This window comes from Passer domesticus, chromosome 4 (assembly GCF_036417665.1).
Source record: "Passer domesticus isolate bPasDom1 chromosome 4, bPasDom1.hap1, whole genome shotgun sequence".
Taxonomy (NCBI): Eukaryota; Metazoa; Chordata; class Aves; order Passeriformes; family Passeridae; genus Passer; species Passer domesticus.
The window spans coordinates 43,187,909-43,259,997 of record NC_087477.1 but is presented as its reverse complement, the minus strand read 5'-3'; the positions used below and the strand labels follow the sequence as shown (position 1 = coordinate 43,259,997).

The following is a 72,089-nucleotide window of genomic DNA, read 5'->3' as shown; positions in this document are numbered from 1 at the left end:
CCAGGTTGCTCAGAGCCCCATCAAGCCTGGACTGGAGCACTTCCAGGGATGGCATATCCACAGTTTCTCTGGGCAACCTGTTCCAGTGCCTCACCACCCTCACAGTAAATAATTTTTTCCTAGTATCTGATCTAAACCTGCCCTCCTTCAGCTTATAGCCATTCTGTCTTGTCCTATCACTGCTTGCCCTTGCAAAACCTCTCTCACCAGCCTTACTGTAGGCTCCCTTTATGTATTAGAAGAATGCTATAATTTGTCCTCAAACCCTTTCCTTCTTCAGGCACCCTGTCTTCACAGGAGGTGTTCCTGTGAAGCCCTCTTACCATCTTTATGGAATTGCTCCAAGAGGCCCATGACCTTCTTGTATGGAGTCTCACAAAGAGCAGAGGGACAGAATCCCCTCCCTTGACCTGCTTTGGATGCAGCCCAGGACAGGGTTGTGAACACACCTTGCCAGGACATTGAGCTGCACATCCACAGACACACACAAATTTTTCTCTTTAGGGCTGTTCTCAGTTCATGATCTTCCCAGCCTGCACTTGTGCTCTGAACTGCCTCAGCCCTTGCACTTGGCCTTGTTAAACTTCATGAGCTCTGCACAGTTTTACCTCTCAAGCTTGTCCAGGTCTCTCTGGATGTGTTCAAATTCTTTATGTCTCTTATGATTGGTCTTGTGCTCTTCTAAGAAGGTCCAACTATTGCCGAAATATCTGTAGGTATTGATGGCTGAAGTGTCAGAGGCCATGAAGGGCTCCATTTCTCACAACATTTCTTGAAGGTAGCTGCTCTTTACAGGTTTTTAGCATTCTTCTTTGTGACCCGTAATTCTCATGTAGACTTAATAATGGCTTATGTATTCCTCTTAAAGTAGAGGGGGAAACTGGTGTCTAAAATACTATTCTATTTCAAAATTCTATTTTATCTCTCTAAAATCTCAGCAATCCATGTCCCAATTTTAAATTAGTTTTGGGCTTCTCTATGCAAAATTAGCTGTATGCAGAATTTCTTCTAAAAATTGTTTTAAATGCCAACTGCTGCTATGGTACTTGTACATCAGAAAGAATTATACACACTATTATAATCTGTACTGTAAAGTTACCAAAACCCTTTATTGAGCATGTGAATTTAATCTCTATGCTGTTTACTTTATTACCATTTTAATTTTACTGCTTTCAAGATCATTAAGTAATAACAATTATAAATTAAATAAGGTGAGGCTGTTATGACTCATTGACTCAACTTGCATAGAAGCTGGCTCTTTAACTGGCTCTAAATTTCAAGAAATGTGAAGAATGAGCTCAAAAACATTAATATCAAGAGAGATCTTGAGAGGAACTTGAAAAAGATCTTAAAAATATAAACATAAAAGTCAAGAAAAAATTTTATGTTTGTAGAGAACATGAGCTCATAGATACTTCATAAGGTCTCCCTCCTCACCAGAAAGAGATCTTTTGATGTCCCACACCCAGCATCATGGAGGCACATGTGATGTGACCATAATGGACTCCTCCTAAAAATTACAGTCAGAGGAAGAGTAAGAAAATTGTGATACAAAGTTTTTTCTGGCTTAGCCTTGGAATTCTGCATGGTAGTCAAAGCTATAACATGGTGACAAAAAGATTCATCTGATGGCAGCATAGAATGGGGGAAAATATGTGCAAGTTCCTAAGGCTCCTGTTGACAGTGCTAGCCTGAAGGAAAGGCCTTAGATTCCAAATGGCAGCTAAAATGTAAGCCAAAAGAACACCAAAGGTGGCCCAGGAAGGCCAAAATGAGTGGAAATTTGACTACAAGAAAGCAAAGAAGTTGCTTCAGGTACCAAAGAATCATCAGAAACCAATATTTTCCTACTGCTCTTTACCAGTGACACAAGGACCTGACAGGATTTGCATACATGGAGCCATAAATACCTTCAGAAGCATTTCCAGAACATCCTCTGCTGCACATGCACATGGCCCTACACATTCACATGTAAAACTCTGCCCTTGAATTTTGTTTGACCCCTTCCCATCCTGTCAAACAAGCAGCAATCAGGGTAACACAGGGAGTACTATTTGACTGAAAGAGAAAAATCTCAGCAAGCTGCAGCTCAAAAAATTAATTGAAGGGTTCCCCCTCATGAAATTGTTCCCGTTCAACCATTTTATTTATTTTATTTTATTTTGTCCCCACTGAATTGCAAAAATAAACAATTTTATCATTTCTCCTAATATAATCCCATTGCAAATACCACTGCCATTGATGCAGTAGAAAAACTGTTCCTGTGAGAATAATTACATAAATATTACCACAAAATATTGCTTCCTCATTTTGCAATGATGTTAAATAGTAATACAATGAAGAGAGCAGAGGAGATAACAGATAACTAACTTTAGATATCTAAAGGACAATTGAAAGGAAAAAAAGAGTTATTGAGCTATTCATTATCTCCAGAGAGGGCAGGATAAGAAATAATGGTTTTAAACTGTGGTAAGGGACACTTGGATTAGACATGCAGGAAAAATTCCACAGGCAAATGTAGAATAACATGAGAACAGAGTGCCTGGGGGTGTTGTAGAGTTGCTGTCACTTGAGGTTTTTAAGAGTAAGAGACAAAAATCTGTCAGGAATGACACAAGGTATAGCTTGCTCCTGCTTTGGGGCATGGGGGAAGGACCAGAGGGCTTCCTGGAAGTCCAGTCAAGATGCAGTATTTGGCAATGCCTAAACAGAGGGAGAAAACATGATGTACTTAAAATCTATTTCAAAGTGTTTGAACTAAGGTTGGTTGAAATCTGGATTTGTTGTTTTCATTTGGACTGTAAATGACCTACAAATTATAAAACAAAATAAATAAGCAAATACAATGTCTCCTGTCATCTACAATCAGGTTTCATCACATCAAATGCAGAATATCTTTTGCAGGAATATGATTTTAAAACAGGTTTCCTACATCTGAAGGAATAAAAGATATCTTTATAATGTTAAACACATGCTATACTAAATGAATTCCTATATTTAGAATAATTTTGAAGTCATGGGGGGAAAAATGTGACATTTACTTTGCTTTATGCTCATAGATGGTACTAGGAAGGATAGATAGTTCAGAAGCTTTTATAAGTATTTCACCTGGTAGTTAATGTAGGTGGTTCACTGACTCATTTGGAATTGCTTCACAATCTTACTTGGATATATGGATGAAACGGTTTTGTTAACACCTGAATTTTAAATGATGCATTGATCCAAGCACTACTATGAAGTGGTTGCAGCTACCCTTTCAGCAAGCTGGGTATTTCCAAAAACGGGTTGCATGAATGCAGGTTTGAATCTGGATTTTTTTTCATTCTTTAACAACAATATTTTTAAAAGAAAAACACGGACTCTTTTTATTACATTAGATCTGGAAAACAACCAAAGCAGTGAATTTAGGTCATCCTTTAGTTAGTTGGCTAACCATATAATTGGTCATAGCATGAGATTTATCTATATGGGATATCCATGATATATACATACATGTATATATATTCATCTCCATATTTTTGCTTGGTATAAGCACAACAACATTTATCTTTGGCTTTACCATACTGTGGCACGAAAACTGAACCAGAAAATCCATCCAGAAACTGTTTTACACTTTGTTAGCTATAGTTTTACTCTAGTTACCTTCTGCCCAGTCACCTTCTATTAAAGCTTGGGGGTTTTTGATCCCTTTGCACAAATGTCTAGATAGCAACACTAGGAAGATAGACATGGCATGAGCTACTGTGAGAACCTTCATATGGTATGACTGAAACTGTCTTTGGAATATGGATGGGCTGCAAAACCACTAAAAAAGAGGCATGAGCTGCTACAGACCCTAGTTCTCTGCCTCTTAGGTACAAGCATGAAGGAGAAGAGAACTTTCTTTTCAATCCACAGACTCCATTTTTTTTCTTAACAAATATCTGAAAAGGTACCATGCCAGACATGATCTCTTAGTTACATCAGTATTAAAGCAACTGAGGATCTCTGACCACAATGATGCAGTCTTTCTTTTGCCAAGAAAAAAAAATACAGAGACTAATGAGGATTACTCAGCTGCATTATCTGAGAAATAGGTCCTGATTTGCTCTATGAAAAATAGTGAAGAAAATTGCATTGTCAGGAAGAGAAAGACAGAAAAAAAAGAATACAGAAGAGAAAAAAAAAATAAGGGCAAAGAGAAACAAAAAGGGCAAGAAAAGAAAAGTAGAGAGAAATTAAAGGATAAAAGGAAACTGAAATGTAGAAAGGTAAGAAAGAAATATGAGAGGGAAGGGAGGGAAAGAGAAGAGAAGAGAAGAGAAGAGAAGAGAAGAGAAGAGAAGAGAAGAGAAGAGAAGAGAAGAGAAGAGAAGAGAAGAGAAGAGAAGAGAAGAGAAGAGAAGAGAAGAGAAGAGAAGAGAAGAGAAGAGAAGAGAAGAGAAGAGAAGAGAAGAGAAGAGAAGAGAAGAGAAGAGAAGAGAAGAGAAGAGAAGAGAAGAGAAGAGAAGAGAAGAGAAGGGAGGGAAAGAGAAGAGAAGAGAAGAGAAGAGAAGAGAAGAGAAGAGAAGAGAAGAGAAGAGAAGAGAAGAGAAGAGAAGAGAAGAGAAGAGAAGAGAAGAGAAGAGAAGAGAAGAGAAGAGAAGAGAAGAGAAGAGAAATGAATAGCAGGGAAGGTGGGAAGGGGTGAAAGAGTGGGATGAAAAGGTCCCTAGACAAGACAGACAAAGAAGGTAGGAAAGAGAAATGAAGGTACATTATTAAGAAATTTTCCCCTCTCAGAAAAGATTTTCTGCGTAAGTCAGGATGCCCTGAGCTAAAACATGAGCTTATAGCTGTATGCATTTAGAATACCTGCAGAGTTTTTTACACAGGAACACAGTCAAGCATCACAGTGTCTTGGGACACTACCAGTCTCTCAGGTGAGAAATGAAGTTATTGGTAATTGCTTCAGGAGAGCTTAGTTCAGTGGTAATAACTGAGGACATGCTTTTAACATGAAGCAGTCATTATATTTTGGGAAGGCCAGTGAATGGAAAATTTTCTACCAAAAAAATATACCCCTTGATTCAACTCTCCAACCAACATGAGATCACTCTTATAATGGACAGATGAACTCTGGCTCAAGATCATTTGCAATTATCCTGCATCTTAACAGGAGAGAATTAGCAGAAGCAAGGGGCTTCTGCAGAACAAATTAAAAAAAAAAAATCAGATTTAGGTTTTTTTTATATTTCTTTAGGGGCAGGAATTAATCTGTGCTATTTGGCACTTCCTTTGCATCAACTTTGCCAAAGTCATTATTTCTACCCACCATCTCCTCTACACCATTTGTCTCTCAAACATGTTGTTAATCCAGACTGATTTACTATGAAAACATCTCAATTTTCTTATTTTGCTCAAAGCCTATCTCAGTAAAAACTTGTTGTGCACAGAGTATACAGTACTTTGTCAGGTTCTAATATTCAGGTCAATTGTAGTATGCTCACAAATCTCAGAAATCTTTAGGATACTACTAAATCACTAATATGTTAGGAAATGCTGTAGCTACGTAAACAGAGAAAGTACAGATACTTGTAAAATTACTAAAGAAGAGCATCTATCATGAAAGTAATTTCTAATAATGAGATTATTCTTTTGTCCACTTTATATAAAGCAAAATATCATCATTATATGAAATACTGTGTGTTGAGGTACACACACTTCGTGCCATGATGTCTACATTTCAATGAGAATATGCTTTCAGGTAATTAGGAAAGGGATATTTCTTTGCATATTTTACATGTTTTGGAATCATTATTGTTGTGGTGGATATAGAACAGAACTCTTTATATTTTCACAATAATTTATTAGCTCTACAATGTAGCCTAGGTTGGGAAACCATATATAATACTTTCTGCTTACTTAAGCATTGCCAATGCTACTTGAAGAATTTTTTTCCAAGAAGATTGGTTGTTTTCAAAGTAGCTACTCTGACTATACAATTCATTGACTTTTCAGAACAATTTGAAACATGTTATCATAAAATCAGGATCAATGCTAACATTAGCATTTAACGCCATATATAGATGTAGCAATAATTAATAATAATTTGGGGAGCCATATTTTTTAAAATAAACTTGTAAAATTAGTAAATGGCATGTTGTGATGACAAAGTGATCTATTTGACAGATATAACCCACTTATTGCATAATTTTTTGTTCTTCATTCTCGTTTCCATACACTTAAATTCTCGCCACTATTGGATAAATAGTAATTTTTCCTCTTCTTTTCCTGAATTAACAGAAAAGAAGATTAGAAGAAAAGTCTGGAAGAAAGAATTGTAGAAAATGAAGAAAAGCACTATTTTCTTATGGAGAAGAGTAACATTTATCAAAACATGTAAGCCTTATTCTGCTTCCGATAGCTGTGAGGGATACCTATCAGTAAATTAGCAGCACTATTAAGCTGCTTTTTTTTCCAGCTCCAAGGTCTCTTAATTCAATATGAACACAGTACACAAAGTGTTTGCTGGTTGTTCAATATAATCCCTTCCATTTGTACACCTCCTCTCCAAACTTTCCTCAATGGGTGTTAGGCTGCAGGTGGACCTGATGGTATAACCTCCTGCAAGATGGGCAGTGATTTTCTTCTAACCTTGATAAACAATGAAATTAGAGGGAAAAAGGCTTAGCAGATTGATGAAGCCTTGCTGAGTAAAAGGAGACAAGAACTATGAATACATATTAAATTGAGCTATAATATCAACATAGTCAGAAAACAAGGTGAGAGACCTATTAAAATCTCTCCAAATCATAAAAATGATCCAGCTGAGCACATAGTGTGATATGAATATGAAATAGGGATCTCCTTGTCTATACAGAGAGCCTCTTTTTGATCCATTGCTGCCAGAACAATTTGAAGGTTTTTCCCTGTGCACGTGCTCTCCACGCAAACCTCTCTGGGTGCCAGGCCAACAACAGGAATACTATTTGGATACAAAGTCCAGTGGAGCTGATGTGCCTTGAGCAGAGCAGGCTAAAATAAGAGAAAAATTATCTTAGTAGCAGCAGTGCATTTCACAAAGCAATCCTTGTTCTGTTCAGTAAAAACAGTTATCTTTTTGATTTATATAAAAATCAAACAAGATTTATGGAAAGCAGATAACTGATGTTGATATCGTTATTGTTATAAAGATATTTACTGGTGCTTGATTTTTACTTCAATACAAATAAGAGATAATGTCAATGAAAATCTGTGAATTGCAGTAAATTTTCATGTATAGATATAAAAAGTACCTGTTTTCTTAAATTATTTTACTCATGGAATAAAATATAGCTTTTGAATATTCTGATCCCTAAGCAGTGAAAGGAAAACACTCTCATGCCTGTGAAGCATCACACTGTGCATCTTGCCATTTTTGTATTTGTCCTTAGGCATCACCATGGCCAGTGTTAGAGACAAGATGTTGTGTTAGATGTGCATTTGTTCTGATTCACTACTGATGTATGTCCTTTTGTCATTTTGACATTCCTAACTTTGAACATCTAAAATATAAAAAGGCAGAGGAAAATTTTCAAAAGAATGTAAAGAACTTTTCCTTTGCTTTTTGACCTGCCTTACCAACACATTTTTGTTTTTATTTTTAAAATGTGAACTGTAAAAAAGATGATCTATTTTTGTGATTCTTACAGCATATTTTTTCTGTCAACAATATTTCCTACATCCTAATGGTATGCAGAAAAAATAATTTAGTTATTTTTCACTAAAGCAATTTATTTGTTCCTAAACTGTGACTTGTTTTTACTTCTTAATACAATAGTAATTATTCTTTCAGACTGTTTATATATTATGGTAGTTCTACAGACTTCATTAGACATAATAAAAATGACCTAGGCCCTAAGGTTTGGGTTTATCTCCAGCATAACATGTAGTTTTAGATAATTTTATATAGTGTGGGGGTGGTTTTAGTTTTCTGTAAAAAATAGCCGTGCATATCCTTTTTCCTTAAGAATAGTATTTTGTACATTCTCCCAGCTCTAAGAAAGACAATTCTGAATTTCTCCTGAGGTCCTTATATAGGTCCCAGTGCTGAAATCTCAGTTACTGTCAAGTAGCGTTAACATAAAACCAGAAATTTCCAATGCAAGCTACTTTTTGGCAGATGATTAGTGGACAAAGCAAAGGCAATGCCATTTTTTTTTTTCAGTTAGATATATAGTCACCAAAGATATTTCATCTCCCATGCATTTTGATTGATAACATTTTACAATTACACCGAGTCAGTGCAACACAACCAACAAGTACTTCTTAATAGCCTGGAAATTCTATTGCAAACACAGAAGTTCTCATTTAAAAAATGCTGCCACCCCAAACTAGCCAACCAACATTCTTTGTCCAGTGAAACTCCATTTTTAAACTTTCAAGAAGCAAACCAGTGTCTGCTTGCTTTTCTCCCACATCCTTGTTCTGTTTATCCCACCTTGAGCACCTTTGCTGTTGCACAGCTCCATCTATTCTAAGACTTTGTTTGTCTTGATATGCTTTCTATAGTAACCACCAATATTACTCCTTGAAGGATTTGTTGTTATTTCTTATTTTGCAGACAAGGAAAACTATAAGAGTTGAGAAAATGGTGGACAGATTGAGAGATCTGAGCTTGCTGCTCATGGGGAATTTGGTTGGGCTTGCACAATGTATCACTCTCATTGCTGAGGCCTGGCAAGGCATAGGCAACTGGTTTGACGATCTATCTTTTTCTTCTTTACTTCATGTGTACTTAATTTCCAGGAATATTTAGTCATCTGGTGCTGTGTGAATTCTTCTCCTTGTCCTGATGTTTCTAAAACACCCATGGACTCTGTCTCAAATATCTCCTTACTATGCTGGATATGGGACTGAAATGACCATACTCTTATGCCAATAACAGACAGTTCTGCAAAATCTCAAAGAATTGATTATAAAATCTGTTGCTGAATCATCCTTCTCTTTTGAAACTGTGTGTGCTAAAAAATCACATTGCAGCAAGCATGAAATATTAATCTAGTCCTTCTTTACTGTATTCAGTTTCATCTGTGTAGCTGTGAGGATTCTGGGCAGGATGATATTCTCTTTGGCAGGGGTTTCATCGATAGATGCTGGTATCCAAGTGCTTGAGAGCATGAGGGAAATTGAAGGGAGGAGATGGGAGCAAACCTGGCTGCCCATAGGGCTCACGTGTTTGACACAAGTGATTCTGCAGGCATTAGCACACCCAGTGTAGTGCATGTCCCCTCATTCTTCTGGGCACAAGCTAAGAGGAACACAAAGACAGGTCTGACATCACGTCTTGGGTGCTCCCCTCGCCAAGAGTCCATAATCCCCCATCTGTCAGATCCTCATAGGGGATCTTTTGGGAACAGCTGGGCCAGATATACCTGTTCTGACTGTTTCCTGGTCACTCCTGTAGGCAGTTCCAGGTCATAAGCAAAATTTCACGTGTAGCACAAGACATGTGGTGAAGCTGCCTGAGGATGCTCCAGAGGACCTTTTGGAAACTGATAGCACCAGGGTAAGGCTGAATTTGAAAGCAAAGTCCCTGCTCTCCTTCAGCAAATTTGTGAGGGATCAATATATAGATCAATACACTAAAAAAAAAAGTATAATAAATCTATATCTAGATAATCTAGATATAGATTATCTACATCTATGTTATATATGATCTATCTCTATATTATCTATATCTATATCTATATATATCTACATCTATATCTAAAAATATCTATAAGATATATATATTTTAGTCTTATATATTAAATAAAGCCTCTTCAACAGCAATGAAATGAGAAGTTGTAGAAATGGAAAATGTGATTACCTTAGACTATCCTAATCTAAACAGAGACGATTGTTTTTATGTTAACACCTTACTTTCTTTACCTTAGTGCCAAAATCCAAAAGACAGGATAAAGAGATTAATTGAAGTCACGGTAGGAAACTTTATTTACCTTTTCTTGTTGATAATGTCTAAAAGACTGAAATCTTATTTATTTCACATACATATATTTGGAAGCTCGTCTTTAATTTCTGCCAGAATTGTTCACTGAAACTTGGCTTGGAAAATGGAGTAACTGCTTTGCCAGCAAGCAGTCATAAATAATGCTTATACAGTGATGCTAGAAGCCAGTAGATATTGTTATCGATTACATGATTGCCTTGTAAGAATTCCAAATGCAGACAAGCACAATTCCTTTATTAAGCTGAGGTTACTCGAAGTCACCACTGCAATTAATTTCTAATAAGATTTGTTATACAAGGAGAAGTAATAACTTCTCTGGTGCATTTAAATCATCACTGAGCTTTTTATTGTTGTGCACCAATATTTTAATAATAACAACAATAAAATGAATAGTTATTCCTTTAACAGAAACAATATTTTACAATATAAAATGATTAGAGAAAATTGATAGAGAAATTGTATATTCTTTCATAACACAAAGTAAATAGACAAGACAGCACTGTTAACAGTGGCTCTGTCCTCTTTAGTTAGTCTTTCCAAAAATTGTCCAAGATTAAAATATTTTTTTAAAGCAGGTGTAGACATGCTCTGGCTCTTCAAGAGTGATGGAGGTATTTATGTTCTTCTGTGTAGGCTTTAACTACTTTTACCTAATGTTGATTTTATCTCCATGCTGTTTGTATATTTGTTTCTAAGATACTGCAAAAAGTGGCAAAGAGTGCTAGAGATGAGACAGAAAAATATTGCAGTGGGAATGCACACTGTGTGACTAATTGGTCTTACATGTGAACTCTCTAAGGCATCCCTGTAATTATGCTAGAGATGAATCTCTGGATCTCCCTGAAGGGCTTCTCAGGCTTCCCAGGAGGAAGGCAACAGCCCACTGGCTTTTTTGTCATGTGGCCTGCCTCTGCGAAAAGTAATTTTGCATTGCTATCCAGATAAGCATGTACTATACATTGAATCCTGACTATTTAGAAATAATGAGAAGCTCAGGGCCAATCTAGCAGTGCTGATATGAGCAATAGGTTAGTTTAAGAGCACTGATACAACTGGTAGACTTCTGAATAACTAGGTGGTGTAAATTAGATTATATGCAATATATATTGCCATATAAATTTGGAGATAAACTAGGTCTAAATCTGGAAAAAGGAAGTGTTTTGATAGAGCTTATTCAGCTGTTCTTGGGAGCCTGTACGAAAGGACAGCACAACTGTTTTGCTTCAAGAGAGAGCTAGATGTAATTTTAAAAGAAAAGGGAATAAATATGTCACTTTGATTTTCTCTTGGTTCCATATTGCTCTCTTAGGTAATGCATTTCACTTTTGCTGTTCCTCGAGGAATAGCAAACAATGGAGGTCAGGACTTAAATTTGCCTAAATAGTTTCAAAATGCTTTTCTATATCAAAAAGTGTTAAGTGTCCCAGGATACTCTTACTTATAAATGAATGTATATTAGACAGGTCTCCTGTTTCTTCTGTCTTGTACCTTACACAGACAACCTACAATTCTAATAAAAAAGCAAATTTTCATTTGCTCTTTAAATGGGTTTTGTCACTGTTAATGAAAAACATAAAGGTAGTGAGAGGTAATTAGATATAGAATAAAAAGCAGCAGCAACATATTTAGGAAGCATGCCAAAATATATTAGTGCAGTCTTTCCGGTATAAATATGTGTGGAATAGCTACTGATTTGTAAATGAAACTGTAAAAATATGGTGTAATGGTGCTCACTGGCAATAGTTATATTCCATCTAGCAGGGTGTGGTCATTAACAATTAAATATAACTCGCTGAACATAAAAGTGAAACTCTGTTTGAAGGTATTGGCCAAGTAAAGTGAATGTCAAAATCGCAAGTGATCTCTGTTATCACCCAATATGCTTGAGAACTGAGATGTGTCTGAAAAAATTCATCCTTTCACCCCCACCCCCAGCTGCTTAGGGAGATGCATCACCTGAGCAGCACAAGCACAGCACTTCACAGGCGATGTCAAAGACAAGGTAATATCCCCCAAAGTCTGCAACAAAATATGGAAATGTATAGAAAAAAACCATAGCTTATGTTTTTCTGTCATGTCAGAAAAGAAATAGAGTGAGAACACCCCTTACATTTGAGCATGTGCATGTTGGATATAGACATGTGGCATCTGCCAATAACCTACATATCATGAAAGGGAATTTTTACCATTGTCAAAAAATAATAATGATCTTTCTGTCATCTTTGAAACATCCCATTTTCATTCTCTTCCCTTCTGTACTCCTCCTTCTCTGTCTTTCATTTCTCTGGAGCTAAAGACAGAGCTAGGAAATAAATAATGTATGAGTAAAGAAAAAAAGAAATTAGGGTTTATTTATAAGGAACAATAGCTTAATTCATGAAGCAATCTTCAAAATGCCTGAGTCTTGCAGCTGGTGGTGAGGGTAAAACCTTATCAGGGTTAGGCATAGAGCCAATATAATAAAGACTCCAGAAGTGAGCCATCAATAAAAGAGGATTTTAAGACTCAGACACTTGCTGGGCTTGCTTTTCTCCTTCAGGCAAACTTCCCCTTTCCTTCGTTAGACTGACTCTTCAGTATCTCTAACCCACATAAATCCCTGCTCCAGCTCCCCCCCTCCTGTGTGCTTTGAAGCTTCCACATGGAGGATATCCTATTGACACTACACCAGATATGCCAGCCTGCCAAATGTTAGACACATAGGGACGGCTGGTTTCCTTTCCTTTCTTGGTCACTTACATAAAAGCAAAGAGCAAATGGATGCAAAAACTGCATGTTCAGCAGACGTGCATTGAAGGGTGGCACACTGCAATATTTCCTGTGGCTCATGTACATTTCTTTGCTCCATAAATTCACTATTGCTCTATGAAATACGAATCCTAAGGGGTTGCCATCCCTTAGAGCCACTGAACCCCTTCCTTGATGGGAAATGACTCAGCATGTGCATCTCACCTGCCAGGATATGCCAGGGCCAGGTGCTCACCACAGCCCAGCTTTTCCTCTCCACCCCCAGCAACAGCTCTATATTTGTACAAACCGAGGGGGAATGGTGTCAAGAATCAATTAGTGGGGAATTTCTGAATGCAGACTTACTTGTTGCCTAGCAGCAGCCCAGCAAGCTGGGCTTGACTTTGATTCATTTAACCCCTAACTAACCTGGGCTGACAATTTATTTTTCATCATCAATTTCCAATACTTTCTCAGTCAGTCTGGAGGGATGAAACACTTGGAATATTCTCTCCTGTTTACTGGTGGGTCCTTGCCTCCATTTGGTTGACCAAAATGTAGAGCGGATAGAACTTCTGGTGCTTCATTTCAAAGAAATCCTGCAGAAGACTTTCCATGATATCAAGCCTCCTTTTTGGAAGTAAGAAGTGGGACTGAAACTCTGTCTTCCAGAGCTGGGCACTGGCCATCCAGAGCATCTCACAGCCACAGGCTGGGATGGTCATGGCTTCAGGAGGACAGGCAGAGGCTCACCAAGGCTCAGAAAACATTGAGTTATATTTCTGCTGAAAATTCATGTCTCAGTGTCTGTTCTTCTTCCTTAATAATTAATTCAGCTGAGAGAAAAAGATTGTTCATTTGCATAACTAAATTTTTCAGTCACAGCAATCAGCCTATTAATAGAAACCCATCTATTTGTCTGTCTATCAGCTTACATAAAACACTGTGTTGTCTTTTAAGACATGATATTTTGAAGGTCAGTAGCCCATAAACAACAGATTTAGAGGCAGAGAAACAGCTTGATCCTCAAATTCAGAATCCACTAAATTAGACTTTATGAATAATAGATATCAGCCATGGAGATTAAGTCTATGCTTCACTTTTCAGCACTACATGAGGAAGAAGTCATAATAGATATTCACAATAACATCAATACCAAATGGGGAAAAATTGCAAAGAAATTTTTAAAAGCCACTGTATTATGACTTTATAGTGAAATCAGTCCTGTTTAGTCAAGGTACTAGGCTTCCATGCTAAAACATTTTAGTAATCAATGCAATGGATTTGTGCCAAAAAAGACCAGATACACCACTCCTATTCACAAGATGTCTGGAGCTAAACATCTCTTTACTGCTCTGTTACCTTCACCCATATTAGGACTTCAAACAGAAATGTTTCCTATGTGACTCCATTTTCAATTACTTTTAAATTACTTAAATTGCTTAAAAAGTAATTAGTTTTAAATAGTCAACTGTTCTATCAGAATGTCCATACTTCTTATTTTCCTAAAGATGATTTATTGGCATAGAAAAAAGTCTGAGCATTTCCTGTTTAGAGGTTTGAAGAAATTTCTATACTATACACATTACACTTTTTCTCATTGTAAGCTTGATTACTATCTTTCACAAGATGACATCTCCTCTTTCTTCATTTTCACCTCCAGCAATCCTATTTAGCTGCAGCTCTGTATACAAGGGATATGGTCCTATTTGGTTCAAATACATAGTAAGTTATGCTGAAAAGATGATATTTCACTTAGGGAAGCACTTCCAAAAGATACTCTGGGCTCCACAAATGAGTAAGCCAGTTGAAACCAGCCTCTTTCCTTATTCCTGTACATCACCACCTGTTTCTCCTCCCTTCAAAGCCCAGAGACAAGGATTTATCTGGGTCTTTGCTACGTTCAGTCTGGCTTATGCACAAGGTGACAGACAACAGCAAAACTAACAGGATATATGTAGGAAGACAGGCCAAAGCCGGAGAGTTGAAATCTGAAATGTGTCAGGAACACAGCCCTGCCTGGGGAAATTTTTCAGGGGAAATAAACACAATACAAAAGCTATTGAAAAAAAGAACTACTGAACATGCCCTGAAGGCCTCTAATATGAATTTAAATTAATAAAGTCTGAAAAGCCTTTATGTAAAAAGCTTGATGACTGCCACTATTTAAGCCTATTTCTCTGGAAGAGTAAAATCAATTCACTCTTCATGCCCGCATACTGAAGTCACATAGAAGACCAGAGTGAAAGAAGTTCAAAGGAAATGGGTACAGTATATTTGATACAGGCATGAGAAGACTTATTTAAACACTTGGGCGCACGCTCTTCAAATGATTTTTTAAAATCTCTGTTATGACATTGATCAGTCCAATTTCCCACCAATGAACACAACATTCAGCAGTGAAACAGAGACCATGGTGGCAGTAATCATTTGCTTTTAGTAATAAGGGATGAAACTCTGAAGCCAGAAAGCATTTCTTGAACAAAAATGACATCACAATTTGAACACAGTAAAGTCCTGTGCTTAGTGAAGCAAGTGACTTATTCAAGTGACCTAATGTGTCATATGCATAACTCATAGCTATACCAAACAGAATGGCAAAATGCAGTGATTTAACAATCCAGGAACATATTGAGCTCTTTTCAAAGGACTCCTGTCTTGATGAATCATGATAGCACCTTGCCCAGTCAAATACTCTGAACAATCATATACTGTTGTGACTTGAGCAGCACCGTGAGAGCACCCAGGGGCTCAGTGAGGTGCCAGCAGAAATCCCAGTTTGGGATCTCTGGGGAGATCTCTCACTGGGGAGTTTCTGAAAACCAGCAGTAATTAAATAAACAAAACCCTCCCTGGTTTACTTCCCCAGGTACAGAATGAGGACAGCCACTAATACCAGTTTGACAGAGTTATTTGCATTAGCTCACCAATAGCAGTGAAGTGAAATCATAGCAATAGCTAAGAGAAATCTATTGCTATTCAATCTTTTTAAACAACATCTTTTAGAGAGGAATTTAAATAGTAAAGTCTATTTCTAGCTGTTAAAATGTGGAAACATGTCACTCCTGTCCTTTGCCCACATGGCTGAGGCAAGACATTTATATTGTTTCCCACTTACATTGCTAAAATAATTTAATTTTCCACTTTTTTCTTCCCTCCCCCATACAAAAGGGATAACACTACTTACAAGAACATGGTTGTGGGGATTTATTCATTAATAACTGCGTGTAGTTTGAAAACTTGGAAGTATTATATAAAATGCAAAGTGCTACTTAATCCCACTTCATTCTTCAGTCTGCTGCCACAGTTTTCAGCAGCAGTTTTGAAAAAATGCTTTCCATGCCTTAGTGCACCTCTGTGCTTAGTGAAATAACACACCTAGATTTTTACCCACCCCAACAGAGATTCTTTTATCCTCCATCCATAAATTTCCCCAGCTTGTTTTGCACTTTCCTCACAGATGCCTTTCCTGATTTTGAGTTGCTTTCCACATTTCAGAACTTTTTGAAACTGCAAACCCAAAGAGGCATTTCTAATTAGAATTTTTATTTTTTAACTTAAAAGACAAAAACTAGTTCCATATTTTGATAGATCCTTATCTGTTTTGTATATTTGACTTTAAATTACATGAGTTTCTGATGAGTTTCTTCTTGTTGATAAAACACATGCGGTTTTAAGTCTAACATGAGAATGAATTAATTTCTTTTTTTAGATGTAATTTTTTTGAGTAGCAGCTATTATAGAAGTAAAATCTGTACTGCCAATCTACAAACACTGCATAAGTTAGATGCTTTATTTTTTTTTCTTGTGATATTGTGATGGCTATGTTGCTCCACTAATATGAGTGATTGCAATAGATTTTTTTTTTGGTTAGCCATAATAAGACAATTAAAAAAAAATAAGATTGCCAGAAAAGATAATAAGCTGGAAAAGAAAGTTTGATGTTGATGATATTAATTTTCATGTATTTGCAAAATCTTTCTATGGATTTGTATCTACAGCACACAATTATGCTCCATCAAATGTTTTTGATCTGAACGTGTGGAATTACACCCACTCTTTCTGAGTCATCTTTAAACCTAAGCAGTATTAATTTCAGCTAACTTGAGGAGGACATCTGCTTATTAATGAAGCCCAAGTGCTTGCACTAAGTAACAAGTTAGCAAGAAACTTCATTCTTTTCAAGAGCTCTGGGTTCCTGGTAGGCATTTCCTGCATATTCAGTTAGCAATAAAATCTTCAATTAGCAGTAGAGGGCATTGGAAAAGAAAATATTTAGTGTGCACTGAGATGCGAATGTTTTTAGCAGTGAAAAGGAACAATTTCATGCCAGCTTGCACCAACAACAAGCTCTTCTTTTTTTTTTTTTCTGAGATTTACATTTTTCAGTGAAGGCCTGAGATGTTAGCCACAGGGTTACATTATTTATTTTCTCTGATGTTCACTAACCTGGAACCTTATCATCTCACCGGTATGAGGAACAGTTGTATTTCACATTTACACATCATTTTTCTTCCCCAAAATACTTCTCACTTGTATGCATTTTAGATCAGGCGTCAGATATTAAGGACATTCTGATGAAATCAGCCATCAGTTTATTTGCTTTTCCTATAGTAAAATATGTGTTGACTTCTCAACAGAACTTTCAAAGGGTATGTTTCTGGCTTTTATGCATAATTTAACCCAGGAAGGAAGGAAAGAATAGAAGAAAATAGAAGAAAATAGAAGAAAATAGAAGAAAATAGAAGGAAAAAATAGAAGAAAAAATAAGGCAGATCTCCTTACCAAGATCTGCCGAGTATGCTTGGTAAGGAGGGTCCCATATTATGTTAGCTTGGATGTATATTTGTCCTAATTAATGAGGTCAGGATGAACATCATGAGGTTTCAGCTCATCTGGTTAAAGTTTGGAGGAGTCTCCTGAACAACGTAATAACTTTTGCACCTGGCAGCCATACAGAACTGTGACTCAATGATGTGCAGAGGCTAAGGGCAAGTTTTTTCAAGGGCTGGTCCATATGAATATTTATCCATTTTATAATCAGATAATTATGGCGTTGGTACTGCAAGGCTTGGTCCTGCAGGACAAACACAGGCCCTGCTTCTACTGACTACACTGACCATTCAGTGTCTTCAGCACTACACAGAGTCACCTGCGAATTGGACAGAGCAGAAAAATGTGATAAATGCCTCAAAGTATAAAAATTAAATGGGAAAATAACTTGACATAGATTTTGATCAATACAGGTTTTAGTGTATATATGAAGTTGATACTCAGCTGAGTTGCTTTTTCACACTATACTATTCATATTACAGTTCTATGCTACTGCGTACTTGTCAATAAGTACATCAAGAAATTATAGTACAAATGTGAAAAACATTTGAACTCTCAAGTTCTTAGTTTTTAAAATGTATCTTTATATAACCAAGAGACAGCATCTACAGCTATCTCTTCACATTTTTGGTAAGGGTCTTTGAGCTTGATAAGGGTCTTTGCAAAATGAAAATTAGAGTCATGTCATTGTCTGGGTAGTTGAAATACTTTTAAATTAAAGTTATGGTGATAACTTTAATAATACTTTTAAAGTAAATTTTGATTAAAGCAAAATGAGAAGGGTTTTGAGAATTTAATTTTCTTTAGTTTGGACTTGGAGTTTTATTTGTCTGATTCAGTGACATGAATGAAGTTTTATTTCAGAGCCCCAGCTGAACTAGAAAGGTTTCCAGGAGAGTTAGTGACTCACACAATACATCTACAATAAATAATTTGGTTTAACACCCAAGATAAAGTTTAAAAATTAATTTCCATCTGGTCATGATGCATTCTGGAAGTAGGCTACAGAGTGTGCAAGTGGGAAGTCAGTTATCTATTAGAGGATTAATGAATCATATGGTAATAATGCATAACAGTACTTAAGTAGGAATAAAATTAGCAAACACCTCACATATTTTTAGTTTCTATCATAACACTTACAGAGAGTAAATGTGGGTTGAATACCACTTCCACCTTACAGGATGGAAGAGCAAGAGACAAAGACTCTGGCAGTTCGTCAGGCAGTAAAATTGCAGTTGAAACTCAGGGCTCTCAAACATTCTAACCATAATTGCTTGCACTGCAAGATGAACAGCTAAATTTCTTTTAACAACGAGTCCATTTCTGGGGATTTTCAGAGAAAGTAGGACAGCAATTTTGATTCAGTATAAACCTGTGTTTGTCACTGCCTAGTTAGCCTGACCTGTATGAGGTGCAACAAACTTGTATTTTTACAACATATGACCATCGATATGAAAAGCATCCAAAATCCTCTTCTTATTCCTAAATGGTAAGCTCATTACATAGATACAGTCCCTTGAATTTTGAATTATTTCATGGCTAGCCCAGGAACAGTTAGAGGGTATCTTCTAACTGTTCTCATTGATGCAAAACTACCCCTTCATGTAGCATATTTTCAGAAACTGTGTGGGACAATAAAATTTAAGGAAGTTGACAATTTTAATCTTTAAACTGCTCAAAATTATTTAATAGAAACAATCAATATAGCTTAACAAACTTTGAGAGACTTTGGTGTACAAGTAAAAAAAAATAGAACAGCAACAGGAAAAAAAAAATCCCACAGATGACGGTCTTCTGCCTTGAGTAACACAGCATGTGAATCATCATACATAGTGAACTCTACTGCCTGGGCCTCTGATGCAGCATTTCCAGGCAAATACTGATTCTGGGGTTTCCGCTTGACCAGAGCCTGCAAAGCAGATTAGCGCTAAACCTTGAGGTCACATCAGCCAATTCCAATGTGCTTGCATGACCAGCAGATGATTCAGGAGGACCTGCATCTTTTCCTCAGCAGCCACTGCAAGCAGGTGTACCCATGACACCTCAGGCATATCCTGAGCTGCTCTTGCTTAGAGTGTTATTTCTTACAGACATGAATATTGCTCAAGAAAAACTGGACAAAATGGACTTTTGCTACAAATAGGCACACCCCCTGCTGGCTGAGTCTTCCTCCTCACACTCATCGTGTGTTTGTGCTCTGCTCCTGTCCCACGTAAAGCCTTCACTTTTAATGCCTGCAGGACACCCTGCAGGCGACTTGTGGGTGATCCAGTACGCGTCAAAGGAAGGAGTACTGGAGAACCTGAAGGCCACCAGAGATAAGAGCAGTGATTTCCACCCTTCATACAACCTCCCATCCTTGGGCTCTAAGGCTCTGAGAAGGAATTATATGAGGCAGGCAGGTCTCTGAAACCTGGGCCATGTGGTGCAGCCCCAGGCTTCAGCTGGTGCCTCAGAGGGAACATGGGGAGAACCTGGCTGAAATATCCCTAATATCCACCTCGGCTTGTGGGAAATGGACCAAGCTGATGCCATCTATGGGAGGAGGAATGTGGGGATGTAAAGAATTTAATTATACAGCTGCTTGAAGGGCAGATGCCAAAGGGCCCTCAAAGGGCCTGTCCCTCAGCAAGGGCCACTTCATCTCCACTAAAGCATCCTTGCAGAGCTGAGTGCAAAGAATTCCATCTAACGGGGCAGCTTTCAAAAACCCTGAGACAAATAGGCAGGATAGGAAAAAATTCCCTGAACAGTTTATTTTGCTGATATTTCTCTGAGGATACCTTTGCTCATTTTTATATCCATGGAAAATATATGTTTGTATATTGGATGAGGCATGTATAAAAACATGTATTATTTATATATAGGCCTTCTTTACTGAAACCTCTGGTTTATGCAGATTTTTTGCTTGCCTGGCTTTTTCCTTAACTTGATTTTCTATTTTGTTATTAGAAGAAAAAGTAATACTATCTTTATTGAATTGCAGTCTGGATGGGATTTGTGTGTTACAATTTCCTGTGTTAGAGAAAACAGGTAATTTAGTAATTGAAAGTTTAAGAAAATAAACAAAAGCATATTGCCTCTACTGAAATAAAATGAACGTTATCAGTAGATAAGCAAACCTCTTTAGTGTTAGTCTGTCTCTGAAGGAAATAGTTTTTAGTATTCAACAGATAATTAACAAATATAATATTTACACTTTTGATCTTGATGAACATTCTGTCTCATTTTATAAACTTAAATTGTCTTAATATATAAATCCTAAATTATAAAATCCTATATAAATCCTAATGTGCAAGCCTCCTCCTTGCACATTAACATGTTATTTAGTAAAATACCTGACTGCTTGTGATTTCTAAAGGAGGGAAGATTATTGGTACTTTTCAGGTTTGGACAATTGACAGCTTATTAACTTCCCCTTATGTAAATTTTTTTCTACATTCATAGTTTAATCGATTTTTTTCCCTCCATCTGTGTTTTGCCACTCTATTCTTTCACATGCATCTCCTTTAAGATATTTTGAGTAACTTTTCAAGAAAAGCTTTTTATAAAGTTGTGTAGTTTTAAGGCTGTATTTCCATCTCAAATGCTTTATTTAAGTTATGATTTTTATCACCTCTGTTCCAGGTCAATAATACTATAAATAAAGCTATTTTAAAGAGTTTGGTTTAAATTACAATCAGCTTCACACTCAACACATGAATACCTAGGTTAAGGACCTATAAAATCCTTTTTGTCCTTTAACATTCACTTACCACCTAAAGCAACAACAATTGATTATATTTTCCTGATCTTTCACTAAATTTCATTTAAAAAGTGACACTATGATAATGAGTTACATACCAGCATAGCTGCAGGCTGTGTATAGGAGACCTGAACATGCAGATTCGAAGGCCACCTCTGTTTTCAGCTGGCTCTCCCTGAAGTGTGCTCCCAACACAGCTAATTGTGCATATTGCAGGACCCTGGCTTCCCAGTTTTTTGAATTAAGATGGTTTGCAAGTCTTTGTTTTCAGTCCTCTGGAAATTTGGCCTGAGTTCTTAACACTGTGTATTCAAGCAGGTATCAAATATCCAGGTCTGCTTTTTATTTTACTTTGCCAAAACTCAGTAACTTGAGTGAGAAATGACCATATATTCATTCTGTACATTCATTATCATGTATTTGGTGAGATGAGGGATCAGAGGCTTTTGTTCCCGTACCAATAATTTAGACATAAAGCCCCAAATTTCTCTTCTTACTTAGACTGAGTCTGCCTTTAGTCAAAACTTATTTGATATTAATAAAGACATATGTCTATTGTAAATTTTGTGTAGTAATATGAAAAGGAATTTTAAAAATTCACAAAGTATTAATTCAATTATTTGATAAGATTTTACAGGAAGAAGGTAAAAGTTAATCCCTTTAATTTCTCATATTTGAGAAAAATACACTGCATAGAGGCTCAAGGCATGCCCTAAAGTTCAAAATCAGACTCTCAGACGAGATTTTGGAATAAATTCCCAATTTATGGCTTTTAGTAAGCTCCACATTTAGTTTACTAGAAGCTGGTTAATTCATGTGAAAACATGATAAAACATAAAGGAAATAGCTAAAATTGAAGCTATATGGCTCTCATAAAAAGCACCATTTTAGCCATAATTTTCCTATACTATAAAGAAGCTGAAGCAGGAGCAATTTTGATTGTGGGTGCTTTTTCTGCCTGTATTTGGAAGTGAGTTCAAGACTACTACAAATAATAAATTACTGTCATAAACTACTAGAAAGAAATATTGTGTGTTTATCCAGCTATACACTATAATGCTCTAAGTTTTCATTTGTGCTTACATATCCAAATCCCAAAAGAGTACTTCGTAACACTTGTGTCTTCAGAGAATGTGCAAGGCTACAGAAACCATAAACTGAATGAGAAGTGGCTGGAGATATGTGCTTGAATTTAGTAACTTTCTTTTAATTTTCATTTTAGTCCATGGGTTAAAGAAATCTTTAAATTAGGGAAAGACAGAAATACCTTACACCACTACGTGGTCAATTTGAAAGGTCAGATTCTGTGACAGGATTTCGAAAACAATCTACAGAACAAACACAACTGATGAGAGAGAAAATGAGTTTACTAAGCTTGTGCACCACTGTAAACATTGTTTGGGTTTAAGCTTCTTAGCTGTAAATAAACAGACATGATCTTTCAACCCCTGTCATCTTCATCACAATATTATATATAACTGGTAGACCACAAGCTTCCAGAGCAGAAGATTTTCCTTTGTTTAGGATTTGCGAGCTGTCAGTCTTATTAACAATCATGGATGTGAGCTGCTTTTTTCTTCAGGCCCAACAACACATCATTGTCCTAACAAAAATGCAGCAACTTTCAGTTTGTAAGTGGCAAAGCGGCTGTTTAAAAAGTAAACATTTTATGAAACACCAAGGTAGGAAACATTCATCCAACAGAAGCAAAAAGTTTAAGTTGTTTTGAACTGATGTAAGCTGGGGGTGCAATGGTTTGAGCAGGGAGGATGGAGTGCAGGATTGATGCCAGAACAGAGCAAATAGCTGTGTCCCAGGCTTTCATCTTCAGTGTTTGAGAGAAACACATATTTCAAATCACATATGACCCTTCCTAGATATAGGTCAGGACAACACTAACCTCAGCAGGTTGCAGGTGGTTTTGGTTGACTAGAAGAAAAAAAGCACAGTATTTGTAGGGCACCTCAGTCACACAGTAACTGAAAATGCTTCCTGATAAAACAAAAACTGCATTTCCTCAGTCTCTAATTCCTTCTCTTAAAAATGTTAATTTACAGCAATTTTTCTTAATACAGGGCTATAATGGTGACTGTAACAATGGCTTCATGTTTCAGTGAATATCAGCTTGGTTTTGTTCCATATTCAATCTCTCCGGAGGATGATGCTTTATTATGCACATTGACAGAAGTCAATGTCTGTTTGTTATTTCAGTTTTATATATTACCGAGCTTGAACACAGAGAAATTAAGTTGTTAGCTCTTTTATGATGCAGTTTGGATTTGAAAAAGAAAAGAGAAGAATGTAAAATGGGCCAAAAAACCCCAACAAAAATATATAACAAGCAATAGGAGACTGACTGTAGCTCAAAGAATGAACAGCATTTGCAACACAATAGAAATGGGAGGAAACTTTATAAAGGCATTGAATTTAGAAAAGATAAACTATTTACAGAAGGAATTAAATGTTCTGAAGAACTTCTGGGACAAAATAAAGAGGAACACTGAGTGCAAAATCTTGTCAGATGCAGGGATGTAATCTGAAGATTCAGACGTAAACTGAATGCCTGGAGAAAGACCTCATCAAGAGATTCTGTCAGAACAGTCAGTGGTGAGCCAGGCAGAAGAAGCCTGTGGAAGAACCACACTGGGAAATGCAGTAGAAGAAAGTGTACCACTGAGCTGGCACATAGCAGTCCCTCATTGCCAAAAGCCTGGGAGCCAATAACTGGGACATAACAATCTGCAAGTGGCTCTTTGAGAACTGAAATTGCCAGGTGCTGAGCCATGGAGAATGACATTGCTCCCCCATCTGCAAGGTAAACAGGTTACACATGACTTCAGCATCCCCAAATTGTCACAGCTAGTCAACTCAATGCTGCTAGATGGCAGATAGGATCACTCCAGGCAGCACTGAAATGGATTATTCTCTTGTTTGAGAGAAGGTTGCTCTATAACTTCTAGGGCATCACACAATTTGTTGTGCAATTAAGATGGCTGCAAACACAGTCACTTTTTTATGGCACAGTTGTGCCTTTATAGCCTCCATATGCAAGGAATAAAATCTTTTGTCTTAATTAACCCAGTTTCTGTTTTTCAACTGCAAGGGAAAACACTTGCTAAATTGGCTTAGATTATGTTGCATTTTATTGGACTTTTAAAATGTCACTGTAATAACTGTTTTTTCTGAAAACTGATAATCACTTCTGCAACATCATCTGAAATGAACGAGAAGACAGTGCTAATGGTATTAATTATTTTCTCTCCAAAACATGCTGAATTTTTTCCCCAACAGAAAAGTTGCTGTCCAGAGTACTGGCGAGATACTGATGGGTAAATGAGAAGCCCAACCTCTACAAAAGTGGCAAGACAAGCAATACACAGTGTTTGCTGATGTTTACCTGCCAGGGCATCCACATTCTCTTCCCTTCAGATTATACCATACTTATAGATAGTTTTATGAAGGAAGCATACTCAGTCCTAGTCAGAAAACTTGCCTGTTTATAACATAAACACAGTGATAAGTACTATTTTGCATATGCTTTGCAAAGATTTAACATTTACTGAATGAAAGTGGAGGCTTCTTGATAGCCTAAGGTCCCAACCAAGTAGATCAACTGTTAAAATGTTGCAGAGTAAAAGGAAGAGTCATACTATGTTGTTTGCTTAAAGTCTTATTAATGACATTCATTAATAGAGAAGGCAATAACCCATAATTTACACATTTTAAAATGCAGCTGTGAAGCCTGAGTTTATTTTTCATTCTGTTTGGTGTTTTATCAGGAAGAGAATGAAGAGGATTTGCAAATGCACCAATACTTCAACCCATGGTATAGAAGAAAAGCCCTGAGAAAGTGTAGATCTCTCAGGTCTCAACTGAGTTTTAGCAGACATTGGGATTTGCTGTTATAATATACTTCTGCTTAATGAACTGTTGCAGGAGATACAAGAATATCAACTATAAGATATCAATGGTATTCAAACACTACATTTACTTTCATAAAACCCATTCTGTAATATACTCTCTATTCAGTGAAGTCTCTAAAGTATAAAATATATTGATGTTACTTATGCCCCAATGGAAACACATTTAGAAATTAAAATTCTGCTATGTGACAGAGAAAAGTTACAAAAAACACAAAAGATTTATGAAAGAGGAATAAACAAAGCAAAAATTAGCATTAATCGAAAAATTTATAACTATCATATACTCAGTAAAGTATGTTGTAAAATAAAATGATCCAACATCAACAAAAACCAGTGGAGCTCTCATACTTTTACACAAATCTTCTTTCTCTTAGGCCTTGTAGTTTGATTTTGGTACACATTTTAATTTCAGTGGTATTGTCTGTTGAATCAGTCATTGAGGAAATATTTCAAAAAGCTTTTCACTTGCCCTCTCAAGAGCAGAATGAGCAACAGGAGCATTTTTGTGACCCATCACTTTTTTTTACTAAGCACCTGCAATGGTTGCTATGTTTTTCCTGGAGATAAATGAAAAATGTCTGGAGAGATGGAGCATAGGCAGGAAGCGTCTTATGTAATAGATTAATGTTTTTTTCTATTCTGATGTCCTTTATTACAACATGTGGATTAAAAACTATATAAAGCATGCAGTGAAAATCAGTTTATGCATGCAGGTAAGGGAACCGTGGCAAATGGAGTGAGAGGTGGGTCACAGTATAATAACCCATTCAGAGAAAAAAAAAATTTTCTGTGTGGATGCAGGACTAAGTGTAGGACTCTTGAGAACAGGCAGCCACCCTTTATCTTGTAGGGTCTGTGTTAGTAAGAATTTTGAGATATTTTGTCTTGCCAAGCACCTTTCTCAAATCCAATGTTTTCAGGCTCATATCTAATATTTAATGCTGTGGAGAGGACATTGACTGAGATATCTGCACTTGTTATGCAGGAAGAAGAAGGCAACATCTTCCTTTGGCTCTCCATTTTTGATGTTAGGAAAAAATAAAAAGGTTAGAGCTAGGGTGGCCTTGACAGAAATGTTTGTTCCCTTAACCTGGGTGGATGGGTATCTTACACCATATAATGCACCTGCAATGACCATCCTGAGAGCCAGTGACAAGGAAGATGTGCTGTCCACTTAATATCCAAGTTGTAAAACTCCAGTGCTGTGTCTGTCATCCCACATCTTCCAGCATCTGCAGGTTCCTAACAATTGTCAAATGAGAGTAGTACCAGAACAGGCAATGTTTGGCTCCATTCATGCTTTATCTTGGTGTAAAAGTCAAACCACACCTCAGGCTTCATAGTTCACTACAGTAACATTTGCAAAGTAAAAGTTTTCTATTCCCACACAACACTCCCATCTTCTTTAATCCTAAGAGTAGTGTCTTCATCATATGTCAAGGTTTTTATTAAAATAAATTCTCAATTGGTTGGGTTTTTATTTGCTTTCCCCTCTCCACTCCCCTCCCTCCCAATCTAATTTTAGGCAATTGCTATGCAAGACTTCTGATGTGATGCTATTTTTCTGACAGATAGATTTCCAAAGAGAATTTTAGTAGACCTTAATAAAGGTGGATTAGTGATATTGTGATATTCAACTGACTATTCTTTCAGGGTTTTTATTGTGGATCTCTCTCATTATACAGGGACAATTAAACAGATGTGTCTGAGAAGTTTGCATGGCCAAACCCACTTCAGATATCAGAAGAAATCCTAAGAGTCACAAATGGAGGTCTAGTGGCAGAGGATGGAACATCCATCGCTTCTTTTCATGATGACAATGGATTGATCATGCAGGAAGAAATGCAAGAAACTCTTCAAAATTCAAAAATCATACCCAGAAAAGTCAAACCCCATATAAAAGGGAAAGTTTATGCTAATATTTAAATTTTTCAAAGAACATATCAATGGAAAAAAACCCACTCCTTAGAAGTCAAATTATTTGGTTATTACTACCATAATGAGTTGTACATAGTACATAATGTTCAGCAAAAAGTTTCTTTCATAGCTATGCTGAAAAAAAACCCTGTAACTTTTGCACCCTGATCTACAGCCCTTCTGTGTCAGTCAGTCATGAGGTCTAAGGAAACAGAAGGTTCAGAAGAAGCTGCCTTGAAAAATTGAAAGATTGAATTGAATGATTGAATTCGAAATGCTGTACTATACTGTAGACTGTATACTGTCATCTGCATATGGTTATTGAGAGATAGATAACTTAATCTAATAACAATAATTTGAATTCTGCCTACAGCTACAGAATAAATAGAAACAGAAGAGTGAAAAATAAAATTTTGCAGAAATTTATATTGGTTTGCAGCAACTAATACATATTTCCTCTACTACAGCACTTGATTAAACAGTGGAAATAGGTTACATAAATCAATCAGAGAATACAGTGAAACCTTCACAGGTCCCATGATGCAGATGACTATTGACCCACAGCTACAGTGCATTATGTTTATTGCACCTTCCAGCTTTACTTGGTGGTTTGAACTTTTAGAATATATCATCTGGGCACAGAAATCCTTAAAAAATGACCATCTGGAAATCCACCGTTGTTTAAGTTGTGTGTAATATAGGAAACAACAACCTGCTGTTTGGAACAGGTTTTCAAAGTGTGCAGAACATTTTCTCCAGAATTGTTGGCAGTTCTTGATAAAGAAATAAATACCAGCAGAACAAAAGAAATTATGATGAGAGCTGTAAGTGATACTGCAAAGTGATGGGTTTCTGTTGACATTTTGAGTTACCTGGCACTACAATATAAGATAAAGCATCTGCATGACACAGTAGAGTTTCAGGATTCTATAAATACATGCATGTTTATTTTGGGAAGTTTAAGAGGGGCAAGATGCTGTGAAATAAGAACATGTGAAATAATTCCTGAAGACTATGTTTAAAAACCTTTCTTTTTGTTTATGGGGGTTTACATCCTGACTTCAGGCTTGGAAAGAAATATATGGAAAATCTATGTATTCTGAAGTAGCAGCTCTGGGTTTGTCTTGGTGTAAAGTGAGAGCAGAATTTTGTCCTCTGCCTTCAGGCATTTGACTGTATCCTCATTCTTTTAGTTTCTATTGCCATAATACTCCATGAAAGCTGTATGGAGTGGCTTGAAGATTTGTGAACTGGTTAAAAATACAATACAACGGGGAAAAAAAGATAAATTTGAGAGAATGGTTTCCTTTCCTTTATGTTTCTATTGTGTTTCACAGAAGAAAGAAATTTCCCTCCACCAGGAGGGAAATTGCTTTGTGACTAAAATGGTATTAGACTGTCTCCTATGAGTTTTTCGAAAGCACAGAAGAGTAAGAGCAAGAAAGAGCAAACAAATACTGCTATGTGAATAGAATTGAAAATAAACCTTATTTTACAGCATGTATTTCAGAAGTTATGGAGCCAGAAAGAATTGCTAGATATTGTGTCTAACATCAGGCCTTAGATTTTTCTTTAAGCAAATCCTGTTTAATTAAAACTTAATAACAATGACAGCCCAGTTTTGACTTAGAGTATTAACAATTCTGCAGAACCTGCTGCACTATTTCACAAGTGGTTCTAAAGTCAATTAGCTTCAAAGTCAGAAGATAATTGATTTTAGAAATCCACTTGATTTCTAGCTTAAATTTCCAAGTACTGGATTTTTGTTTCATTTTGGATGTCAGTAAAGGTTTTGATGTTGTCTCTCACAGTATCCTTCTGAAAAAAATGTCCAGAACTCAGCTGGATAACTGTGCTACATGATGGGTGAGCGACGGGCTCATGGATCAGGCAGAAAGGGTTATGGTGAAGGGTTATGTCATCAGACTGGTGACCTGTCACTACTGGGGTTCCACAGGACCCCACTTTGATGTCTTCAGAAATGACTTGGACACCACACTGGATGGGATACTAAGTTTGTTGGTTACACAAAACTGGGAGGAGCTGTTGACTTGCTTGAAGGAAGAGAGGTCTTGCAGAGAAACCTGAATAAATGTGGCTAGGAAATCACAGATCATAAGGAGTTCAACAAGGAAAGTGCTGGATTCTGCACCTAAAACAGGACAACCCTGCATGTGCAGACAGGCTGGGGAATGAGAGGCTGGAGAGTAGTGCCATGTAAAGGGATCTGGTCAATGGCAAGTTGAACTTGAGTCCTGGTAGCCAGGACGACCAACCCTTTCCTGGGGTGCACTATCACCCACCATCACCATGGAGCCAGGGAGGGGATTGCCTCACTCTGCTCTGCACTGGGGCAACCTCACCTCAAGTGCTGGGGCAGTTTTGGGTGCCACAATGTAAGAAAGACATTGAATTATTAGAGAGTGTCCAAGGGAGGGCAATGAAGATGGTGAAGGGCCTTGAGGAGAAGCCATGTGAGTAGTGTCTGGGGTCACTCAATCTGTTCAACTTGGAAGAGAGTGAGGGGAGACCTCACCGCAGTTACAACTTCCTTGTGAGGGGAAGAGAAGAGACAGACGCTGATCTCCTCTCTCTGGTGACCAGGGACTGGACCTAAGGGAATGGCCTGAAATTGTGTCGGGGCAGTTTAGGTTGGATATTAGGAAAAGGTTCCTCACCCAGAGGGTGATCAGGCACTGGAATATCTCCCCAGGAAAGTGGTCACAGTACCAGCTTGACAGAGCTCAAGAGGAGCATTTTGACAATTTTCTCAGGCCGATGGTGTGATTATTGAGGCTGTCCTGTGAAGGGCAAGGAGTTGGACTCCTTGTGGGTCCCTTCCAACAAAGCATATTCTGTGATTCTGTGAAATTCATATAATTTAGTATGTAATAAACAGCATCTGCTTATTGCACCATCATGTTCATACTAACAGAAACAAAAGCCTCACAATGATGGCAATCCTGGGCATACTAAGTGAAAACAATAAAGTGGGATAGAATTCAAACAATTTTTTGAGAATTTTGTAGATAATTTTAATCACCCATCACACAGGCCTTCCTGAACTATGTATAACATTTTCTAAGACACTATTAATTTTTTAAGTACACAATAAAAGCAGAGGATAGAATGCTTTACAAGGATGTCCTTGCACACAGGATGTGATTAACACATGATGAGGGAATCAGTTGTTTCTTTGAATGCCCAAACTAGGGCTTCCTGAAAACGCTAGTGCTGGCAAGGGAAAAGTTAAGATTAATATTACTTGAAGCAGAGTATTTGACTGTAGTAGATAGCTAACTCTGCCCTTGTCTGTATTGATAAAAGTCCCCTGGACATCAAAGGATCTGTACAGTCAAGTTCAAAGTGGATGCTTATATAAATAAGGATCCTAGACTCCTCATGCCTGTCTCCATATATGTGCCCATGACAACACAAACACAAAATCATTATTGGGTTTGGTTTTTGAGTAGAAAAATGTATTTTGCAGGAAACTTTGACCTGTGCTTTTCAGCTGGCTGCCTTTGTCACTGTGACAAAGAGCTGCATATTCAGGCTGGTATGCATTTGATTCTATAATGATCCTCAAGTTACCTAAAGTTTCTCTAAAAGAAGATAACTCTTTGGCATTCATACTACCCAGTTCAGTCAGGAACTATTCATGTGCTTTTTATGTTGCGATCAAGAAAAGCAGCATTCCTATAATATAGTATTGATATGATAAAAATTAAAATAGTCAGAGCTTTGGATACACTGTCTGAAGCACAAGTTAATGTACAATTTAAACTACAGACAGGACATGAAATACTACACCAGACACCAATTTCACAGAAGATTATTCCTCCACTTTCTGCTTAATTCTCATGTGAGGCAACAAACTATTAGGGAGATATAATCATAACTGGCACTCTAGGGCTACATTATTATGAGAATCTTGTCCCAGGTAAAAGCTGACCTAGGAAAAATATGCATCAGGGGACATGGAGAATAGTCACCATGGTAGCAATAAGAGTAAGCATAATCAGGTATAGTAAATACTGAAAGTGTCAAACTAAAAGTGCTACTCCTAAAGCTGAATGTCTACTATGGGATAAATAGGAGGAAAAAAACCCAAAAAAACCCAACCTAAAACCCCCCAACTGTTTGGAATCTATGTAGGAGAAGAATTTTATAGTTTTTACAGTTAACTAAAATTATCCTCTCTTACGATGTTTCAAAATGCAAGCTCATATACATTTAGAGGGGGTCTTTGTGGGGCAAGCTGTTACTGCAGGTAAAGCAATGTGATTTGAAAATCTTCCTCTTTTATATGCTCGAGATTTCTATATTTAAGACATTTGAATGCACCTTCAGTACCACATGACCAGCTTTGCACAATGATTGAGGGTATAAAGCAGATGATAATAATCTCTGTCTCTCCACACCATTATGAGCACCAGGGCTTTTGGAGACTTATATGAATCCAATACTATTAATAGCAGCAATCACTGTATAAGTTTCACTTTGATGAGAAAATGGACTCAGGAGCATTTCTAACTTGAACTGCTGTTACCTGTGCTAGGGTGAGATGCATAATAGACCTTCCAAAGTACTCACATCCCACAATTCTTTGTCAAAGGACATGTAGTACTTCAGCACTTTATCTCTTACCACCTTTTTTACACTGGGAAATGAGTCTGCCTTCTAATCTTCTAATAAATACGTATGAAAATCTTGGGCAAGATATGGTGTGAGTTTGAGGTATGACCAATTAGGAAATATAAGACTAAAATGATCCTGCTCCTGAGTAAAGATGTTAGCTTTTCTTGTGAAAAATGTAAAAAAGGAGTGGTTTGGTATTTTCCCATTCATCAATGAGCTCTGCTCCCAAAAAACTTGTCAAACAAGGCCAAGAATTTCTGTTCAGTGTTACCTTTGATATCTTTCTTGGAGATCCAAACCCAATACATTCTGCTCTTCTCCACGTCCTTCTGTTTTGTCAACATCCTGTGTTTTGTCCAGATAATGTGCAAAACACTTTACAGTAGGGAAAAGCAATGGTATGAAGATACTGATCTGCAAATAGTCCTTCTGACAAGATTCAATAGCCCGTGCTGAAGCAGAAAGACAGGAATAGTTTTCACTTAGTATCTAATTTTTTTTACTTTTCATTTTTCCCTTCCCCTTAGATATGCAGCTTTATTGACATGAAGGAATAGTAACAATGGTTTGGTATCCTATCAGCATATCATAACTTGATATGGTCTGATTTTCTTACACTTTAAATCAAGAATTTACCTATGGATTGCTGCCCTTACATGAATAAAAAGCAGGGTAGATTACATGCATGAGTATGTGCTACAGTCATCAATTTAATAAAAAAGTTATTTCTACATAAATTCATGAAATATTCCTAGTTCTCAATCAGTACTTGTTTGTCAGCTGTCTTTGACTGGCTTGGGTGAATGCATGAAAATAAAAAAGCTGCTTTATTTGGACCAAATTGTATGTCACATTAAATTAAGGAAGTGAGCTGCTGTGGAGGAAATATTAATTAAATCAGTGAGAACTATGTGCTCAAATTTTGAATGCATTTAGGACTGCTCTAGGGTAAAAAAAACAAAATGAGAAAACAATCCCATCCTAAATTATATTCAGACAGCTATAGCTAGAAGCAGACAGTCACAAATCTGCCAACTTGATACCAGTTAGATACCAGCACATTATTAAATGGATTTTGTGTTCAATTCCTCAAAGTTTTTATAGTTGCTTGATTGCCAGATGTTCGGTGGGTGTTTGTGGCCATAGGAAAAAAAGACAAATTTCCAAATATATATATATAATTTATGCTTATTTGTAGTAGGAAGGATCAATGTATCATATATCATTATCATATAGTGTATCTTTCTTTTTAATACTGTCAGAGAGTGGAGTAACAGAGGGCTCTTTGCTTAATATTCTTGAGCTTTTTCCTAGAAGCAAAACTTACTTTAAAGGGAAACACCTCTGAAAAATCCGTAAGTTCCTTACAAAAGAAACAGGTCAACCCCATAAAAGACAAGTGTCTTGATTTCAAGCAAGTTCCTGCTGTCAGTATCATGTAAACAACATAACTCAACAGGACCAGGGTGTTATGGCCAGTGTAATGAGGAAAGACCATGATTTATGGGACACAAAGAATGAATGACTCTGTTGCTTTACAGTGATACCTGTGGAATGAAACATAAAAAAGGAGAGTGCAAAACCAGCTTGAGTTATTGCAAGTGTGCAGCATTTAAATTTTCTCTTAATAGATGGGTGCAGTTCAATTGCTAAAAAAGCACATTATGATGAAGGTGGAGGTCATCAAAGATATCCACTGAAAGCTAGCATGTAATTAAACTGGAGGATTTTATGAAATTTACGAGTGATTTATTGTCTATGCTGTTCAATCATGAGTAGTAAAGGAATATAACAATATTTCTTTTTCCCCCATATATGATTGTTTTTATACTCTGATTTCAATTTTTCTTGTTCAGTCTCTTCATAGTAAAGGGTTATATTGCACCGAGGTCATATTTAATCAGACAAACAAGGAAAATCCCCCAAAAATATCAAATCCTAAACCCTATTTATCAGCCAAGAATTTCAATCTGGGCACAGAAATAACTTAGCACTATTTTGGGGACACTAGAAGTCACTCTTTGGGTTTTTTTTTTTTTTTTTTTTTTTTTTTTTGTGTGTGTGTGTGTGTGTGTTTGTGTAAGGGATTTTAAAAGTAAGTGCGAAAATCAGTTAATAACTGGCACTAAACCTTTAGGTTTTTATTATACCCCCCCACCCCCGCAGCTTTCATGAAATTTTACCGTTAAATCCCAAAACCATCATTTTTCTGGTAAATTTGTGCATTACAAGACTACATTCAGTTAACCTTTTCTGAAAAGACTATGATGCTAAGATATTGTTTTGTGCAAATTATCTCTGAAGGAATTGCTCATGCAAAACAGGTTCTGAGAAGAATACTAAAAAATTTGGTATAGATAATTGTTGCACATTGTTGTTAATTCATGTATCCTTTCTTATTATGACTAAGAAAAAATCTCTCGTGGTCCTATATTGCTAAGAATAAACTTCTCTTCCATGTAAGCACTTGTATTTGTTTTTTCAATTGAACATTTTAAATAAAAAAAATGCAGCAGATGAGACACACATTTAAAATTAGCATTGAGAAAAACATACTTTATACACAAAACATGAGGAGTATAACAGTTAGAACTAACTCTACATATTTATTTGTTATGTTGTTTTATTTTCAGCATGACATTTTTATATGTTTTTGTACAGAGGCTATCACACAGTGTTACCTAGGGGTGTTATGACCTGTCCCTGAAGGGAAGGGTAACCCAGGTTCCTGTCAATAGATCTCTTGGGATCAGAGTGGATTAGAGTGAAATGACACTGAGTGGTGTTTGTAAATATATTTATGTAGAGTTTATTTTAAAACAATATGGTTGCAATAGAAAACAGCTATGTAGCCATGTTGATTATTTGTTTTATTTTTCCTATCAAAAAGGAAAGGAATAAAAAGAAAAATGCATGCTGGAAAGTAAAATAGAAAGTAACTGAAAAATAAAGGCTGCTCCTAAGGACAAACTGCTCTTGAATGAAAGTAACAAAGCAATTGAATGAAGTCAGTTATCTTCAGAACTCAGGAATAATCTAATATTCACCAAATTAAAATTATTTCTTATTTGCAGCCATAAGACCTGCAAATCAAGACTTCTCTCAATCTATATGTTTTTATTTCACCTCTAGAGCAATTGAAGCAGGGATTTTTACCTTAGTGAAATATTAGGAGTTTAATCAAAAGCTTGAAATTCATAATTTGTTTTACTGAGTACTAAAAATGGTACTTTTTTCTTCTTCATAATAAAAGTTAAGAAACAGTTAGTAAGGGGATATTTTTTATAATTAAATCTACCATTAATTGAAAAATATTCCTTTTCTATAATCCTTTTGGAAAAAGCTCATCTCTGCTTCCTTCAATATCTGTTGTTCAAGATAAATGATGTAAGCCATGATACAACTAAGCAGAGCTCGCATCTTGATTGGGGTCTCCATTGTAAAAGAGATTTTAAAAAATAATACTTTGCAGATCTTACAAAGCTATGGAAATATAGTGGCATAAAGCCTCTGGCAGTAGTTGAAAAGTCCAGTGATCCCAGCACCCTATGGTATGAAAAGCAGTCTGTGTAATGAGCAGAGTTGCCTCAGCTCAATAGGGAGTGAAATCAGCACCCTGGTACTGGGAGAACATCTCTGATGCCTGCAAATCCTCTATTGCCACATTATTCATCTCCCTCCCTAAAAACACTCTTACAGCTGCTTCATTCACTCTGCAGAAAGTCTCTTCTCCAGATGGTGTGGGTGGCCTACCAGAGGATGTTGCCAAATCAGATGCTGTTGCAAGAGGTCCAGGGCTGAGGAAAACATGAAAGAAAATTCGGTCTTCTCTGAAAATGTGGAACGCCCTTGTGAAGGACACAGATTTTTTTTTTTTTTTTTTCAGGAAGAGAGTTACTATTCTAGTCTGGAGCATAAAAACATCAGTGAAGGGTTACAGCAGTTAATTTTCTCTTTGCTCTTGTTTCTCAAAGTTTGTGTAACTACTTACTCCCATTGGGTTAGATGAACTAGAGCTGAAATAGATGGAAATTATCTTGTTTCTTCAACATCAGTTGGTCTGCTGGGATAAAACCTTTTTGGCTTCTGTAGAGACATTGAGGCCAATTCTGTGCTAACCTGCATCCTGTGCAATTGCACTGATGCTAACAAGACCAAGCAAGGTGCCTGCTGGGGAAGAGAGTGATGTCGATGCTGGGTTATGCAATACTTGGGGAGGTTTTTCACTTGCCATAGTGCATACAGCTGGGAAGGCTATTCATTAACACTCTTTCTTTCAGAATCCCTCTGAACTCAGGATGTCTCTTCTTTTTGGAGTGGTGAAAAAAACAAGTGCGCTATTATTACAATTGTTGACACTGTCTTTTATTGGCATGAATAGAGATTATTTGGACAGCAGCAGTAAATGATGTGCAGTAAATCCATCAGGCCAAATTGGCAGAGATTATTAACTAAAGAGACAAGAGAGTTTTTCATCTGAAAATGAATGCGCACAATGTGGTAGCTATTGTTGTTGTTTGCACGGAGAGAGCCTTTTCATGGTTTTGATCCCTGAACATGAGTGGGGGAGCATTTAATTGCGGGATGCCTTTTACAGAACACACATTTTAAAACAACAAACATTTGTCCTGGTAAAACAAATGACAGTTTCTGTAATTATTTCTTCATGTGCCACTGAATGCTCAAATAAGGAACTCCTTATTTTCTGCTACAAAACATCCATCTAGTGAATATCCCAGCTCCTAGACTTCAGGTCATAATGTTCTTTAGTATAACGTGCAGTGTCCTATCATTTGTATTTTAATTTATTGCTGGATTTTACTAATCTTTGATACAGGGGGGACCTTACTTCAGCACTGGGACTACTTGCAGACATCTCCTTTTATGAAATGAAGGCACTGGATTAAACAGAAAAGAATCTGCCAGCAGCCAGGTCTATTATTCATTTAACTGAAAGAGCTGCTGGTTTTCTCTCTTTTTCTAACTTCCTCTGCGTTTGGAACCTACTTCAAAAAACTTGCAGTTCTGCCTATCACTTGAGAATATATTAATTACATAATTTTTAGAATACTAAGGATAAAAGTAAATTTTAATTTTTCTGCACTTAAAATAGACATTGAGGAATAGTTAAATTTCACTATTAATGGGGTCAAATGTTCATGAAATACCATTACATCAGTGCAGCAACCTCAGATTGATCTTGTTCCAGCCACACTCTGGTTACTGACTCTCCTACTAGAAATAAGGAATAATTATCTTTGTAGCTTAGTCATATCTACAAGTATAGGAAATCATGCCACAACAGAGACTTTATTGGAAATACATGTATCTTTTGTCAGTTTTTAGCTTGCCAAATTTCTCATTTTGGTCAGTCATGTAGCTACTCTGGCAATAGATATAGACACAGAGCAGGTCCTCAGAGTTAGCACTACAGCTGGGGAAAGAATCCCTAGGGAACAGAGCTGCTTCTGATGTACAGAGTTGATCTTTCTGCCAACAGTTTTTCTGCAGGATATAGCAAATTGCCTTCAGGAGGTGATTCAAGGAAAAAGTTTGTTTAATTATGTTTACCACCCCTAGGTAAATGTATATATATTATTCATTAGTAAATGACCCAACTCTCATTATAACATACTAACCCTAAGATAAATGGTTACTCTGGAGTCTTGATGCACTACCTCATTCAGGGATTGCTCTGTAAAGCCTCTTTTAATTTTCCTCTGTAACGCAACTTGATAGCAATTCATTCTAAGCAATTTTCTTCAATCCATTTTCTGTTCTAGGAAACAAGTTTGTATAATGGTGCTCTTGTTCTTTGTGTCATTCAGACACTTGAAAATGTCAATCTGCTAATGTTCATTTTTTGTCATTAGATTCTTTTTTCTCTATCGTTTCTAATCACCAAAAATACTTCTTTCATGCAGCTCAACACCTATTTAAGTGCTACCTCTTTTATTTCTTTAGAACAGAAGGAATCAGTGATTAGAAACACATATTAATTATCCTTGTACAGATGAGAGGGTAAAACTAAACATAGGCTTTAGAATAGCAGATGGAATTATATTAAGAACTTTTATCACTCATCCTTCCATTTTAAACTGGTCTAATACTACACTAAACAAAATTTAAGTCATTCAAGGCAAAGTTTTAGGTTCTGTCTTAATATGATACTTGCTTCTAAATTTTTATATTGTATTTAGAAAAAAAAATCAACTATGTTAAGGAGGATAATTTTTTATGGAGTTCAAAAAGCATTAAGTCATCCTGTGATGTTGGCCATCTCCTAGCAGAAACTCACACAATACACACAGATGTAGGTATACAACAAAAATAAAATATACACTTACTTCTGAACCCAAGATTCCAATAATAATTGGCTTCCTTTCATCTCAACAAAGAATAGAAGGGACAGAAATTTTTTTTCAAATCCAGAACTATGTAAAAGTAATTTCCCAAGATTAAAAATTTCTTTAGTTCCACAGTCATCAAGAATAAATCCTGGAAAAATAATGTGCAAAAAATCTGCTCAGTAAAATTCCATTTCTCATTATCTTCCTCAGTAAAAACCCCAATAATCAAACCCATATCAAATAAATATAGTGTGCAAGTCCCCACTGGTCATGAGCAGAAAATTTCAAAGAGTTTACTATATTTAGGATATCTGAGGCTGCAAAATGAGAATTATCAGTAGGCTCAGAATATTGTGATTTTCATATCTCTTGGGAGTGCACCACAGGAGGGGTAACCTGTAGTTTCTCCTCCACTGACATGTGCCCAGCCTCCTAAGCTATGTATAAGATTTATTTTTTCCCCCATTCAAGTCTAAGCCCAACTGAATGGAGAATGTAATTAATGTGTCTTCAGACACAGGAGAAGCAGTTAAGCCCACCATTGTGCCTGACTCATTACTCCAGAACTATAATTTCCAGCTAGAAAATGAAAAACACAACACTGAAATGAAAATGTACAAGGCAAGATCCTCACTTCATACACTGAGTTCTCCCTGAAACAGAGCTAAGGCACAGTACTACAAAGGTAAACCTACATCAATGAATTTGATATCAGTCCATTTGCAAGGTCACAGAATTACAGAATCACTAGGTTAGAAGAGACCTTCAAAATCATCCTGGTCTTTTTTTTTTTTTTAATTTATTTTGTCTTCCTTTTGGATAAAGTCAGCAACTTTTATACCCCCAGAGCTACAGGGCACCAGGCTGCTGCTGGCAGCACCAGCTGAGGCCTGGAGGTCTCTGGCACAAGGGATGCTCCTGGTTCCTGGCTCTGCACACCAGCTGACTGCCTGTGCTGCTACCACACATCACCACACAGGAAAGCTCAAAGATACACTGCTCTTAGCACAGCAAGGTACTGCACCTGCATATCTGCAGCCAGCACCTCTGTTCAGCCCCAGCTGACATACCAGGAATGCAGCTGCTGACAGGTGTTTCCATCCATTTCCCTCCTTAGACCTCAGTTTCACATGTTGATTAAGTGGTTCCTTCAGGGTCACATGTATTCTGTGTTTCTGACTCTTTGTACAGATCCTGAATATTTCAGTTTAGTAATCAGAATTTTTTAACATTATTTTTAACATCATTTTACTCAAAATCAGGTCTTGCAATGTCTTGTAACTGGTCTTTGTTTTCTTTTAGGATGAGCTTGTTCATAAGCAAAAGAGACATCCCACTTATTACATCCTAAAGAGGAAAATTAACAGATGCAAGGAGTTTCTATTTAAAGATGAAAAATTTAATTAATGAGTGATAAGGTACACCTAAGTAGGTGATATTCCTCAGGCTGCTTGTCAAAAGTGGCCACTGTCAAAGACACATTACTTACCAAGATGGTCCTTTATGTTATGTAATGCAGTAAGTTCTCTCTTTTTCTAAAGGGTTTTACTACACTTTGACAAGCTTCTTCTCTCTTTTTCCTTTATTTTTCACTTTTCTCAGAGTAGTTATATTAAGTCTTTTGCATGTGAATTTCTGTTGTCTCAGTCTTTCATCTAGAAAGGCATAGCAAAATATTTCAATATTTATTTCTTTATTCTGAGGTCACACCCTTCATTTTCTGATTTCCCTTTCTGAAAATCTAAATCCTAGAATTACAGTGTTTTGTCTGCACATTAATATAAGGAGAGGAAATGAAAGAAAATATGAAAGCATATGGAGTATAAAAAAATGAAGGGGATAAAATCGTGATTTTTTATTTTTAAGTTGGGGGGGCATCCTACATGTAGGAAAAATTTCATTTCCATTTTTCATTGAAATGAAAAAGTGTATTGGTGCAAATATTTGAAGAAAGAATATCTTATGCTGACTATTTAGAATGAAAATATCTAGAAAACTTATTGTTCATAGTGAATTATGTCCATTAATGTTATCAGATGCTGTTACTTCTGAAGGGTAATGGCCCCATAAGTTACCTAAATGAGTGTCCCATTTAGTTTGATCTAATTCCTACCTCTTGTACTAGGACATTCCTTTAAGTTCTTTGGAAGAATGTCACAATATTAACCTGCACTAATCAAGTTTCCAAAATTAGAACACCTTTAGAAGTGAGGTTAAAAGAAACAAACCATCACAGAATATATTTGTCAGGGTATTTTTCAGTCCACATGTAAGGAATTTAGCAGCTACATCTTGTTTCCAAGTTCATACAAACTCATCAGAAAAGAACTAAGCATCTATACCAATCCTTAGAATAAAATGTCTCAGAATTTCTTCAGAAATAGTTCCAAAAATCACAGAAAATATTTAGTTAGTTCCTGTGTGTTCATCATACATTAAGTTTTTGGGGACTCAAAATACTTGAGAGGACTTTTTAATGTTGAAAATAATACAACTAAAAAAAATTTCACCTGGTATTTTGAGTAAGTACTGACAAATTCAATAGGATGAAAGTCAAAGCTGGCATTTCAAGAGCTGGTACTAGGATGAATTGGAGAAGTAATAATACACAATGTCCAAAAAGCTTCAGGATGTTAGAAGAGTGAGGTCAGGAATAGGCAAACACTAACTAAACCAATAAAGAATTCAGCCTGAAGAGTATTCTTCCAATACTTTAAAAAGTAGTTATTGTGGGGGTTTTCTGGCTCATTTTTTTTCTTTGTGAATGAAAGTCATTATGGTTCCTGTCTTCTCTGTAAGAAGAACTCTATCCAAATCCTCTTCTAGTATAATTTTACATTTTAAAATAAGGTAATGAGATAATGAGAAAAAGCACTGTTAATATTTTTACGGGGTTGAAAATTGAGACAAATTTACAAAGCAATTTATTAATTTTTATTATTATTTTCAGATTCTATCATTTTCACTGTTTTTTAAAAAAGTTTTTTTAAAAATTATTATTCCCTAGCACATTTTCTATTGTTAGAAACTTTCTCTTGCTGTGAACTGATAGGAATCCATTAAATTTTTAAAAGAAACTTTAGCTTTTTTAACTACTTTATTGCATTTTTATGTTTTCTTCTGTCCAAGGGTTCTAAGTAAAACAACTTCCTATGCACTTTTCAAATGACCCAATTGAAATTTAGTGGGGTATGTTAATGTGCTGATTTTTAAAGTAAGGCAAGTCAGTGAATGGGCTCAGAAAGAGAATGTTAGTTTAAAAAGGGAGAAACTTATTCCTTAAGTAGCTCTTTCAAATGGGAAGGAAAAAAGTCCTTGCAATCTTTATAGAAATGTGTTTTTCCTAAAATGTCTGATCTTAGTCATCTTTAAGTATTTTCAAGAGTCACCCATGAATAAAACAATACTGGAAAGAATTTGAAGTCATGTTTAATAATAGGTATGTTGATTGCATTACATATTTGAGGAAGATTTAATAGATAAGAGAATGAAAATTGATGTAAACCTTAATGATGCAGAGAAAGTGCCATGTCACCAGAAATCAACTGATTATTATTGTATGCTATGAGTAACTAATTGATACTGTATATTTTTTTATTCAGTAAATTATACCTGCATCGTGGTACAAATCCAAATTTGCTTCACGAACCAGGAACATTTAATAAAAATTTTATGGTAATAGATTTCTGTGTTGTATGCATTTTCTGTGTTGGAGCTTCAGGAGGATGAGGAATGCAGTGGAATACCTTATGCCATGGATCAAAACAGCTCATTCCTGCAGGTAGTCTTGAAGGAAAAACTCATTTTAATCTTTCACTATGAGCTAGACCACTGGGAATGACAGACAAAAACCTCTGAATGATCACTCTTATTTGGCAGCTCTTTTATTTGTATACTCCAAAGACTCTAGATGTGGACCAAGATCCAGCTGCAGGAGCATCTGTTCATCAAAACCAGAAATACAGTGATACTGTCAGTTTAATAACTAATGTGTTATTTTTTGCTTTACATCAAGAAACTGAACAATGCTTGAGCAACAGTAATCTGATTAATGTAACAAGGTGCTTTTTTTCCCTCACATCGGAGGTACAGCCTAGGAGTGGTATGAAAAGATCATAGAGATTTAAAAAATGAACAACTTAAAATATTCTAGTTCTTCAATGAAAGGCAACAGATCCCTAACTAGAGGAGAACAGATCATTCAGGCGTCTTGAATAAGAATACAAGCCTCTTACAGTTAAAGTAATCAGGTTTTTTTCCTACAAATTCTGAATAAGTATGAGCAACACAAAACTTTATTTATGGAAGACAAAGGAAAAAGAGGTTGTTAAAAATCAAAATGGCCTGGATAGTTTTAACTGAAAATGTTAATACTTCTCTAGGGAAACTACTGTAGAATTTACATGGGATTTACATATGAGAACCTACACTGTATAGGAAAGTGCCAAAATGTCTGCAGTCTTGACTCACAAATAATGAGTGAGGAAGGTGGTAATAAGGAGAGATTTGGTAAAAAAAAAAATTCAGACCTCTGGGGTGAATTTGAGTTGATGGTGAAGTTACAAGATGGGAGTGGCAGATGTGTGATTCATGCTCCTAGAGGGAATAGTTGGGATGGGCAGTGGATGAGAAATAAATTTTACAAAGACAAAAAAGGTCCAGGACAGAACAGCGTGAGAGCCCACAAAACAGCTAGAGGGGCAACTGTTGTATTACATTCTGAAGGAATGGTTTAATATAGGAAGAAAAGCTGCAGAACGCCAAGGGACTGAGGGTAAAGTCACTGCAGGCTGAAGAAGATGCAGAATTCTTACACATGCCAGGCATTTGGAACAGTTCAACAGCAAGCTCTACTATAAACATGACTACAGCTAACATGGAGAACTTAATCTGAGAATGTGGCCAATGTGAAGCCTGCATTGACAGATGTGAACCAGGAGAAGTCAGCTCAAGAATTTCAACAGAGATGTTCCCTGAGCTAGGAAATCCTGAAATCAGTAGGTACCAATGGAGAAGGCAAGAGAAGCAAGAAGAGGAAATAAACATAAGGAAATTCACAAGGAAAGGCAGAGAGCTCCTGAGGAGCCATCAGGACTGGTGATGTGTTCCTGTTTCAGGGAGGACCCTGGAGATGATGCAGAAACAGAACAAGCAACAGCTGGGAGCAAAGGACTGAATTGGTACCAGCTCCTTTTCCCCAGCCCAACTATTCCAATTTCAGAGGGGATCTTATCTTAATCTTGCATGTGCACAGTATTAAATGAAGTTTTCCGAATGGAACAAGAAAAAAGCACCAAAAAAACAAAATAAAAAGGTAACAAGGAAGCAAAATAGTATGGCTAAATATAGACAAGCAAGCCTGGTTTTTTGGCAGTTTTCAAATTAACAAGATTAGAATAAGAAGCAGCAATTACAAGACAAATGGCCTAATATAATCTATAATATCATTGTTATAGGCAGAGAGTTTAACAACAAATGACTGAAGTTAGATTTAGATCTTAAAACTTGCAGCATTTCCATGATTTTCCTTTCTGTGTGCACAAAGGTAATTTTCTTTCTTTTATTTATTTTGTTCAGGGCGTTCTCTAAATTTATTGCTATTGTTACAGTTTGCTCCTCCAGACTTGGATATGTAGATGCATTGGATCCATGACCAGATCCATAGATCCAATTAATCCATGACAGAACTCCCTTCCCACTGTTACTGCTGGAGAGAGAATGGCCATGATGGAGGGAAATGCTGCTAAAAAAAGCAGTCACCATCTCTTCAGCCTGTGCTCAGATTTACTGCGTTCAGGAAGTCAGACTTACACTAATGCTGACTGTCTCTGACAGTCTTGGGTCTGTTTAAATTTATTTTCACATTAGTTTTATCAGACACCATGCTTTATCATGCTTATTTCAGTTTTATGATTTTGCTTAATGTCATGGCTTTTTATTTGTAAAGCCTAAGATAAATTTACTTAAAATCTCCACATAAGTACACGTACACAGGGAGATACTCCACAAAATTTGTCTTGGTGAATTAATTAAATATTTGTTTGAGTTTGTCCCTTAAAATTTGCTAGCAGAGTCTTGGAAAGATACATACAATTTTATCTTTTTTTTTCTTCTTGACAAAAGCTTAGCCAAGTTTTATAGCTGCTTTTCAATCTCTTCGTCTCCAAACCACTTTCATATTGAGGGGTGGAAATGTCACTTATGAATTTATCCTCTTCCCCAAGAACTGTGTCCTCTTATTTTCTGTGTTATATCCATTTCTCAGGCACTAGGATGCATAATTTACATTAAATAAACTTCAATTTAGTTTAGGTAAAGATGTTTTCACCTGAGATCTTATTTTCTGACCATTCAGGATTTGCAGTTCATTCCTGATGAGATGAGGCCTGAAATACTGTTTTTAGTTCCCATTACAGAGTGATATGGATTCAAAAGTAGAGTGACCACATCATAAGTGGAATCCTTTTAAATGAGCTGAATCCCCTTGTGAAGTACTAAATTCTCCCTGCTAGGTGTCATAACCACCTTATCTCACCTATATCAGAGCATGGTACAAGTGAAACAAAATGAATAAGCTCATGTTGCATAACATCCATCAGAGATAACTCTGTAGTGTCTATGTCATACTCAGGTCTCAGGTAAGACTGATTAAGAATATTTAAGGCCCTACCTTCTTCTGGTTAATAGACATTCTAAAAATAAAGGAAAAGTGAAGTAACGCTCAAAATCAATACATCACTTAAATTGCCATGATGTGAAAGTACCAAATGCCCAAGTGCAGGCATGAAGTTTATAATGTGTTGAAATTTGCATCCTGGCATAATGAATAATGGCAGGCAGATATTTAAAATCCAAAATGACAAACCCTTCTCTGGCAATTGGCCCTGTACCCAACCAACTCCAGTTGCTTCATACCCTTCTAGAGGAATTCAAATACTCTGGGACTTGTTCTGTGGCTATATTGGAATTCCTTTATGGGCTAAGACTTCTGATATCAGTTATATATTTGTAGTGTTTGTTTATAGGGCATTTTATGAAGCCATAAAACAGGCTGTGGGTACTCTGGTGGGGTTGCCAAATTTCACTGTGACAGCTAATGTGCTGCAGTGTGATCCATAATTCACTTCTGGAGCAGGCTTAAAATGAGAAAGAAAAAAAGTCTCTGCAGCTTAGTAGAAAGTTTCCTAAGATTAGAGTTTTATGAGACTAGAAATTTAAGTTGTACATATTCTAAGTGCTATTTAAGTTTCCAAGCCATTCATCAGAGATGGCATTTAGAATGCCCACAAGACATAATTTAAAATAGTTATTTAGAGTAATTTTCTTATTTTGCATTATGTTTCAAGTAATTCTTTAATCTTTCCTCCAAAAATCTTCTCTACCAGGTAGAAGTAGCATTTATTGGAAATGGAAAATGCCATACTTTCAAGAAACAAGAGCTGTGATTTTATTGACAAAATAAATGCCTGTTAGTAGGGCAGCACTGTGCTAGAGTGGGACTGACTTCAAGGGTGGCATTAATCTGGTGCTCAATGACATAAAAAGACACAAGCCAGAAATACAAGGATGGCTAATTGATTTTCTGTGCTTTTAAGAGGAACGTCTCAAAGAAAATGGCCTGCCACTTGCAGGAATAGATTTTCTTTATAGTTACCTTGACCCTTTTGCAGTAAATCCATGAGGACAGAGCTGCAACAAATTAATTTTCAGGATCTTCAAAAAGTGGCAGTTGCATGTACGAAATCCAGGGGAGATTATTATTACAAATTCAACAAATGAGATCTTCAATCTCTTTTCAGCCCTGTTCAGCAGGAGAGGGGGGTTGGATACAGAGCAGCAGCACCTGGCTGGTGTGCCTGTGTCTGGAACACAGTGAGGCTCCTTTTGACACTGAGGTCCAATTACAGCCTGGGAACCATACTAAAAAATTTGAAAGATAAGAGAAGGTAATACGCACATTTTCAAGGGCTGCAACTAAGAAGAGGAATTTAATTGAATCTGTTGGTATCCTGCTGCATAGTGCTGTGGTAACAGAAGGTTCACTGAATTCTCCTTTGAAAGAGAGTACATGTTGATGTTTGCAGTTAATGCAGGAAGGGAACTTTTAAAATTTATTTGTGAGACAGCAGGAACTTGGATTTGCAGTTAAGACATAGGATATGATCTTCCTCCACCATCATCACCTTGTCTTCGTTTTATTAATAAAACTCCTGAATCCCAGCCTCCATCAGGACTAAAGAGATGAGTCAGAGTAGCTTGGATGCTCCCACATGGTTACAAATACCAGCCAATCACAGAGGAAAAAACGCCCTAGAAAATCCCAAGCTTTTCACATTTATCTGGATTATAGATTCCTGATTACAGAAATGGAACCACAGAATTACAGAATCACATTTGGATTGGAAGGGAACTTAAAGTTTATCTAGTTCCAACTACCTCATCAGGGACAGATGCAGTTTTCCTTAGCAGGAAATTCATGCATTTGTTCCTGTGCTCCTCACCTGTGAAAGCCACAGAGTAGAGATAAAAGGGACATGGTAGTTAAAAAGAATAGCTTTCCATGAATGCCAGGATGAGGACATTACTGAATTTTTATTCTTCGTGTAAATAATTGAGCAATCTACAATTCCCTCGTTAATGGTTAATAAGTCACATAACACTAAGTACACCTGCAGTTACCACCAGCCAGTCACAGGAACAGCATGCCAGAAAGTCTAGGCCCAGGAGATGTTCATAGAAATTCAAATTTCAGAGTTAACACCAGTGATTTATGGGCCAATTCATACACGAGATGGTAGACAGAGAAATCTCCGTTGTCCTTAGGTATTTCCAGGAAAGATGTGCTGAGCTGATGCTGCTGATGAAGGTTTTCACACCGGATGGGGCAATGTAGAAGTGCAATTTTCCTACATTGTTACTTTCAAATGGTGTAAATCAGAGGAAGCTCACATCAAGAAGGACAGATATGGTTATGTCCTTGGTGTATGGAAGATCCCGGACCATGTCCAGCAATGATGCTGGACTGAAATTACCTGTCAGACTGAGTTATCAATAACCTGCAAATCAGTAAACCATTTAAAAATTTCATTGCACTGCAGAGAAAATAAGCTAGACATAATAACCTCCAACTGTTTGGGTCCAGTTTGAAAATAAATAGGCAGAAAAAATAAAACTGAGAAAGCTACTTAAATTCAGTTTATATAAAACATGCACGGGCAATGAAAATTTAAGTGATGTCTTAAACAGCATCAGCTCTTTTCTTCCCCCTTCATTACAGAGGAAGGAACAGACTCAGAAGTGAAATGTTATTTAATATAGCCATATACTCTCCAAGGACAAGAAGTACAATGCCCTAAAAAGGCCCATATGAAGACTGGTATAATTCTTATAAAAATGTTATTAGGCTTTGTTACTAAAAGAAAAAATACAAACACTTTGCTGTCTTATGAAATTATCTTAAAATCAAATCAATTACTTGTCATTTCCATATTTTCTTGCTGTTTCTTTTGACATATTTCATTTTTAAGTGCTAGGTCCTGTGTAGTGGGGTTTTGAAGACTCAAGCAGCTAGCACTCAGATTTCTAAAAATAGAAATTCAGGATTTTGAGTGATAAGTAAACTTTCTTTCATTAAAATGAATTATGGTCCCTTATATTTTCTTTATTTTTATTCCTTTTATTCAGGCATGAGCTCTTGCTAGGAAAATATTTGATCGGGATAACAATAACTTAATTTTAGATTTCACAGCTTAAAAAAATAAAAGGAGGAACTCAATACATTCATCTAATTCATATCACATAATACCCTCCCTTGAAGAACTGCTTTTATGTAGATTTCTGCCAACTTCACCATTGAAAACCTACTTTTAAATTCCCGTCAGGTGCTTTCTGCTTGAAGGGCTCCAGTGTGTGGGTGGCTGTTTTTTCTTGTATGTGCCATGATGAGTCTCCTCCTCAGAGAGCTGGAGGAGGAAGGAGGAGGGAGTGTTTTTCCTCTTTTCATTTCACACCACATTTGTAAAATGAGAGACAAAATGTCCTACCTCCTGAAAAAAACCATCCTGGAAAATTTTAATGTTCCAGGAAAAAACCCTATCAATCTAGTTTATGTGCTAGCAATTAATATCATACTACTAATCTGCTATTAATGTTTTAGTAACTTGGATTATTGTGTGAAAATCTGTAATCTGGATCTGTTTATGTTTCCTTCTTTTAGATGAAATGAAAAAAAGGTAATTTCATTTGATCTACCTGGAAATCACAAAACAATTTTCCCTGACTTTGGGTCTAAATGGGATGGAAAAGATTTTAAAAAACCTATTGACAAAAATGAAGTTTATAAAACCATATCACACACAGTTTTCTAGGAAACACATGTTGTTGCCTTTTTATTTGTTTTCTTTTATCTTCAAAACAGATTAAATGTCCTGGCAGCATGCTCTGTGAATTCTACCTGGCAGAAGTTTCTGTAATAATGTATCCTTTAAGGGGGGACATCTTTCTCTATAATGGAGTGTGCAATGAAAAATATGCAACTGTAAATTTTAAATACTTCCCTTGCAAGCCAAGGGACATCCCAGCCTTGGTTCATGAGCAGTTTGCACACTGAGGCTCTGAGAGGGGTGTCACATCAGGGTATCTCAGCAGCAACAAGGGTGCAGTTTCAGCAGCAGCTCAGTGCTCCCTTTGCACTGAATAAGGTTAGAAAGTGCCTCAGTCTGCCACTGCTCCCAGCCAGGTCATTGTGCTTTATTGGATCAGTCATGGGTCAAAGAGCCCAACGCTTTTAATTTGCTTCATGCATAATGCTTGCTGCAAGAATTAAGCTTGTTGCATGATGGGGGGCATAAACTATACTACTATCCCCTTAATGACATTTTCTTCTGGTTTTCTCAATAGTATAGAAAGCTCTGTGATATGTACTCATATCACAGTAAAAGCATAACATTATTATTCCCTGTGCAGTTACATCTTAAGTTTCAAGCTAACAATTTAATTGTGTAGAAGGAAAATGAGCCTCAAAAAAGGTCAAACTTAGGTGAAAATCACATATTTTTTCAGTTCTCCTGGTTCAGAAACTGAAGCCATGTTAATCATCCTGTGTTAACTGTGCTCCCACCTTTACCTCTGCTGATTCTGAACAGTGGGTACTTGTTTATCAAAAGAGATGCTGTTGAGAATTGCCTGGGTGTGAAGAGCTGTCAGCACAGCAGAGGGTACACGCACAATTCCCTTCTGCTCATCAATGACTCAGAGGTGGATTTTGGGTCATAATTTTTAAAAAAGGGAGTCTTGAGTGTCACCATAGGTAACCTACTGCTGCTCTCAAAGGAAAGTAGTTTATGTGGGTCAGCTTAACTAAGTCTTCTTCCCACTGCATTTCACCCCATTGCTCTTTTTGTCTGACTGACTCTTTCTCCAGCAACCTCCCAGCTAGAGGGCTGGGTACTGCCTGCTGCTCCTTCTTTATCCTTCTCTCAGTCTGAGTCTGAGCTCCCTCCTGGTTTTACCAAGCACCATGTACTCCCAGCCAGGCCTCATTTATATTTTATTGTGTGATTTGCTATTTGCTTGTGGCACACTTTTGAATGCCTTGGCTGTTCATGAAAATAACGAGGAACAGTCCTTCCTCATTGTCTCTGTTCCCTAATCACCACTGAAAAGACACTGAAAATCTCATGGGTTAGCTACAAGAAACTGGGCCAGCAATGTGTGTGCTTTCTTATAGCTGGCTCGAGAGTTGGGGATATTCTCCTCCTAATTAAGGAACATAAACTCTGCTACCTTAATTACAGCAAGATGCAAGCTATAAGGACGAAAGCGCCTACATACTGATATAGTTGTGTACACCTGAGGGAATGCATTTATGTCATTGGATAGAGAAGGGAAAAAATCATACCCTCTGACAAAATGTGCTGGTGCATAATCCTTCTGTAAATGAAGCCTCAGGCTCATTCTTCCCAAACAGCTGCTTCTGGCTCTCTCTTCTTGATGCAAACTGCAGCCTGTCAGTGTGAGGATTGGGCTCCCCTAGATACCACCAGCAAAGCATGAGAGTGCTGGTGGATGTATATACAGGCCCAGGTGACCTGAGGATGGTGATTCCTAGGTTAAGCCAAGAGAAAAACATGGAGGCTTTTCAGCTTTGTTGTTCCCCAGTGCTAGGGAGGCTAATAAGGTAGGGAGCAACAAGACAGAAAGCAATTCTGTCTTGAAGTGAGCCTAAGGGACTCACTGGAGCAGATAAAATTTTCGGTGCTTCATCCTGCTGTATGGAGGCTGCAGTTAGGGATGTTGCAGGGGCTCAGGTTCAGCCATGCAGTGCTGTGCTCCTTCAGGGAGAGCCACCAGGCCCACAGGGGAGCATTCGTCCCACACAGCCCCTTTCACTGCAGGGCAGAAGCTGCCTGGCATGAGCACAACCAGACTCAGGTGGCATCTGTACCTGGCCCCAGCCCAAAGCTCAGCAGGGAAAACCCCCACCCCATGCAGAGGACATGTGCAAGGACAATTTTCCCTGGAGTTAATGCCATGAAGGTGTTGGGGAAATGGGGCGGTGTTCCCCATTACTTGGGGAAATCAAGTTTTTCCTTATGCAGGCGCCAAGGGGGCCGGAGCAAGTCCTTGGGGTGCTGGGGTACACAGACAGTTTTGGTGCTCTCCTGCACTACAGTTTAACATAAAAGCACATCACAGCTGCTGGTTTTGTGTCACAGAGCTGCATTGGACAGACCAAGCTGACCACCAAGGGAACTTCATTCCCTCTCGTAGCCACAGCTGGGCTGCCTGGGGCAGCTCGAGGGATGCACGAGGGACAGCGTTTCATCAGGGTCTGCCCCCACAGGACTGCTGTGCTCCACACAGGCCAGCAGATATCAAACAAGGACGAGAAGAGCTCCCTTCCTTTCTAGTAGCTGGGGGAGGACTTGATCAAATCCAGATATGTTCAGCACATCAGAGGATTGCACCTACGGGATGCTCAAGGTCCCAAACCTGATTTTAACTGATGTTTACCTCTGTTTGTGGCGCTGACACTCTAGGAAGCATATTTCATTTATTCTTCCCAGCTAGAAAGGTGTCTGACAATCCCCTGCCAGGGATTTTAACACCTACCTCTCCCACTACATTTTGCCAGCTGTTACACTGCAATATTGTTGCTGTAATTCCATGGTGCTGTACCTCCGTATGTTTTGAGATGTGTCTGAAGAGTGGGTTATGGGGTTAATTGTATTTTAGAAGTGTTTTCTTTAGCTATTTTCAATTGATGATACAATCTTTTCTTTAAAAAAAAAATATTCTCCCCTCTTCCTCTCTCATTTTCTGAATGAGAAAGTTCAGAGGAAGTGCATGTAGAGCTCTCATGCACCTCACCAGAGCCTTATCCTAAAGTAGGGATTATCAGTGTTTTGGGATTAATGATAACAGTGGGAAATCCTCTAAGTACCAACCTTTATAAAACAAATCTGGCATATTGCAATAGGTATTCCAGCCAAGGCTTTTCCTGTAGAAGTATTAATGGGGTCTCACTGTGAAAAAATCAAAATGGCCACTCTTAACAGAGCAGGACTATGAAGGCAAAGGAGGGCAGTGAATCTGGTACACAGAGATATGCACACAAGCGGGCTCTTTGGGGTTTCTCCAACTGAATTTTAGGAAGTTTAATCTACGTTGTTGCTGTTCAGGAGGATCTAGATGGTATTCATGATAAAGCAAAGTTTCACATGGAGACATAATGTAGAACAATAAATGTGTTTGTCACCAGGGCTATTAGACCCTTTTGAATGTAGAAGCACTTTTAAAACACATATTCCCTACTGTGATGACATCATCTAGATCAGTGTATTATTCACATAACTGGTTTTGAACATACATTCACAATGAGTCTCTAAAGAGATATTTATTTGAATATATGGTTTCCTAGCTCAATGCTATTTCTGGAAAGATGCTTAGCATATTAAATATTTATCTCAGTAAAAAATATCTTCTATATTTCAAGGCAATTCACAGAATTGTATGCAGCTGTAGTTCTTATTTTAAAGAAATATTTCACCTGATGCTTCAAATATTAAGAATTATGTTAATAAATGGCCATGAAAATGAAACTTGTTACAGGGACTAGGCAGGTCAGCTTTAGCATGCCAACTACAGGAATTCATTTTCTCCTCTGAGAGCTCTAGACCTGACCACCATCCAACACTGGAGACTCATTGGTGGATGTTAGATATGATTAGGCACAACAGACTTTATATTACTGTCTGAGCAAGAGAGCTCTGGCACCAGCCAGAGGTTAATAGATCCTCAATTTGATCCTGCCTAGAAAAGCATAATTAACATAGAAACCTGCCATAAGTGTTGCTACAGGAGTTTCCCAGGTGAGTTGAGTTATTGGCTTCATCTGCACATTTGCATCATTTCTCCATCTTTCCCAACTTATGGCAGAGTAAAACGGAGGCAGAGTAAAAAGGCCTGGATTTTCATTATCAGTTGCCTATAGCTGTTCTCTTGTGTGAAGGGACATAGAGAGCAGGAGTACCAACCATCTCTATATTTTTCAAAACTCAGATCAAACAAATTCCCTTTTCCTGGGATATTCCCAGCCTGAGAAAGAAGCAGATAAGGCATAGTCCAGGCTTCAGATCTTCTTTTTTGCCTTGAATGCAAGTGGGGTTTATATAAACCAGATTTATTGTATGTATTTTTATCTATATCTATATATCTATGTACACCTACATAGATAAATGCATATACATATATATATATATGCACATTTGTGTGTTTGTCTATCTGTCTATCTATCTATCTATCTATCTATCTATCTATCTATCTATCTATCTATCTATCTATCCATCATCTATATCCATCCATGTTTCTCCTCCTGAATTCCCCTCTTCCCCTGCAGTATAACAAGCAGAGAGCAGGGGATCTCCTAAATAGCTGTTCCTGGCCTGAAATGAGTGTTCAAATACCATGTTTCAAATGAAAAATCAAATAAGATTTTATTTCTCTCTGGAAGAGACAGAATATCTACCCTGATATGAAACATATATCAAGGTACAAATTGCATGCAGACCACCTGGACTGGTAATACCAGAATTCCTGCTGAAAGTCCAATTTATATGGTTGTTACTTCAGCCCTGAGTGATGTCATTGCTATGATGATCCTTAACTAAGCCATGCTCTGGATATCTGCTCTTTCCTGACTGGCTCCCCTTTTCTGCAATAAGAGATCTTTGGAGCAAAGTTTATCGAGCAGCCATTTAAATTAAAAACAAATTAGGACTAAATGTTTGTGTATGGCCAGAACTTACACTTGCATACATTTGTAGATGCCATAAATAAGTCTGCCTCTTAGTGTGTATAAATGTAAATGTATAAAATGTGTTTATGTACATCTTGAGATGAGAAATTCTAAAAATACTGTAAGAGTGAAAGAGGAAAAGAAGTTCTTCCCCAAGAATCACAAGATTTCATGCTCTCTCAGAGTGAATGTGTTACTTGTGCAATATTCAATGCTAACAGACTACAAATCTGCAGTATATTTAGCATTACAACAAATGAGATTTATGTGTATAAATCAGTGCTCTTTAAATGCTGCCTTATTTCTAACAGGTCTCACACATCCTTTCCCTGAAAAAAGCTGGTATACTCTAATTAGCTAGAGTCGACCATTGGAAAATATTTCAATTTTGGTTGTAGTGTCTCAAGCCAAAAATGTCAGAGTAAGGGATCTAATAAATTTATATTAGCTGGAGTATAGACTAAGTTTTATTTAAAAGCTCTTTTACACAGCAATAGACTGAATATTTCATTATCTGGAGCCTCATGCTGAACCTAGGCAGATTTCCCGAAACATTATCTTAATGCTTGCACAAATGTAATTACTACTAAATCAATATTTTGTATTCAAGCCTAATTACAGTACATGAATTAGAATACTCCTAAAGAGATGTGTAGTTGGCTGCTTAGTAGGCTTCAGCTGGCTGATATTTAAACTGACAAAGTATCTCAGCTTTGGCCGCCCCACTGTGAGTACACAGTGTTAGAATCAAATTTTGCTGGCTTTGACAATTGTCACATGCGTAGTGCGTCTGCAGAGAGCTACCAGTCTTGCAAAGCCAAAAGAGGTTCTCAAGGAAAACACGACTCCTCTTTTTCAGATGACATTCACACTTCTGAAAGGCAGAGTTTTTTCCACAATATTGCAGAAGAGGATTTAGAACAACACTTTTATTAAGGGCTGAGATGATGTCAGTGGCAAGCAAATGAACTGTGTTTTAAGGACTCCTGGCTTTGACATGCTCCCCAGTTTGAGTTATTTGTTCCTCTTGGTGATCATTGTAGTGTCCCAGTACTGGGAACTCAGATCTGAACTATCAGAGAGGAAAATGAAAATTGGAAAGGCTGGGTAGGGCTCATGTAGCTTCCCAGTAGTTTGTCATCAATGAGCTACAAGTTCAGTGCTGCACAGAAAAATATATTGCCTTAAGAACCACACCCAAATTATTCTCTCCTACAGCTTCTAACACAACAGTCAGCAGATGCATCACCTTCCCATCCCAAGTCCTTAAGAGTGACTAAAAAATGTTTATTTTCTGGCCTAGGAATCAGACTTCATTATAGCTAGAAATTCCACTGTGCACTCTTTCCCCACTGTTTATCAGCAACTGCTCGGTATGCACAGCTCCTGCAGGGTCCTTCTCTGATACAAAATATTCCTCTCAGAGTTTACTGTGATGGTGTGCAATGAACATTTATACAAAGTAACTACAGCTGCACTCATTTGTCTTTTCCACAGAACCCAAGTGTATAAGGTCTACCAAAGACGCTGTCTCCAAATGGCACAATGGGAACATGGAAGTTCCTGGTGAACCCATGCAACTTTGCTGTCTGCAGCAGACTTTTAGTGACTTTATATTGAAAGAGATGGGAAAAAGTAAGACAGATGTTTCTTTGTTTTCTTTTTCTTTGCTTTCCTTTGCTTTCCTTTACTTTCCTTTGCTGTTCTTTGCATCCATGTAAAAATATGGAGAAATATGAGGTATCCCACATGTCTTAAATCTGTTCATTGGAGTTTCATCACCTGAAGAAGACCTAAAAAGATCTAAGAAATGAGGTAATTTTTATTATTATCAACTGAAAATGGAGAAATGGCATAATCTATGTAAAAATCTGACACTCTTTTGAAAAAAATTATAACTAATGTATGTTGTATATAATATACAATAGAAGTGCAAGACTGACCTTGAAAATGACCTTGGTCCGTCCAGTGAAAGACTAAATAAAAGACTAAGGCACCTCAAGTGAAGAGATTTAAGAGACAACTGTGTCACGATCCATTTGTTCCATATATCTCACTTCAGCAGACCTTTCAATCCAGCCAATTTGGGCTATCCAAGAGGCACTTGTGAGTGCTTGAGTAAGGATTAGGTTGCATTTTTTTAAGATTATGTTTTTGAAATGAAATTAACAAACTGCCAGAATAGATTATGAAGGAATGTACTCAATTTCTGCTGAGTTGGCCCAATGTGGAAACCTCCAAAGATGGTTTCCTGGCATGCAGGTCAAGAGTAAGTAATCACAAATTCCTTTTCAATGGAGATCTCTGATCCTATGATCTACCATCCTTCTGGACTGAGAGATATATCTTTTTAGTACAAGTATGGAGGACAGTTTCTTTCTGGTTTTGGACCCCAAATTCAATGCCAAATCTAACCTCTCTTTAAAAATGTATCTCATGAGGTACACTGGGAAATGTGGAAGAACATTGTATATCTCAACATGCACTTCTATTTACTTGTATTTTTGTTTGGGGGGTGGGTGTTCTGTTTTTTTTTTTTTTTTTTTTTTTTTTTTTTTTTTTTTTTTTTTTTTTTTTTTTTTTTTCTTTCTGACTCCAGGAATGGTAAGCTCATTCCTGTTTGGTTGGATGAGTAAATGCTCTCACATTAGAACCTTTTCCACTTTCTCTCACTCTTGACTGATTCATAGTCCACTATGGTAGAAACTTAAAATAAATATTAATTTGTTAAATGTCAGGAATTTGACATTCAGTGGTCTATTTCTATATTTTTCTGACTTGATCATGAATCACAAAATGAAACACATACACTGGGTATAAATTTTGCCAAAGTATTTCAGACCATTTTATGCTTCTCACTAAACATGCCCTCAGGACAAAGATGATTATTAAATCTAAAATAACTGGCTTATTCCTCTAGAAAAACTAGTGCATCCTCTTGTAGAGTACTACAGGATTTCAGGTCTTAATTTTTTTACTTCATGGACTAGAAGCACTACTTAATAATTTTTCTTACTTTTAGAGACCAGCCCATACCTTAAACTCTATTGGTTTGTTTAAAATCTAGTCCAGCTTTCTCCACAAAGTAAAAGGAAACTCCAGAGTCATTACATAAAAAAAATCATTGCTAAAATCTATTCAGTGCACATCCAGAGTAGCCTGAAGCATTGTTTCTTCAAAAAAGCACTGATTCTGCTCATTCTGCAGTGAATAGCAGAACAGATTGGCAGCAAGGGCCTCCGGGTCCGCCCTGCAGAGCTTTCAAAATCATGTCTTTCTTGGCAATAGTATAATGAGACATCTAAGCTTCTCTTTGCCAGCTTAATATTTTTGGCAGGAACAATCACATTTAGCATAAAATACCAGTAATCAAGGTTGAGCAGCTTGGGTTTTACACGTTTCCCCTCTTCCTATTAAAAAAATAAATCAGAAGCTAATGATCAGAGACCTTAAAAATTTCTGCAATGCTAGCTCACATGTCTTGGCACAGGTCACTTAAGACAGTTTCCCTTAGACCTTCCTATTCTGCAAGTTCTATACTTCACCACATTAAGTGCATTGACTTTGGACAGAATAAGAAAATTCTCTCTTTGGAGAGAATAAGAAAACCAAACTGTAACTCCCTACCAAGGTTATCCTCATGGACATCAGTACTAAGGCAGAGGTTACTCGCACCTCATTTGTAACTTTTCCAGTCAACTCAAGGTAATTTGAAAGAACTTATCAAGAAAATCTCTCAGCTAGATCTGTGAAAGGGTCTACATCTAAGATAAAATGCTTCAGTACGTTTCAGCACTTAGCACTCACTATCACCCACTCCTAGGAGCTGTCCAGGTTTGTGAAGCACCTTTCACTGGAATCTTCAACATCTGGCCTGGGATAAAGCATGTAAATCTGAATTAACCTGAGCTTCCAAATGGCCAGCTTGTATCTGTCTGTAATTATTTACATCCTGTCAGTGTGAGTCCCTTTCTCAGTGTGCCATCACCAAGTCCAGCCACCTAAGAAACATTGGCATCAGCAGTGCAGTTTTGCCCCCTTCTGCAGATAGTGGGAGACCTGAATCACATTCCTCTCCCCCTTGGGGAACTCTTTCTTAGATTATGCTTTCTGCATGACTATGGCACTTTGGTGCACACTTATCCCATCCTGGTAACTTGTGCTAGAAATCAAGGCCTGATCCACATTTAAACTCTTCAAAGCCACCACCTTTCAGAGCTGCCTAAATACATACACAAAGCAAAGTCTGGTCAATGCTGCATCTCTACTGTCTACTGAAGGAACTGTGGGTCCAGGATACCATCTGAACAAAAGCTAGCTTTTGTTTCAGAGGGAGCTTTTTGGCTTGTAGACAAAAACCAGAAACATGTGTAGGGGTTGGGCAATGAGACAATCAGAAGTTTGGAGTTAGCTCCAGAATAATCCAAATCAACAGGATATGTGCCCCTAATGCAGCTGCTCAGTTCCTGTGGAGTGTCTTGTTGGAAAAGCTGAAGTCTGACTGTACAAGGTGACAAAACAAGAGTAGTAGACTTGGATTCTAGTTCTTCTTCTGCTGACTACATGAGATTTTCTGTCCTGTCCTTAGAGCCACTGGAACAGGAGTGAGTCTAACTTTGTTTCAGTGTTAGTCACCAACCCTCCTGCACTTACCCAGTGGCTGTTTATCTCTTTCTTGCAAAACAGAGCTGGTTTTCCAGGAGGCGTTTAATTTCTGAAACCATGGAGTAAACACTAGTGATGAAAGTTTCACCTGCAGGGTGGAAAAAGGATTTTTTCACAAAAAATCTAGTTTGGACAAGAGATTTTGTTTGGTTGTTTTTGTTGTTGTCATTTTTTTTGTTTGTTTTGGTTTGGTTTCATTAAATCATTTCCAACCACTGAGCTAGGGGATAAAAGGGTACCATGTGCATTTTTATCTTTTTGCAAAAAGGCTTATATAGACACCTAAATCCAGGAGATCACACAGGACTATGAATCTGGATGAGAACAAAGTGCATCTCTGCAGCCAGACCATGTAGGAGTGCTCAGTGAAAAGGGACCTCCTGGACTGCTGACTCCCAGTCATTGACTTTCACACATGAAAATGCATGTTCGTGGCTTTGCTAATAGAGTGATGTAAAGGCATGTTTCTGAATGCTTGAACATTTGCTTTAGGGGATAATCTGTAAATGAAGAACTAATGGTCATCTGAGGGGCTCTTTCCTGTTAGAATGGCTGTTCCACAACCACTCTGACCAAGGCAATGTCTGTGCAAGGTGCAGCCTTCTGACTTGACTGCCAAGAAGATCTGCTGCTCTGAAGGTATAAAGGTCCACAATTCACCCTAAATTTATGCCTTGTCAATTTTCTCAACTTGTTCTGCTGCCAGCTTTTTTTTTTTTTTTTCAATAAGTAGCTTTTCTCCTTGGGAAGAAGCTCTTCTTCCACTTGCATTTACTAAGAACAGTCACATGTGACATCAACTTTCATTTTGTTGCATGAAAGAAGCTTGGGGTTTTTTAAAGTTTGCTCCCACATTATAGATCATGAGCTTCTCAGTTCAAGAAATGGAATTAATGAGTAACTTCTAACTACGTTTCACAGTATAAGAATGAAGAGACAGCAAAGGAAATTAAGAGATAACAGGCTTAATGCAAAAAAATAAAAAAGTGATTCTTAACACAGTGTTGAGCTCAGCCAGGAAATTTCCTGCCACAGGATATTATGGCTGCCAAAGTTGAGATGAGTTCAAAGTGATTAGATAAATTTCTGGAAAGGATATGAAATGCAAAGATATCATCCGTGTCTGAGGGAGTCCCTGATCCACAAACTGCTGGAGGCCACACCGTCACCCAGCAAAACCCACTGTAGATGCAATCTTCAAGCTTTGCAGGGCATTCACTATTGGACAGTGATGGAAGAAAAACACTGGCTTTGATCTGCTGCTGTCCTAAACTTTTTTCCAACTGCCTTTCCTTTTATGCTGTTCAGACTTATTCCCAATCCACAAGCACATCCAGCTCTTTCACTGTCTCATTTTTATCTTAACTTCAAATCATCAAGTTAATTTCAGCAGGCATTTTCCATTCCTTGTGTCAGGGTCACTAATTGTCTATAAAAATAGAACTGATCCTAATACTGACCACTAAAAAATGCAGTTTTGGGCTTACTCTTGCAGTGTAAAATTTCCTTAGGTAATGCCTTGTCCTTTGTTCCTGCTTAACAAATAGTTCCTTTGCTTTAGGCAGGAAACCATCTGTAATTTATTCACCTGATTTCTTGTCAAAGCAGAACTAAAATATGCATTGATTTAATGAGTTACAGCTAAATTATATTAATGAACAATCCCACATCTTTATGTTTAGTATTTATATATTTATAAATGGGAAAAAAATTGGTCTTTAATATCTTTTAGAAAATCTACTGCATATTTCTTTTTCTTAAACTGTTCATGTGTTCTGACTCTTTCTGAGCTCTCTTGAAACTTCTTCAGATAAGCAGTCTCATTACTTCATGTGTTTCTGATAATGTCTGCACTAATTTCAGATGTCTTTCCTAGTGTGAGTATACCAGCAGTGGGGACTGAAGCAAAGACTTTTAATAAAAATCTCTGCCAGACATAACTTCTTTACTCAAAGACATCTTGTGATCTTCTCCACATCCAAGACTTCACTCCTGAAACTCTAATTAGTTCCCACAGGTGACATCCACACTGTAACAAAATGCCCCAAATATTCCTGTGTAGTCAAGCTAATGAGCATGCAATATTCCCTGCTTATGACAGCAAGCTTTCCTAGACACCAAAATGCTGTGACAAGTTCCAAAATGCCAGGTGCTGGGAATCATCGCTGGGACATCCCTAAACTGTCCCTGGGAACTGCCTGGGAACATCCTTGGTTAGCATCAGCCAACAGCACACCAGGGATGGCTGTAGCAGCTTAATGGGATAGATGATGAGTCTGGTGCTTGGGAACACGCCAGGCTCTGCTGGCTATGGTTGAGTGTAGAGGCAGCCTTGATGTGTCACAGTTAGAAAGAGAGACCCTTAACTATAAGGCTACTTTTGTTTATTCTTACTCTAAATTTCTAATCAACTCATCATCATCCAGTACAAGGTCACTTTATACAAGCTAGTATTTTCAGAGCTTTCATTACAGAAATCTTTGCACAGCAATCATCATCTAAGTGTGACCCAATGATCCTGGAAATGCCCCATGGGTTTAAGGTGTTTTAATGCTTGTATTTTCTTTTGCTAAAATAGCACTTTTGTATCCTAGACATATTTTAGCCTTTGTGCATTTGAAACCTTGTTCTTCTGTCTACCCCTGTCTCTTTCACAGTGACTGAGAAAAATAAACTCGGCAGATGTCCCAGAAGACTGGTATGCTGCCAGTCATTAGTGGCATAGATAGTCATGTAAGTAGGATATCTTAAACATCTTTATGCCAGTTTAACTTTTTCCTTTGTAAAAATCTTTTGAAGAGACTTGGAAATCACCAGGGAAATCTTAATTGACAAAGGCATGTGGACTAAAAATCTGATAAATGCCTATAAGATATTTTCCCCATTTAATACTAGGCACATCAAACAATCAAAGAAAGAAGACCATTTATTGCAAAAACTATGCAGAATGCTTTCACCAACCTGATCTGCTTTTATAGGCCATGTCTAGAGTCTGAAGTGAGATGGTGTTATTTTTTAAATTATTTTTTTGCCAGTATAAGAAAATAGATGATTGTCTTTTCTATTTTTTTTTCCTTTTCTGGAAAAGAGTGAAATGGAAAAATGGATAGACAGGAGGGTACAAGAAAAGCTACAATATCTAATGGCTCACTGTTATCACTCCTACATATGAGTGTTAACACTTTGGGAAAAGTAATGGCCCAGCCCCAGTCTTTGTACTGTTTTTATAATCTATTATTTCATACATGGATCACTCTTGCTTTAAATCTGGTGTCTGGAAGCAGGAAATCTCTTGAATTCTGTGCCAGGACATTTTCCATTTCAAAAAGGACTTGTGTTCATTGAGGTCCTTTATATAAAAGGTGACAGTCATCCAGCCCTGCACTATTACATACGGCTTACTTGTGCAAAAGTACATTTCCATCCAAACTGTGAATGCAGGAATTTTAAGTAAAGAACAATAGGACTTTTCTGCAGCTCTACATACTGTAACCCATAGATATAAATTATTCTTCCTAATACAATTATTATTATTTTATTAGAGATTATGTTAGAAGTATTTTTGAGGTGAATGTGATGCAGATTATGAAGCAGTAGAATACACAAGTTTTTTAGTTTGTACAACACCTTTTTGTTTATGTCAGCTTAACTTATTTTTCCCCAAATTGACATTTAGGTTAAATAGACAGCTAAATGGCTGCCATCCAAGAGGAATGGCAGTATATTATCCATAACTTTTATCAACAACTCCTCTAAAGAATACCATGATAAAAGCAGGTTTCAAGTCTGAATCAACTTGAAGGAACAACAGAAAGATTAACTCCATGTTTAGTGAAGCTACATAATTTATTCAATAAAGTCTCCAAATAAGCATGGAAATTACAGACCTGACTACAATTGAATGTATCTGAAATAAGACACGTCACATGGCTGATTGAACATGAGCACACAGACAAATGGAACTGGAAAGTTTTTTTTTAACACAGAAAGTTTAAATTTTGTGGTTCCTACTATCATTTATAACAATCACTAACATGTAAAACAACACAAAGGGCAATCCATATTGCAGACAACATAGAAGCTTCTAAGCTAAGTCATGGCAAGAAACTAATTTAAGAATTAATTTTCATGCATCTAGATATCATAGCTTGATTTCAGAACTCAAACACTATCAGAATGTACTACCTCCTCAAGTTCAGAGTAGAAACATAAAAAAAATTCTTATTTGGCAAAGACAGAATGATTCAGCAAGTTCCAGGCACTTGCAAAATAAGCATTTTATGTTTGCAGCTGCATGTGTCTCTGAAGGATGAGCTTCTAAAAAGAAATGAAGGAAATATTCCAAGCAGCAGCAATGCTATGCTAAATAAAATCAGTAGCATAAAATGCTCAGAGGTAAAGGTTTTCTTTTCCTCAATTATCACAATCAGAGTTAAAACTCATTTAGTTGGAATAAGGATCTCCAAATGGAAGTTACAATATGTGTATGTTTTTCCATACCTTACTCCATTTTTCACTAAGACAAATTAGAATAAAATATTAAAGCCTTAGTATTAAACACAGAGCAGAATAAATGTTCACATCAACACAACTGGCCTGCCATGTCTCACACTTTATTTCTCCTATACATTTCTTAATTTATCACCTCTTATCCTCAGCATCCTAATTTGCATGCTTAAATCTTCACTTCAGAATACCATAAACATTAAATTATTTGTAAAACACTGTATATGCCTCAAGGTTTCATATAAATTAAATGTTGTACCTAAATGGCATCATTAAATCAGTAGTTTAGGACAACTGAGGAAATGCTAGAAGCTTATAAAACAGTTTCCAACAAAAAGACATATATACAAAATATGGAAGATTTAAATATTATCAGTCATAAAGATCTCAGAGGAATTAGGATGAGAAACAGCCAAGCATCTATAAATAAAAATGACAGAGGGTTTCAGAAATATACCTGGGGTATCCTATTCATCACCATTTTGTTCCTAAAGGGAGAAAAACAGCATGGAGGATGTTTCAGACAGAAAGACAATAATGGATGAAAAGTCACATTAAAATAAAGTAGTAGCAGCATACTATCTCCAGTGACCAGGCAGGAAAAGGACTCTACATGATTTGGTGACACTTCTTTGTGATGAGAAGTGTCATAGTCTGTCGTGTAGTCTGTTATCAAACCAATTCTTTTGCAGACACTTCAATGATAGCACTTATGTATATGATTAATTCTTCAGAATCTGACATAAAACATGAGTTAAGCTCTTTAAGGTGAAACCTTTGATGAGGACATCTACTGTAGATGATCTGTTCATACTAGAAACTGCAAATGGTATGTAATAGTGATGGAATTCTGCAGGAGGAGGACACGGCGCTTTAACTCACGTGCACTTTGTACTGATCAAAAAAAACCCCTTGACAGTGCTAGGTTTGAAGATGTAACTGAACAGAAAAAAAATCATGACAGTTACTAAAAAAAAAATCCTCTGTGCATTTCATTGCATTCTCAATACCAATCCTGACATCTTTAAATAGAATTCAGTCACTTAGAGGTGATTCTGCAAAAATACCTCTGTACACTCTTGACCTTTAGAGTAGGATTTTCTCTTCACGGGAATACAGTCACAGGACACAGAAGCCACTTATTTTTCTCCCTCATTAAGGGATGCTCAGAGGCAAGTCAGTTTTTTAAAACTAACATTTTTTCTCAAACATCTTTCTGCAGTCTTCAGGAGTGCTCTGCCATTCTGCACTACTCTATTAAGAAGAGAATGTATGTATTTACATTATTTTAATGTACTGATCTCTGCATCTGTAGCTGCACCAAAACCAGAACTGCACAAAACAAGTGAACAATCACATCCACAATGAAATGAAATCAGACAGAAGACATCTATTACTACATTGGGCAGTACTACCACCTATCTACATGAACATGGGAATATTTTTCAAGGTATCCAGGTTACCAACTAATATCATCAGAGCATGTAATAGCAGAAGGAAGTTATAGAGAAAATTAATTTTCTTTCCTTATTTTTTAATTCTTTTTTACAAAAGCTTTAGTGAAAGAAAAACAAGCAAATAGATTTTTTTCCCAGAAAAACTAGACTAAATGAAATCTCACCTAAATCCTCTAGCAACAATTCCTTGTATTTTTCTACTCTGCTATTTCATGAAGTCTTATGTGTTTTTCAGTATAAAATAGCCAGTGCTTCAAAAAAAATACTGGCTTGACTGATAATTCACATTTCCCTTTAGTGTAAGGGAAGGCAATACTTCCAATACTTTTAAAACCAGTTTTAGTTAAAAGCTTTAAAAAACCCCAAACCCTGATAGTATTGTCAGCAGGAAAAGTAAAGGAAAATAATTAGCTGTTGAAATATTGCCATTAAACCATAAAGCAAGGCAGTTGAAAATAAACATAGACACCTCTCATTTGGAAAGAAAATAGTTTACCCTCAGATTTGATACCCGAAAAACTGAATTGATGCCAGTAGCCAGAATGGGATCTAGATTTAGCAAAGCAGTAGGTCTGCCTGTAAAAATTTTACAAAGTAGGTTAAAATAGAGAATACCTGGAAGCTGGGTAGGTCTAAGCTTTAAATGCCAAAGGCTATTTCCAGTGTCCACACTCATTATGATACATTCCTGACTCATCTACACCACAAAAATCTACTGAATCTCTTCTAAGTTTCTAACTTACATTAGAACTAAAGTTCTAATTCAGCACTGTAGTTTTAAGTCATAGCTTCAAAATCCCACCTTATAGTCACATGGAGGCTTGGTTTGCATTCTCTTACCATCTCTTTTATTGCCTATTCCTTCTAGGAAGACACTGGGTTTTTTTTCCTGGAGATATTTTAAAAAGAGAGAAAAAAAGAATGTAGTATAGATCAGGTGATATTGTCACATTGAGCAATTTTGCTTCACACTGTAATAATTTGTATTGCTCCTAACTTAGGTTTTTGTAAGTGATTAAAGGATAGCCTTTAAAAAAGTAAAAATACCACTTTAATGATACTGTTTTTATGTGTGTATATATATACATATACATATATATATATATATATATATATATATATACACATACACACACATACAGTATGACACCACAGAAAAACTACTGGCAGGCCCATATTTACACAGTATATTACAACATGCATAAGAAAGATTGTCCACATAATATAATCTTAGCTAGCATCTTAGCAAAAAAAAAAAAAAAAAGAAAAAATCTACAATCTCATGATCCTGTCTCTTGGGAAGCTCACGTTTTATGACAATATATGATGTCATAATTCATAAAGCAATGAATTTTTTTCCCTATGAGAAAAATCTCCATGAAATTGTTCAGCCAGCCAAGATAGCTGTGCTTATTTCTCTTGAGAGTAAATGCCAAATTTCCTCTGTGCTAAAAAGTACATGATTATTTTATATGAGAACATTTTTTTTTCTGAAGTTACATCCTGAATTTGCTAAATATGGAGGGCTGTAGTTCAGGGAAGGAAAACAGCTTTTCAGACAGGGGAAGGAGGGGGAGAGCTCTTTCCTCCCCATTCTGGCATCATGTTGAGAGCAAAGAAATAGTTTTTGCATCTTGACCATGCTAACAATTCTGTTGTGCTAGCATGACTGCCAAGTGTGGTGATGCCTGGGGACATCACTGTGTGACTGCACACAGACAGGTGGGAAGCTCAGGCTTGGTCCTGACACCCCAGATTCCCTGGACTCCAGCAAGGCAGGGTCTGACTGAAGCATATTAATTACTTTGGTCTCCTCAGAGCAGTCTTTGTCCCTGCTGTTTGAGAAAGATTCTTTAGGAGGTGTGAGTCACGGGACATACTTATCAGCTGAATCACTTTGAAGGACTTGGGCAGCATCTAACATCAGCAAGCAGGGTATGCAATGTTACTTTTTTTTTCCTCAATGTGCTAAAATCTCTCCAATGACAAAAGATCAAAAAGTAAATTACAAGCATAAAAGGACAAAGATCTCCTATAGAAGGCAGCTTATAAGATGGAGTAAGCAGAAGTTATGAACATGTCCCAGTATAATTTTGGATCTATAATGATTAAAAAAACCCATATATTTTTAAGTCTCCTAGAATAAATAAGTACCCATCAGGATAAAGAAAACATGTCAAGCAGAATCCTGCTTTCACTGAGAATAACGGCTTTATAAAAACAGTATATCACATTTTTCTAATATATTCAGAAGGTGCAAATTTAAAATATGTGGTAATGCCACAGATAAAACCAATCAACACAAATTGCCTATAAATTGTCTGTCAAGCCTACACCATGAGAGTTATTTCCCACAGCTTATATTACTCATTTGTCTATGTAAGTAAAAAGAAAAAAAGCCCCAGCAAAACAATATAAAAGGTGGACAGAATTCTGCCACAGCACCATAGCAGTGTATTTTATTGCACAATGTTCAAAGTAGGTAGTGTAGTACCCAGCCCTGTCAATGCCCAGCATTTTGTTTTTGAGGCATTAGATCTTATAGAGGTCTTGGTTTAGAAAATCAAGTAATAGCTGCAAAGAGCACTGTTTTGTTTGTGCATGTAATGTTAGATTTAACTAAACCTGAGCCTCTCATATCAACCATTTTGATTTTTAAATAGCAAAGGCTGCAATTTGAGAAACTAAGCATATACATGCATATACACAAACCCATCAAACTGCTGCTGAAGTGAGAGGCAATAGCACATGCAATAGCCTTTCTGTGTAGGGCAAAGGTAGTGTGGAATAGCCTGTTTATCTCACAGGAGTTCACTAGAACTTAATCCCATCAGTGAGATGGATTACAGGAGTTACCCCAGATTTTGAAGTTACAGGATTCGCTGTTGATTGAGTCCCATGGGGACTCATGTTGTTCTATGGAAATGCAAAATTCCATATTGACTCAAACAAGAGGTGGTAAGGCACTTGCTTATGAACCTTCCTGTTGCTACTGGCCCTAATATGAATTATTGCTGTGGATATCATTGCTCTTCACTATGGCCTTATCAAATTCAGCACTAGTTTTACTATTGCAACATGAGGGATATGTATACATACATATACACTGGAACACCCACCATCTTCATTTTCATATATTAGCATCTCTGCCCATCTATTCATACAAAGTAGCTGAAGCTGAATTAAGAATTCCACCTACAGGTAACTTGGATAAGTTGCCAAGACACTTAGTTCCAAATTTATGAAAATATTCATCTAACAATCTTGTGAAATTATGAAAAACAAAAATAAGAAACACAAAGGCAAACACCTAAGTAGAAATTACAGTTTGTCTTATTCTGTCTTTTTGTTTGTATTACTGTGTCTTTAGTCATTGTGACAATATAAAAAAATCTCACTGAAAACCAGAAAAAAATATTTCAGTGGATATTCTGCTCTTTATTAGTATGAGGTAACCTCAAATGCATTTGCCTTTCATAGTGAAACTCATGAGGAAAGCAACTACTGAGAAATACTATGTTATTTGTAAAGCATCATACTATTAATTGAAGGAACTATAGCTTGACCTCTCTAATTAAATTTTTATCTAAACTCACAGAATATGGTGCTGAAGGGTAGGCAGTAACAACATAACTTGAAAATTGGGTTACAAGTTGTTATATAATAGCCTCCACTCCATTTTTAACAAGATGCTCTTGATGCTTCAGTAAAGCATCAACATGCCAGAAGTACTCTGGGCTGTCTCCTTCTAAGAGGCTTGAAACCTGGCCTAGGGGAAGGTGTCCCTGCCCTCAGCAGGGGGATTGGAATTTTAAGGTGATCTTTCGTATCCTTTCAATCCACTGTCTTCAGTGAATCCATGATTACTAACAGGAAAGGCTCCGAAGGAGATTTTATTTTCCAGTTTTAAGATGTATACCATAAACTGAAACACAACATCATAATTTCAAAACTGCACAAACAGTGAGTTTTTAGAAAAAGAAATTCTATTTGTTATTTTCTATCCTTACCAAACAGGTATAAATCCTCTCCAGTGTCTCTTTTGAGGAGACCATTACATTAAAGGATTGAGGGGGGACAGAAGAATGGCATAAAACCACTTCTCCAAGTCCAGCTTTTTCCACCTGCTTGCCTTCTGTGCATGGAAAGAGGCAAAGGAATCAGTGTGGTCCTGCACAGCTCATGGGATCCACTGGAACCCCTTTATTTGTGCTTCCCACACCTCCAGATAGGAACTTGTTGAAGAAAATTCCGATGGGTTGGTCTAGGCACTAGTTTAGCAGCCCTTTCCTACTCTATAATAAGAAACATTTTCAAAATCAGGTTTGGGATATTTAAAGCAAAAAAATAAACCACAATTTAAACATGTATTTTAAATCTCATTCTGCAATTGGAAGACTAGTAGGATTAAATACTTTATTTAACAGAGATGAGTCAGCCTTAAAAAGTTAGCATTTGTTAAAAATGGTGACAAATGACATGTAAACTTTTTCTCTATGCCCAGCATGTAGTAATGGTCCTTTCTTGCTGAGTGGGAGTTGCAAGTGTAAAGGGAGGAAGAACTTTGGGCAAATGTTACAAAGTCATTCACTGCACCACTTGATGAAATTAAGTGCTTTTCTTCTATGTATAAAGGATTTTCTCATTACTGAGGTAAGTAAAGCACTGAGTTGTTTACAGAGGTAGCTAAATTTTCATTAGCAGTAAGAGATATATAAAGGAGACTGACGAAAGAAGAAGTTCAGTGGATCCCACTTGGATAAAAGATTTGGCTTAGATAACCTTTCCTATCTTTAGCATCGCTGCTGCTGTAATACAGAGATTTATGACATGACCTATAATAAACATTTTTAATGACTACCAAGTCAATTATAGCAAGTATTATATACAGTAATTACATTTCCTATCAGCCCACGAGGCTGAAAAAGTATGCATTAGACTAACTGCATGTAGTGGGGCAAGAGGAAAGACAGAGAGAAAAACAAAAGAGAGAAAGAGAGAAAGAAAGAAAGAAAAGAAAGAAAAGAAAGAAAAGAAGGAAGGAAGGAAGGAAGGAAGGAAGGAAGGAAGGAAGGAAGGAAGGAAGGAAGGAAGGAAGGAAGGAAGGAAGGAAGGAAGGAAGGAAGGAAGGAAGGAAGGAAGGAAGGAAGGAAGGAAGGAAGGAAGGAAGGAAGGAAGGAAGGAAGGAAGGAAGGAAGGAAGGAAGGAAGGAAGGAAGGAAGGAAGGAAAGAAAGAAAGAAAGAAAGAAAGAAAGAAAGAAAGAAAGAAAGAAAGAAAGAAAGAAAGAAAGAAAGAAAGAAAGAAAGAAAGAAAGAAAGAAAGAAAGAAAGAAAGAAAGAAAGAAAGAAAATCATGTAACACACCCTAACAATAAGATTGGCCTCATGACACATGAAAGCTGCAGGGCAGTTAGAGCTATAAGTGTCAGATTTTTTTGTATTTTATCTTACTTTGTTCCAATTTTTGCCACTTGTTTACAAAAAAAGATATTTTATTCAATTCTCTGTTGTGTCTCACACAGGTGTGTATAGTATTCTCTACCACCTACAGAAACTGATGCAAGGCAAAATGTTCCAAATTAAGTCCACAGCTAAGTCACTTGCTTGATTTCATTCTAAGTGCTTAATATACATTTCTAAGATAATTTAGACCTGATGGATCTCTCACAGCAAATTTTTGTGATCCCTGGACAGCTTAAATGAAAATATTTAATAAATAATAAGCTTTGATCCTGTGAAAACAGATCTGAGCAGCTTTCAGGAATATCATGTGCAACAGATGCTGCTGATTTTATTTTGCTGGTGACTGCTCTATTCTTATAACAAACTGCACCAAAGGTTAGCTGAAACTATCTATTTGAATTTTAAAATACAATTATTTATCATGTAAAGATATTTCTACATCAATCAGCCAAAGAGGAGGCTGACACTGTAGAAACACACCCTCTTAACAGGCAAAATACATGGTTACATGAAAATGTTGAACCTTTCACACGGTGAATCTCTTCAATCTGTATGCCATTACAGTAAACTGTGCTGTACTACACCTCTTCTAGTGACACCTGAAGTACTTGCCGTTTTTTAGGTTTTTGTCTCTGCTTTGGACACATCAACAATCAACTCAAAAATGTACTGGTTTAAACTCAAAAATTTTTAGGTAGTGTTACTGAATAGATACTTAACTCCCTATCTTTATGAACCTATCAAACTGCCATTGTAACTATGATCAGGAAGGTCACAGTCCAGAGATACAATTATATTGTTGGGGAAAAAAAGTTTCTTTACTTCATTTAACAATGATGAAAACTACAGTAAATCTATCGTTGAGTGACAAGATGATCTGGGAGAAGATTTATAATCTTCATTGAAACTTCATTCAAGAAAAGAAGAAACTTCATAAACTCTTCAAGGAAATTTCATGTCTGTGGGGACAAACAGGTTTACCCTATGTATAATCTTAGAAAAATACATTTATAATAAATAAGAAACCAGATTTCAATAATACTAAGCAGACATGAAAGGTCTTTTACCTTTTTTAAGAAGATTTTTTATGTATGATTGAAGTTTATACAACACTCCAGAAAAGCCATGTGTTAGATTGAAAAATAAAATCAGAAGCATTTTCTGTCATATAAGTATACATGAAAAAACGAGAATGTTAATGTCTTAGAAAGTGTATGTCCAGCTTTGTATTGTTACTCATTTAACAAAGCAGAAAATAAGATACTGTACTGTAAACAAAAAGCTACAGTAAAAGGACATTTTGAAATTTACACAAGTTTGCGTTCATAAACATTTTGGTTGCTCCATAACAGTTTTCATAAAAAAAGGAATAAAAAACCCTTGGACAGCTTTCATCACTCTTGACTACTTTTCACTTAAATGCACACAGACATACTTTATATAGCAATATACTGATGTACTCTTAACATGGATATTAAACTACTATTACTGCTTTTTTAACTGAGATGTGTATTATCCAATCAATATTATCTGAATTGAAATACTCATACATTATGTATTCCCATCATGTTGTTAAGTATAAAAACATGAAAATATAACTTTACATTATTTCAGTTATATACATCAGTTCAGGCTTGACAAAGATTTTTTTTATGCTATGATTTTTAGAGGAATGAGCCCAGAGGTACAATAAATAGCTTTCCACTGTATACAGTAATGCATTTCTACTTTAAAAAAATGAATTACCATATGAATATTATTTTAGTTTGGTCATTCTAGCATTGAACATTAAAAATCCAAATGCATTCCTCAACATTCCTGATGAGGAGTAATGCACAGAACATCTATGAATTACAGATGTGCCAAGAAATTATTTAGTTTAACTGGGGGAAGTATTGGTAAGACAGACACTGAAAACACTGTATACACCTCTTTTGCTGACCACACACTGAGAGTATACACTGTGTTCACATGCTTGCAGAAACAGGCTCAGAGTTTGTACCATGAGAAGGGATTTCAAGTTTCTGATAAATGCTCTGCCTTCTCCAATGCTCAGCAAACATTATACTTGAGTCTAAGAAATTGATTCCAACTAAAACTGCAAGTCATATTTAAATTTTTATTTAATTCCAAAATAAAAGAGATTTACTGCATGAGGCAATGTATCCACAATGCAGAAAAAATGTAAGCTTTTCAACCAAATGTACAGAATTGTATCTACAGGGAAAGCTTGTTACTTTGATTTGCATTAGCATTTAAATTAATATTATTGCACCCCTCCTAGGATTCCTTTTTGCTTTTTAAGTAGTTATTGTTTTTAAATACACACAATTAAAAAGTATGGTAACTTCAGCTAGCAAAGAATACTCATAATGATTAAGATTCAGGAAAGTTTTCATCAGTACAGACTCGCATCTAATTCGAGTTATCAATCTTAATTCAAAAAGACATTGCCAAGGTTTTGGGTTTTTCTTTTCACAAAAGTTTCACTAGCTGCTGCTTAGAATTACTTTTTAACAGTTTGAAAACTGCTTCCTTAAAGAAACAATTTGAAAACTCTCTTTTTTTTCATTCTTTAAAAAAAATACTTAACAGTTTACTGCTTGCCATTT

General features: G+C 36.8%; 1 protein-coding gene across 1 annotated transcript in view; it reads right to left on the bottom strand.

The window, feature by feature from the left end:
* Positions 1 to 70,536: 70,536 nt before the first annotated feature.
* GRIA2 (glutamate ionotropic receptor AMPA type subunit 2) overlaps positions 70,537 to 72,089 on the bottom strand; it is an 88,633-nt gene continuing 87,080 nt past the window's right edge. Inside the window, exon 17 of the mRNA XM_064417484.1 lies at positions 70,537 to 72,089. This exon is cut by the window's right edge and continues 1,279 nt beyond it. The gene's annotated coding sequence lies outside the window, so the exon portion shown is untranslated.